We start from the raw sequence: 61,617 nt of genomic DNA, 5'->3' as shown, positions 1-61,617 counted from the left end.
GAGTGAAGTCTCTGCAGAGCCTCCTTTGATATTCTTGTCAGACTTCCAGCTGCTCAGTCAACACCACGCCACCCAATTACTGTCCATCTGGCAGCCGCGGACATAGATGACCCGAATTACACCCGTTGTGTCTAGCGAAATAAAAACAGCGGACCATGTGCGGCCGACTTGTCAGGTTCCTCTTGGGTAGATCCACATGGTGTGGGGTCTGCGTTGGATTACAGGAAGTAGCATTGAGTCACTAAACTCGCCTCTTAGTGACTCAGAAATGTGATCTGGCACAAAGAGGCCTGTTGTAAGGGGATCATGTTTTCCTTCCCAAATACTCTGAATTTCCAGTGACTTAAAGGTTGATATTTAGCGTGCAGAATTGTGTAAAGTTGAGGGGAATATCATTTTACACAGAACGTTTAAATGGTGAATCACATTTTCTCTCTCCCAGTGTGTTCGTGAGGCGCTAACGGAGGCCTGACACGAGACAGCTGCCTCTGGCACAGTTTGGACCGAACGTAATTTCCGAAATTAAAAAGGGTTGTTTTTGCAGATTTTTATAAAACTTCCCTTATGACACAAGATTTAATCTGGAACATCGACTGGACATTCCACTGACGTTACCAACATGCAGTTTCACAAGAAAACACTTTACGTAACCCGGCTGGCGAGTTGGATCTGCGTGGAAAGGAACATGGCGAGGTTACAGAAGTAGTGGGGGCAGCAGCTGGATCGGGCCCTGCTGGACTCTTCTGTATGGTTCTCTTGAAGCTGAAAACTATTTGATCATCAAAACAAAAGTTAAGGCAGGAAATGGTGCATCGAGTACACATAGTCGTTAGGAGTGCTTTGTAATGTCTGAGGAATGAACAGACATGGGACGTTATTAAGGGGGTAAAGCTTTGATGTTCAGACTTTGTTCACCTGGAGGCATTGACATTTTGTAAAATGAAAACAGCTGTCATCTACATTCTTGCATGTGACTCACCATCACGTAGTATTTCAACTTTTTAATGACTTAAAACAGATTATTCAGTAGAGATTTGAGTCTTGTTCTGTTTTTATGTATTCACACACAACATATGAGTCTATTGTGGTAAGATAGAAACCATAGAAACCACCCACCCGACATTCATTTGACTATTTTTGGACAGGAGAAGAGAGACCGCTGCCACCCTGTGTTCAATTAGTGGTATTTATAGAAGGTTTGACAATATCAAGTGGTCAACTTTGCTTTTCTAGAAGAGAAAGTAAATCTAGTGCGTCATGAAAAAGAAAGTGAAACTACTGAATTCAAGGGAAAAAGAAAGTAAATCTACTGAATTCAAGGGAAAAAGAAAGTGAATCTTGTGTACATTCATATTCATATGTCTTTAATGTCTTTTTTATATGTATCTTGTTTATTGTAAATAATGTGTATATGTACAATGAGAGCTACGTGAAACCGTAGGCAAATTCCATGTATGTGTAAAGACACGTGGCCAATAAAACTGATTCTGATTCTGAACACAAGATTAATATAACTAGGGTCAATAGAACATTAGATATTTTTTTCAAAGCTTGCCGCCACGTATAATCTTGTGTTTTTTTTCATTTTGTACAACAAGAAAACAGCTATAGTTCATCCTTAAGTTTAATTGTAAAGATTTGCTATGCTATGAACAACATGCATGTTGTTTAAAAAAATAATGAGTCATCCTTTTATTGAGGCACAATCCAGGGATTTAAAGATTTTGATTAAATTGTGAGGTTTTTCCAAGTCTTTATACTGTGAGACACGTTTTGTTTAGTAACAGTTGTATAGCACTTTATTATTGATTATATATGCAAAAATGTAATTAGAAAAAAACTGCTTTTTTTTAGCACATCTCATGGATGGGAACCTGTTTGGGAACAACATATTGCATCATCAAACCTTGTATCAATAAATATACTATTAGGATTAAGATTCTGTTAAGATATATTTGTTTCACATGCAGGTTTCAGGAACACTTGAGATGCGTATCATCAAAGGGAAGGACAGTAATGATAGTTCATTCAAAGTCTTTATATTGAGCAGGTAATGTAAGTGTTCATGCAGACATAATGATGATGATGATGATGATGATGAGATATGAAACACCGGCAATTGGGGAAAACTTTCCCCAAAATTATATCATTTAATTTTATTCTATGCTATTGAATTACTTTTAAACTCTGAAGTTATATCCCCGTTTTGATCCGTTTTGTTGGTACATAGTAGTGTATAGTATAATAATAAGGTAATGGGTCTTTAGTGCCATCCAGTGGCCACAGTGCGTACCTACATCGCAATATATATATATTTCTTAGAGTTTTACTTTGAAAGTCCTGGCCGGAACTTTAATTTTACATTTTGTCTAACTTTATACTGCAGTTTCCCTCTGTTGCCAGTAGAGGGCACACCATAGGGTATTTCTATCAGTTGGACTGGTTTGCTCCATAGACATTGTACACACTGCCCTCTAGTGGCTATTGTACATACTTACAGCTCTCTCAGATTACTTTATTACTTTATTTATCCCCAAGGGGAAATGAGTTTGTCACAGTAGCAAGCAACTTACATAGAATACACAAAAAAAGACACACACAAAATATATATATTATTAAATATTGTTAACTTATTACAGCATAGGATCTTTCCTTGAGACACTAGCCTTGATGCTGCTGTTGCTAACGTCTGTATGCCCTCTAGTGGTCATGGTAAGTAACTACAACTGCACTCCTCGAGCATCACGCTAAACATGTATATGTAGAGTAGTACTTCCGGTAATACATTCCAAAGTAAAATACAAATACATGCCATGCCCAACAGAATAACGATTTAACACTCAAAACATACGTAGCGAATACTCTTGAATATGGTGTTTTTATGCGAAGCATAAATATGTATTTTACTTTGAAGAAGTTGCAGTCGGTTGCTTTTGGTGTGCCGTTAACAGCAACGCCAACTGACACTTCCGCCGTTAGGTGGCGGTATGCACCAATTCACCTTTGTGAGCGAGCTACATTGATTCAGAGAAGAAGAAGAACAAGAATCAGAAGAACAAGAAGAACAAGAAGAAGAAGAACAAGAAGCCGTCATGGTGATAGCTTCTGAGTTGGCTAACGCGTTTTTTTGTGATAAGTGCATCGCTCAGGCTAATCACAACCCGTTTTATGAAACCGAATAAACATGTGAGCGGCTTTACATTCATATTTACACGTCAATTAACACCAGTTCTCACGTGACACCTATCAGCTCAAGGTGCTAACAGCCGCACCGGAACGCTAGCTTTCACCGTTTGTTGTCGTTAGCCGAACTGTTGGACTTTATGTTCAGTATGTAGCGTTAGTTAGTACAGATGAGCTTGAACACAGACTGTTGGTCTCTCTGCCAAGTTATTAACGTTACTTACTTAGTGTTGACTCCGGCCGTTCAGTTATGACAGCTGCCGTTCTTAAACTAGTTTGCTGACTTTCGTGTCTCCTTGTTTTCTCATGCACAGACTACTCCAAGCCATCTAATGTCACCTGTGTAACCTACTGTTCATTAGTCAAGATGAATCGTCCAAAGCCTACAGCGCTCAGGCGCCCCAATGCTGCCAAACCATCAGGTATATTTCTCAACCGGTGTGATGCCTACCACAGTGTTATCTTAGTGTGCTTTTGATGATTGTTAGCAAAAACGTATTGTGACTTCTGCTCCTCCCAGGTCATCCTCCAACAGGAGATTTCATTGCTCTTGGATCAAAGAGCCAGGGTGGAGAGCCCAAAGCCCCTGCAATCCTGCTGAAGCCAGCATCCACAAATTTACCGGCTGACCGTAAGAGAGAGACCTCCTCCACTCTGCCCTCTTCATCGGGTCTGTCCGGCCTCACCAAGCGGCCCAAACTGTCCACGACCCCTCCGGTCAGCGCTCTGGGACGACTCGCTGATGTTGCAGCCGTGGACAAGAGGGCAATATCGCCCTCAATAAAGGAGCCATCAGTGGTACCTATTGAAGGTAAATCAATGGCTTTGTATCGTTTTGTAAACTTAAAAAAGCAAACATAGAAAGTAGCAAGGAAAGTTAAAACGCTTCTTTTTTGTTGCAGTGTCACCGGCAGTTCTTCTCGATGATATTGAAGCTGCAGAGTCTGAAGGAAATGATGATCGTATTGAGGGACTGCTGTGTGGAGCAGTGAAACAACTCAAGTTGAACCGAGCGAAGCCTGACATAACGTTGTACCTCAGTCTTATGTTCCTAGCCAAAATCAAACCTAACGTTTTTTCTACTGAAGGAATTATTGAGGTAAGATTTCTGATTGACATTGTGTTCGCTACAAAGAAATCTTCCACAACATGAACCCTACAGATGTTGGAATTCGACTGGATTTGTCTTACTCTCCACTTGTCTCGCTTTTGTCACAAGGCTTTGTGCAGCCTCCTGCGGCGGGATGCTTCAATCAACTTTAAAGCCAAGGGGAACAGCCTTGTGTCTGTTCTTGCTTGCAATCTGCTGATGGCAGCCTACGAGGACGATGAGAACTGGCCAGAGATCTTTGTAAAAGTGAGAATCTCCAAACTGTTTTATAAATTCCTTTTAATTTAGCCATGTAAGATGTCTTGCAGGATGTTAATCTAAAATGTATTTTCAGGTGTACATTGAGGACTCTCTGGGGGAAAGAATCTGGGTGGACAGTTCTCACTGTAAGAATTTTGTTGACAACATCCAGACTGCTTTTGGGACAAAGATGCCCCCTAAGAGTATGCTGCTGCAGGCCGATAGCGGCCGCTCCGGTGGCGATCTCAGTGCAGGTACAGTTCTATTGAGAAAACACTCTTGTTTGTTGGGTGTTAGGATTGCTGATGCAGGGAAGAAGTGTTGAGTGTTTATGCTTTTGTTTTTTTTACGCTTTGTGTTTAGGTAGCAGCCCTCATCCTTCAACCCCTGAAGAGGATGACTGCCAGACTGAACTGCTGATAGCTGAGGAGAAACTCAGCCCTGAGGATGAAGGGCAGATGATGCCGAGGTATGAAAACTACTACAGCTTTCTACAATTTCCAACAGATACCATTTCAAAATGCCTGATTTGTGTTGTTTTTGATTTGATCCTCGATGATGAGATTTTAATATTTTGTTATCACAAATCATTTAGAATGATTCTGGCATACTGTAGATATGACGAACTGGCAGAGAGCGTGGAGGACTACGTGCTTGACGTCCTAAGGGATCAGTTAAACCGCAGGCAGCCGATGGACAACGTGTCACGAAACCTGCTGCGTCTGCTCACAGCCACGTGTGGCTACAAAGAGGCTCGGCTCATGACCGTGCAGAGGCTGGAGACGTGGCTCCAAAACCCCAAAGTGAGTATGAAATGTCTCACTTGCAATGCTCAATTTCTACGTATTTCATTTGCCATGTTTTCTGTCGTAAAATACTGCTTTTGGTGAGTTTATTGCAGGGTGAATTTGTCCCAATACCTCTACAATGAAGAGTAAAAACGTAGTTTATAATAGAAAAACATATGAAGTCAATACATTGGTGTCAATATTGTTATCCATTATCTTGCTATACTGGTAGCAGTGTATTGATTCAATGCAAAAGACACAACGATACACTGCTATATTTCAGTCTATCTAATATTTTTCATACTATAATAATAAATATTTTAACATTTTTTGATTTTGTTTATGTGAAATCATCACAATGGAGATTAATGTTGATAACTCTAACTAATGCCTCTTAAATCTTTGTTTGTGTGCACAGCTGACTCGAGCGGCTCAAGACCTCCTCATGTCTTTATGTATGAACTGCAACACCCAGGCAGCAGATGACATGGAGGTGATCTCCAATCTGATCAAGATCCGACTCAAACCTAAAGTCCTCCTAAACCAATACATGCTGTGTATCAGGTCTGTGGAGTCTTTTTTTTTGTCTTACTCCTAACTTGTTGTTACACAAGTCACAAGCAGCGACTTACACTCACTGGTACTTTTGGCGGTGGTTCTCCAGGGAGCTGCTCAACTCTAACAGAGACAACCTGGGCACGATGGTGAAGCTGGTGATCTTCAACGAGCTGTCCAATGCCAGGAATCCTAACAACATGCAAGTCCTCCACACAGTGCTGCAGCACAGCCCAGAGCAGGGTCCAAAGGTGAAACTTGAGCATTTTAAATTGTTTAAAGTTATTAGTGTGTGAGTTTAAATTCTGGTGTTTTCTCTAAATCAACGTTCTCCCGTTCTTCTGTTGTGTCTGTAGTTCTTGGCGATGGTGTTCCAGGACCTGCTAACCAATAAGGATGACTACCTCCGTGCCTCCCGAGCTTTGCTGAGAGAGATCATCAAACAGACCAAGCATGAGATTAACTTCCAGTCCTTCTGCTTTGGTTTAATGCAGGAGAGAAAGGAGACCACCCATGTGGACTTGGAGTTAAAAGTATGTGCTTGTGAGAATCCCTCAGTAGTTTCTGCTTTAATCTTCATGTATTTACTCTGGACTCTTATCTTTGACTCTCCCATAGGAACGTTTTGTTATCCAGGTGACGGATCTACTGACTTGCTCTATGATGTTGGGCATCACCGCTCAGGTCAAAGAGTCTGGTATTGCGTGGGACAAAGGAGAGAAGAAGAGTCAGTGCTGTGTACTTGTTCAAATGGTGTATCTATTAACCATAATGCATATTATGCATGTTAGGCTTAGTCTTAAACATACGTCTGGTTTGTTTCAGATCTGGAGAGCCTGAGGTCGTTTCAGAATCAGATCGCTTCCATCCAGAGAGACGCAGTGTGGTGGCTTCACACCGTGGTTCCTACCATCAGCAAAGTGAACGCAAAAGACTATGTTCACTGGTCAGTAACTGCTTGCATCTGATGTGTTTATTGTTCAAACTGCACAAGCTAACCATGTTTTCAGCTACTTTATATATGAATTGTTTCTTTCATGCCTGCAGCCTTCACAAAGTGCTGTTCACAGAGCAACCCGAGACATATTACAAGTGGGACAACTGGCCTCCGGAGAGTGACAGAAAGTGAGTATTCCTCCATTATTCAAAAGGAGTCGTGTTTTCTTCCGACTGTATTTAGCACAGTCGCCGTACTAAGCTGTTTTGTATAAATTACTCCTCAGTTTCTTCCTCCGCCTCTGCTCCGAGGTGCCTCTGCTAGAGGACACCCTCATGCGCATTCTGGTGATCGGGCTGTCTCGGGATCTGCCCCTGGGCCCCGCCGATGCCATGGAGCTTGCAGATCACCTGGTTAAGAGGGCTGCTGGAGTTCAGTCTGATGGTGTGTGAAGATCCACTTATGCTGTAACTGTTCATGGTCACAGTTAAAGCTGTGTATATTACACTCTGGCAGAATATGTGGACATTTGGTTAACACATGTGCCTCAGTTAGGAAAGTATGAACAAAGGACATGTAGTTGTAACTGCTTGAATACTTCTCGGCATGATGCTCGTCGTATCAGTTTGAGACCACAGAGCTGACAGATTGTTTCTTTCTAAATAGATCTGGACGTTCTGAAAGTGGAGAGGATCCAGCTCATTGATGCAGTGCTGAATCTATGTACATACCACCACCCAGAGAACATTCAGCTGCCTGCAGGGTACTTTAACAGTCTTTAAAAAAAACTTTCATGTCATACAGTTTACAGTCTGAAATAACAAAAGACCCTCAATGTTTAAGGTACCAGGTGCCAAATTTGGCGATATCCGCTCTGTATTGGAAGGCCTGGCTGCTGCTGCTTGTGGTGGCTGCTTTTAATCCTCAGAAAATAGGTACAGCGCTCTGTTTTATATGTTGAATAAATAAGAGTTGCTACTACTAAGCTATTAATAAACCGCGTTAATATGATGTCTGATGATTTCTGCGTTAGGTTTGGCTGCCTGGGACGGCTATCCTACACTGAAAATGCTCATGGAGATGGTTATGACAAAGTAGGTGACGGTTATCTAGAACGGAACAGTTCCAGGATAAAAAATGCTGAACAACTAACACACATCTCTCTCTGCTTCCATAGTAACTACACATACCCTCCGTGCACCGTTGCGGACGAGGACACAAAGACGGAGATGATCAACAGGGAGCTGCAGGTCTCCCAGAGAGAGAAACAAGACATTCTGGCCTTTGAGAGCCACTTGGCAGCAGCCTCCACCAAACAGACAATCACAGAGAGCAACAGCTTGCTGTTGTCTCAGCTTACCAGCCTGGATCCACAGTAAGAGACCAAGAGGAATAACCATAAGTCTCTTATTACTAGTTGATTGGATTCTCAAAAGAAATGCCTCAGATTCTCCAACAACCTCCACTTTCTTTAGATTGGAAGGATAGTAAACTGACGCTGTTTTACTTTTATACAGCAGACAGATAGCTATTACCACTATTAAATCATTGTCGGTCTATAATAGGAATGTTTACACTTTTAAAATGTGTGACTGTAAGATGATTCATATTTTTTGTTTGTGTTCAGGGGTCCTCCTCGTCGGCCTCCTCCTCTGATCCAGGAGCAGGTGAAAACCCTCAACACGTCTCTGCGGCTGGGACATCTCCTTTGCCGCAGTCGCAACCCAGACTTCCTCCTCAACATCATCCAGAGACAGGTAACCTGCTCATAGTAACAGATATGCTGCCTTCAAAATAAGGATAGTGTGTCTCAACAAGCTTATGACTTGATCAAAGCTCAACTTCAAGTGGAGAAAACCTGTTGGGAATTCAAACAGAGTGATTCATTGGCAGCAAAAACATTGATCGAGACCATGAAAGAAAGCAGAGGGGAAAATAACACGTTATTCTAGGGCTTTTGTTGTGTGCATCCTGTAACTGTACATATTTACTCCAACACAGGCTTCCTCCCAGTCCATGCCGTGGTTGGCTGATTTGGTCCAGTCCAGTGAGGGGTCCCTGGATGTGCTTCCAGTGCAGTGCCTGTGTGAATTTCTTCTGCATGATGCTGCGGATGACAGTCTACCAATAGAGGATGACGAAGAGGGAGAGAGCAAAGAGCAAAAAGCCAAGAAGAGACAAGTATGTTGATTATAAGACAAAGGCAAATATTACTGAATTTGTCCTGTTAAGAAAAATGGAATGTCTTAATTCATCTTTGAGCTTCAATTTAGATGCTAAAATTATACCTGCTTTTGTTTCTACTTATGTCCTGCTTATTACTGACTCTTGAATAATCTTGTATTATTATCTGTCTTCCTGCTAGAGACAGCAAAAGCAAAGGCAGCTACTCGGACGGCTCCAGGATCTTCTGTTGGGTCCTAAGGCTGACGAACAGACCACATGTGAAGTGCTGGACTACTTTCTGCGCCGTCTCAGCTCTTCTCAGGTGGCATCGAGAGTCCTGGCCATGAAGGTACCGAATTGGAAGCAGACGAAAGCCATCTCGATTAGCATTGTGTGAACGTTTAAACATTCATTCATTTTACATGTTGTGTTTGTGTGTAGGGTTTGTCATTGGTGCTGACCGAAGGAGGCTTAAAGGATGGAGATGAGCGGGATCAGCCCATGGAAGAAGACTCCACAGATGCTGAGCTCTTGCCAGGGTACCAGTGGCTGCTACAAGACCTCCCAAAGCTCCCCTTGTTTGACAGCGTCAGAGGCATGACGTCCACTGCTCTGCAGCAGGTCAGTGTCGACTCGACAGTGAACTGTCAATAACTGAGCATTTATAACTTTTAGGATGATTAATGACAAGGAGTTTGTCGGCTTCCTTCCAGGCTATTCACATGGAGACAGATCCACAGACGATCAGTGCCTATCTTATCTACCTATCCCAGCATGCACCAGTAGAGGAGCAGGCTTCTCACAATGACCTGGCCCTGGTAATCACGGCGAGTTACTTACATTAATTACATTACATGCTTTTCTTTAATCTGTTTTAGTTTTTTTTTGTTGAGCACACCTGAAGTGAATTTGATCCCCAATTGCTCTCCACAGGACGTTGCCCGGCTCATCGTGGAGCGCTCCACCATCATGAACAGCCTGTTCTCCAAACATTCCGGCAGACCGGAGTCTAACGCTGTGCTCAGCGCTTTCCTCACCATCTTCTCTGCATACATCAAGAGGATGAGGAAGACCAAAGAGGGCGAGGATCTTTACAGCTGGGTGAGCATTACCGACAGTTGTGTTACTAACTGAACTGCATTGTCAGTTTCATTATGGCTCACTATTTACTGATACTGTCACTAGTTCAAAGTAAGATAAATATCTTAAGAATAAGATGCAAGTTCCACATCCCCATAAAACCTATTGCAATCCGAAAATTATGCTTTGAGGCTGCAATAAAATGTAATCTGCAATTGAAGATGAATCCCAGTTTGATTGGAAAAAGAGTGTTACACTTCTGCTTGACAAGCTTTTTTTTTTTTTTTCCAGTCCGAATCTCAGGACCAGGTGTTTCTGCGCTGGACCACAGGAGAAACTGCTACAATGCACATTCTTGTAGTTCATGCCATGGTTATCCTGCTGACTCTGGGGCCACCCAAAGGTAGTCCTGTTAACTCTGCAGTTCAATGTTTGCAATGTTGAAGAAGCTATAAGAACACGTTTACCATTGTGTGCATTTTTACAGGAGAAAGTGATTTCTACGCTCTTTTGGACATTTGGTTTCCCGACAAACAGCCGCTACCAACTGCCTTCCTGGTTGACACCTCAGAGGAGGCCCTTCTGCTGCCTGATTGGTTGAAACTGAGGATGATTCGATCAGAGGTTTCTCGATTGGTTGATGCAGGTACAACTTGGCATAGTACACCGAAATATGTGCTGGTCACCATGGAAATATATTTACATGTTTTTTAATGGAGCAATACATTATTTCCCTCAGCTTTACAAGACCTGGAGTCTCAGCAGTTGCTGCTGTTTGTACAGTCCTTTGGCATTCCTGTATCCAGCATGAGTAAACTGCTGCAGTACTTGGATCAGGCGGTCTCTCATGACACGGAGACGCTGGAAGAGAACATCATGGACAAGCGTAAGAGTGCTGCAGATATCCTACTATAGAACTAGTTTAAGATTTTCAGATAATAGTCTTGATTTATTTATGATCGATCTAATTTTGTATGTATCCTGCATTAGACTACATGGCCCACCTGGTGGAAGTGCAGCATGAGCGAGGTGCCACTGGGGGGCACACTTTCCATTCATTACTGAGCTCCGCTCTTCCTCCAGATAGAGGTTGGTGACTTTAGTCTCTAAATGATTGTGTATGTGCTGTTTTAGCTTGTATTTGACATTTTAAGACATTTTTTAGATTGCTCACATTAAAAGTTATTATTACTCAGAGTATTGCAAATGTTGATGTTTTTTGTACTCACACATTATCTTAGGGCTTTGATGTAAAGTGACAATATGAATTAAAAATAATCTAAATGAGTTGTCCTGACTACATTTGACAGATTCTGCTGAAACCAGTAAGGCCAAAGTTACCGTGGAAACGCCCCACAGCTCTGTGAAGATGAGAGCAGCCAGTCAGCTTCCTGAAGTTGGGCCTGAAGACGATCTCACTGGAATGTTGCTTCAGGTGGGATTTACTCTCTATTGTATTCTCTTTTCTTTGTTACACTGGGTTAAAACACAACTCTGTGTGTGCTAAATATCTCATTACATAAAAATAAATCACCTTTGAACAAAAGTTTATTCCCTTTTTATTTATGCCAAGCTGCTGTTGAATCCCTTCTTTGTCAAACTGACCCGTTTCTGTATCCTTTGCTTTCTCAGATATTCCCGTCTAAAGTGGACCCTCGCTGGCACGGCCCTCCTCCCAGCCAGCTCTCTCTGGCCTTGCAGCAGGCTCTTGCTAAGGAGTTGATGCGGGCCAAGCAGGGCCAAATTCAGCAGGGTGGGCTCGCATTTCGGCTCCTGCAGGCCTTCGCGACGTTGCTCACCTCTGCTCACGCGGGGCCTATTGTCATATCAATGCACCACAGCCATGCCCTCTCCTGTCCTCTCATGCGCCAACTTCACCTCTACCAGGTAAGGCTTGCTGACAAATCGGTGCATAATTCCATGTTGAGTCATACAACATTGTACAGAAGACTTTTTTTTCTTGTTTCTCCCAGCGTCTCGTGTCCCAGGACATGGCTTTTTCCTCACTATTCCTTAAGGTCATTGTTGAGATGCTCATTTGGTTAGACAACCCAACTGTGGAGGGCGGACCGCTGAAGACTCTGCTCAAATCCTTCGCTGGTCAGAACTCTACCAAGCACAGGCACAATGATGGTGAGCGCCTCTACGCTTTATCTTCTCAAATGTTGATTCATTTACTGTATATAGTCAGTGAGTGACCAGTGTCTGTGCCTTGCAGTGCGTTCAGGTTTCCTCCACCTGGCTGAAGCTTTGGCATATCGCAGAGAAATTGAAGTGCCACTGATAGCCATCATTGCAATGCTGAAGTCTGGAGAGCGATGTAATGCGGAGCCAGAGCTCATTGGGAAAGGTACGAACAGAGTCACTGTGTGGATGATGTGTGAATTGGATTTGTTTGAACTGATCATCAGATTCAGTGTTTCAAATATTTAGCTGATTAACAGGGAATTTATCCCAATCTTAAAACATTATTTATTAATTTTAGCTGGTTAAAAGTTTATTTTTTTCATTTATAAAATAAAAACTGTTTTGCATAATTGCAAAGCCTTTTTTTTTTTTTTTTTAAAGTGACTGGCAATGGCCTTTACATATGTCCATTATCTTTGTTACACTGTTGGGAGTTTGGTATATTTTCAGTACAGCAAAAGTCCCATTTTCAAATGTATTTAACAGTATTTCTTTTAAATAAAAGTACTTGAAAGAAGAAGAAAAAACTAAGCATGCTGTCTTAAAAACATTTGTTTGTATTCTATTGCAGTGTTACAAGGGCTGATGGAGGTGAGGTCACCGTATTTGGAGGAGCTGCTGTCTCTGCTGATGACTGTTGGTACACAGAACGGGACCGCTGGCCCTGTTGCTACGGTGATTTCCTTGCTGCTTCAGGATAGCGAGGAGCGATCTGTGAAAAAGGAAGTGGATTCTAACAAGTGAGAACCGCAATTCTATTTCCATCTCAAGTCATGCAAGACACATTTATATTTGACAGGACTAAATGACAAACACGGCTGTTTGTGACAAAAAAAAAATAGCAAAGAGGTGTTTGCCGTCTGTGGCCTTGTACTCGGAAACTACTTATGGATTTGGTTTGGAAAGGTTTAATTGGTTTTGCAGCTTTACAGATTCACTTGCTGTGGAAAACATAGAACACTTTAGAGAATTGCTGCCAGCCGGGCAGGTACATACTGAACATGTGCTTACTGACACATGCAAGGTCTTTTACAAAGAGTGCAAATATATGGAGTGATTTTATTCGTGTAGAATACCTTTTGTGTGTTGTTAGAATAGAGAGCTTTGCTTTAACAGTAGAAACCTTGTTACTACTGTGTGAAACATTTTGTATCACCAAGACTCCAGGGCTTTTACCCTGTATTCATGATGCAATCACAAGGTCACAGCTAAACTTTTTTAGCTGAGTTAGACCAGAGAATATTCAGTTCAAACAGATCAGCAATGCTGTTCTGCTCTCATTGTTCTTCATTGAGTTTGCTCTGTAGATGTGATGTAAAGTAGATCTGGTTGTTATGCGAGTGAGCACTGCACTAAGTAAAGCATAGCCTTTACAATGCTGCTGTTTGTCAGCAACTAGTGTGCTCTGATTTATTTAGTCTGTATTTAACCACACCAGTCATAATTTTGTTTAAATGAACGCTCAGCTCATGGCATTTGCTCTTGGTTTTCTTCACAACTGTTTTTGGAATAAATAAATAATTCAAGTAAAAGGTGAACCAGCTTTTAAAGTGAGGTATCATTATTATGACTGTGAAGAAAGTGTGGATTTTGAAAAGTAACCGATGGGCTTAAATATTTGGAACAAATCTATATGTGTAGAAATTTCAGAATTTTGTGTCGTGGTAGAGAGGGTGTTTCAGCAGTCAACCTCGGGGAAGCAGTGAATTTGTTGGCTGTACTGAACATGAACATTGGGTTTGGGATCTTTAGCATAGTTGTATTCTCCGGTATTGATTAAGACTATAGGAAGTCATCTCTCCATAGTGGTAACCTTTTAGTTTCCTCTTTCCCAGCAGCACCGAGGTGACAAAGTCAGGACTGAGCTCTGGGCTGCTGGTTGATTGGCTGGAGCATCTCGACCCTGAGGTTACTTCAGTGTGTCCGGACCTTCAGCAGAAACTGCTGTTTGCCCTCAACAAGGTAAGATAAGCGTTGCTAATGAGCTTCTCTTGTCTTTTCACACTGGACTAAGTGTTTGCTTGGCGTTCCTAATGCATCCTTTCCTACTATTTCTCTATTTCAGTCGAGAGGAACTCCTGCCTACAGACCATATCTGTTGGCCTTGCTTACACATCAGTCAAACTGGTCCACCCTCCTGCAGTGTATCAGCGCTCTTCTCAGCAAGCGCAGAGACTACAAGTACACCTATTCTTTTTATAACCTGTTGTCAGCAACTGTTTTGTGGAGCCAGCAGTATTTATTTTCTGGATGGATGAGATTTTATTGAGCGTGTGTCTGTATACCATTTTTCAGACTTGACCCATCATCAGCCCTTGATTTCCTGTGGGCCTGTAGCCACATCCCGCGTATCTGGCAGGGACGCGATCAGAAGATCCCTCAAGTAAGATCAAAAGTCCAGGCACAAGCTCCCTAGTTGTCTCTTTGATGAGACCGAAGCCAAGAGAGTTCATTCTGCTAAATTAATTTTTCTTTTTCGGTCTGTGCAGAAGAAAACAGAAAAGTGTGTGCTCAGGCTCAGTTCTGAGGAGCTTATCAGCCTGGTGGACCTGATCTTGTCGGAGTCAGAGCTCAACAGTCGCGACTCGCCACACGATGACAAAAGCAGATTGGACCAGGCCTCCTGCTCTCTCATCCAGTCCAGGCTGCCCCTCCTTCACTCCTACTGCAGCGGAGAGCTAGAAAACATTAAGAAAGTCTCAGAGTACCTCATCAACTGCACCAAGAAATGGGAGGACAGGTAAGGTGTATATTTGTCTCACTTGTCTGCATTCAAAGACACATGCGCTCATCATCTTTTGTCGTATGAGTCACCAAAGTATTCAACCAATCCATATTTGAGGCATTGTATTGTTGTTTCTAATTAGCCCAATCATGGAAAGTCAATTTTTACGTGCTGGTAAACTTGGGGTAAATCGCACTCAATTTTCCTTCTCAGTGCAGATGAACTTTTCAGACTTCCTCTGTCAGCCACAATGCTGTGGACCAGGGGAAACTCGATAATTAGGTCTATTGGTGTGAAATTAAAACCAGCAGAAGTCGTCTGTACTGTGATCTCTTTAAAAGCTCAGTGCATTATAATGAAGCCAAGAGGATTAAGGCTGAAGCTCTACACTTGCCTGTGTTGTGAATTCCTGCTCTGACTTAGCTGTCAGAGATCAGGGTGCAACTCTTTGTGGAGGCAAACCCTCCTTTCATGAATATGTCTCTGGTTATTAAACCACTTTAATGAGGAAACTTTGGCCAAGGTCAAGCAAAATTAGCTTCCGAATTACAGTATTTTAAGTACAGCTAAGCTGTCTGGTAAAATTGTTGCTAGTGAAAATATGGCAGGATAAAAACATGTTGAAAGTAAAGGGTTTTGGCCTTGTGTTAAATAAACACTTCACTGTATGTTGAGCATTCTTCTTGGGAAACCTCGCTGTCAGTTAAGCTGGTGTTTATTCCGATTACACTCCAACTATTAAACAACAAGCAGACTCTTTACTCTTGGTCAAGGTCGCTCTGATTTGCTTAATTCACAGCTGTAATAAATCTCTTCAGTTAGTAGAGAGTACATCATTTGAGCCTGACAAGAGCCTTAAGGGATTTTGTTAAAACCACAGTGACTTCAAGGCAAATGCCTTCGAATTACATTACACTATTCATGTCCTAGTTTGTATTAGTGTACATTAATTATTGTCGGTAGACAAAGAATAGAAAAGTACTTTATCGTTCTTTAATCTGTGGTCTCGTGTCAGCTCTGTTCTTAAGCTGTTAAAAGAGATGGAGAAAGTGAATTTGACGAAACCTGAGGTAATTTTCATGTCAAACTGGGAACATTGTTTGCTTTGTAATTTTAGTCCCGCTATAGAGTGAAACTCACTTGAGTTTAAAAGCTATGACAAACTTTCTGTGGCTACACCAAATTAGTCAACCAGTCACTGTCAATTAAATAGCTTCAAGCTACACAACTCAATAACATCAGGGATTACAGTCTTTATTTTATTTTGTGACTAAGCTTTAACATGAACAGCTGAACTGTCTAAGCCAATAATAAAATGTATTTCCCCTAAAGGGAATGCATACAGTATCGCTCCCATTTTGTTTATTTTGTCTTTCAGTGCGATGAGTAAGCGGTGCCAGAACTTGCTGCTGCAGATCTATTTGCACTTCCCCGAGGTCATCCAGCACGTTACCCTGCCTGAAGGCACGTTCAGCAGTGGGGGGGCTGCAGACGGCAGCAGCTGCAAGGTAAACAGGTCTTTATTACCTTCACCAGAAGAATAAAGATGTCGTACTGTACTTACTGAGTACAATAGCTGGTTAGATTTAAAAGGGACTTTTTAAATACATTTGGATATTTCTGAGTAAAAACAGGACAAGCAAGAGAAACGGATGCATCAAAAGAGTCTGTAGCTTATTACAAAATAGGTCACATGTCATAACCTACAGCCTTCACTGCATTTGTATTCCTAAAAAAAAATATTTAACAGTATGGTATATACTTATTTTCTGTATTTCTCCCAGCTGGATGTCCTGGTGCATCGTCTGGTCACACTGCTTGCTGATATAGGAGACACAAAGTCTGTGGAGGGCCGTGTGTCTGATGCCAACCTCGCATGCAGGAAGCTGGCTGTGTCGCACCCTGTCCTTTTGCTCAGGTGAAAAGCTAGGTGGTACACAGTATTTTACCCGTACCGTACATATTAAACACAAACTGTAACTCTGTTCTTTCTTTCCTTTTCCCCCCAGACACCTGCCTATGGTTGCAGGTCTCTTACACGGCCGCATTCACCTGAACATGCAGGAGTTTCGGCAGCAAAACCACATGACGTTCTTTAGCAATGTGCTCGCCATCCTGGAGCTGCTGCAGCCGCTTGTTTTCCACAGCGACCACCAGAGGGCGCTTCAAGACTGCCTTCTGTCATTTATGAAGGTCCTTCGGGTAGGCGGCTCACACACTGATCCAAATCCTCACCATAGGATTTGATCTTGGGATCAGACGTTTTACAACGTTCACAATGTGTTTGTGCATCTTTCCTCCCGTAGAACTTTCAGAGGACTCGTTCTCCGTTGGTCTTCATCAACAAGTTTTTGCAGTTCACGCAGAAGTACATCACCCACGTTGCAGCGGTCGCCATTCCCTATTTACAGAAGCACTCTGCCATCTTGCAGTAAGTATATCCTGCCAGACAATATACGTTTTAATGACACAATTGTGACGGTTCAATTGCAAACTATGAATGCGTTTAAGGAATGTACAGCTACAATGGCTTTGTTAGAGATTTCGTTTTGCTCTTTTCTCCTGCCAGGGGTTTGTGTGCAGAAAACCCAGACCTGGTTCAACTGAAATCTCTGCTGGCTGGTCTCACGTTGCCGGTGAAAAGGTCTTCTGCAGAGAATGCGCCAGAAGAGAGAGATGGTGAGCACAGGACGATGTCACAGACCCCACATATATATATCACCTTTTCTTTCAGTCTAGATACCTGGTACTTTTGTCAACTAATCGTTACTACAATTTAGCTAAATAATTGCTTTTTTTTTCTCTTTTCCAGATGACATGTCCACTGGTTCTCTGCCCCTAGTCAACATATCTGCCTCGGTTTCACTGAGTGCATCCGACATGACGATGTACCTGAAAAAGATGTCGAGAGGAGAGGCAGTCGAGGGTAACAAACATACTGCTGCCGCAACTTCACATGTGTAAATCTTGTGTGTATCATAATGAGTAATAACGCTGTTTTTGTTTTTTTAACATCTGCTTTAGATGTGTTGGAAGTGTTGACAGAGGTGGATGAGAAGTCTAGGAGGAGCCCAGAAATCATCCAGTACTTCATTGTGAGTCATAAACAACATAAACAGGGAAAAAAGATCACGGATAGTACCTGTCAGTGCGTAACGCCTCAATCACCACTTTGTGTCACTGTTTTTAGAACGATCTGCAGAGACTCATGATGTCCTCTGAGGAGTTGTGCCGGAGCATGGCCTTCAATCTCGCCCTACGCTGCATACAGAATAACCCCTGGTAAGTTTACAGCAGTTTGGGACAAACCACCGACAGAAAGAAAGAGGAAATGTGTGGAGATAAATACAGAGGAAAAGCGTGGCGTTGTGATACCCACCTTCGATCCATTTGTCTGCATACTTTTTATTTGTTACCATTTATTTTTCACTATGTCATTTTGAATGTTTTCTCTGCTGCAGCCTAGCGACAGACTTCCTGCCAACTTTCATGTACTGTATGGGCAGTGGTAACTTTGACGTGGTACAAACGGCTCTCAGGAATCTTCCGGAGTATGTGCTCCTCTGTCAAGGTAAGAAGATACTCTTTAGTCAAATTACTATTTACCGCCTTATTAGTCACATGACCATGCTATATTGTTTTTTAGGAGGACAAAAAGTGGTTTAACAAAGTTCTAGTCAGTCACACATCCATGTGCTTTTTTCCTTCACAGAACACGCAGACATCTTGCTCCACAAGGCGTTTTTAGTAGGCATCTATGGACAAATTGACACCAGTTCAATGATCTCAGAGTCTATGAAGGTCCTTCACATGGAAGCAACAACATAACAAGAAGGCGTACAGCGCCACATCCAATAGTGTCATTCATTTTCTACATTCCAGAGTCAGATTTTTTTTTTTTTATTCCCATTTAGTTCAAACATTGCTCTTATTTGATCATCACAGATTAATACACTCGGTGGCTCTTCAGTGGTACATATTAAAGGATCCACCAGTGAGCTGCTAGCTACCAGTAATCTAATTACTTCTGGATCATTTAGTGACTTCAAAGAGTGCATTACAATTCCCTCTAAATGAGTTGAAAATATAATAATTAAAACTGTAAAAATGCTGTTATCGTAATAATGGCACAATTAGTACATTTATTACTTCAAAAGGGATTTTAAGTCATTTTTAACTGATAATATAATGATACATTAATAAATAATTAAAGAGATAAGAAGAATGGGGATATAATTAGGTGGTATTATTATATTAGCAGTTAAAGGCATCACATAATATACACAAAACTATTATGAATATGTAATATAATACATATTATAATTTAAAAAATTCTAATTAAATTGAAATTAAAACATCCATTTTTATTGTATTTTCAGACATTTGTGTGGGAGTTTTTGCCCTTCTGCAGTTATTAAATTACTAATATACATTATTACGAAGTGCAGAGCTTGATGTGTATTTGGAAAATTGCACACTAGTATTGCTTGTAGCTTGATGGCTAGAATATGAAATATCAACAGTATTGTACAATTAAAACGCTGACTATGCCACCATATGTAGTTAATGAACAACAACAAAAGCGCAATATTTCTTTTCACAGTCCCTGGATCCAGTGTATGGCAGCAATTCTAATATGATTTTATTAATTCCTTTCAAATTATTCAGAAAAAGAAGCCAAGGTAACAAACTGTTATTGTGAATTATTTGAATCGTTCAAAAGAACAGGTCTTTTCTCTTTGTCACAATGCTTTACTGTTACCTGAACATCATCTATGAGTAATGTGATGTAAACTGAATTAATAAAACTTTTGGAATATGCCTTTTTTTTTTTCATCACCTAATAGAAAGTGAATATTGTAACCCATTTCTGCAGTTAAGTACCGAGTTCAGGGATACAATGGAGACACTTTTATCACTATTTAATTGGAAAGCAGTTTATTGTTGAAATTGTAAAAACTCAAATTTCACAAAAAACAATTATTACCTTTCAGAATAATATTTTAGCACCTGAAATAAGATGGAAGGGGAAAAATAAATGGCGCAAGGTTTGTGGCCTATCATTTAATTCCTATAATTTCTTGTATCCTGATAAAACTGGAAACAGCTGTCATAGCGTGCTCTTCCTTGCCGTGTAGCGGACACATTAACGGCGTGATGCTGCGATGGAAACCATTTTGCCATGAAAGTGTGAGTGTTTTCCCAGTGTCACCGACTTCATCGTCAAAGGGAAAAGTTAAACAACAGATAGGAATGCCGGTAAACTAGGAAAGTGCACGTCCCTACTGCTAGTAAATTAACCATGGCGGTAATTGTCCAATCACTCAAACCAAAGGGTGCTTTGAAGGCGGGATTTGTGTGTCGACCCTTGTATAGCACAGACTCCTGCAGGTGTTTTGTCACACAGGAGGACATGAGCGTGAAGCCACAGCATGGTTAAGGATCCTCGGTGAGGGTGTGACGTGCCCACACTGGTGGGTCAGGCAAATCTGTCATTCTGAATAACCATAATAAGGCATTCAATGAGAAACCCAGGCTTGCAGGAAAATAAAAGGTGGTCTCAGACTGCATACATCCAGTGTGTTTCTTTTCAAATGCAACACAAGGCTATAGGTCAAAGTGTTTCTTTACAAACGGCATACTTTTATTGTAACAAGGACATACCGAAAACCATGTTTATTTTATCTATTTGGTCAACAAAAGAAATTAATTGTCTGGGTTGTGAAAACAGTCATGTACAGAATTCAATCCAAGACGTTGTGAATACATTATAAAAGGCCTTTTGTCTCTTCGTGATGCCTCTAAATCCCCATTAATGAATATGTATTCACACATCCATTCCCATAATTAACTTCATATGTAAACCCAGACATGTCCTACCCATCATGCCTCATACCTGCTGATCTCTGTCTGATGTGTTAATTGCACCTGTATGGTGTCCTATAACTAGCCAAAAGCTCTGTTTACGCTTATCTATCAACTTACAACACAAGTCTTAGCAGCCTGGGCTCTTGGTCAGGCGCCAGCATCTCATTGGCTGGGCAGCAGTGAGGCGGAACAGAGATGAATGACAGCTAACGAGGAAGTATTAGGAGGGCGGGCGGGGGTGATGCTGAGTGTGACGGTCCACTGACAAGTTAACAACCCTTTATTCATCATACCAGGCTGGATGCCCTGAAATGCAGCTGCAAAGAGCAAACTGCCAGTTTTTGCAAGTATTTATTAGTATTAGAAGTATGTATTTCTTATTTATAATTAATACTTTTTATACTATTCCACAAAATTTCAGATGGAAATATTTTACTACTTTTTACTCCCGTACATTTATTTGAAATCTTTAGTTTGTAGTTACTTTTCAGAATGAACATTATGCACAAAAAAAGCAAGTGCTGAATGAACTAGACGATTAGACAAGAGGTTCCTCGTGGCTTTGGCTTGTTTAAAACAAAAATGTGTCTAGTAGGAGCTCATTGTCATGTTTCAGATATCTAGCAGTTCCAACAAAGATTTGACCTCGTATTTCACTTCTCATATCGGGATACAGACAAACATTTCAAAACTAATCTAAAATTTAAAAAGTGTAAAATATGAATAACTTTCCGTATCAATTAATCCTCCAAATTCCCCTGAGTTCCGCCTGTGGTTATCTGTTGAGTCTCATCGGTTGGGAACTTGGCAAAACTGCCAAACCGTATACAAAGTAGTTACAACTAGTTCCTCCTTTACCTGCAAAAAAAAATCCAGCTACATATTTTTGCATCAGAAGGGACATTGACTTTGGACTTCTTAAATATATATATTGCTGATAATGATTTGGTATTTTTCTCCACTTTCTCCATGTTTAAATAGTTGTCTCAGGAGTACATACACTTGAGTAAAGCATCTTTATACTTCTTCCAACACTGACCACAGGAATGTTAGGCAGTGAAGTATGGTTCTCCGTGGGTCGTCCTGCCCATGTGAAAGTGGACAGTGAATGAGCAGCGGGGAGGAATGCGACCAGCGGAGGCTTCTCGGTGTCTCTCTCAGCTCCAGGAGGGGCCCCGATGTGCCGCTACCTGCCCATGCACATCTGTCTGCTCTCCGTCTTCCTCTCAATGGCACCCTCGCCTTAGATCATCTCCTCTTCCTCCACGCTTCAGTTGCACTTGGCTTGCGTGGAAAAAATGTGGACCGTCTCTCGCCTCTCTTCTCTCTGGCACTTTGATGTCTCAAGTGTGATTGCTCTTGGATTGTGGCCGCTTTCCCTTGAAGGTTTTGACATGAAAAGCAGGCTGGGCTCTCAGGTTTATCCCATGGCCAGTGATCCAGGACTAAAACAATCAGCAAGGCTCACTGTGGGATACTATTACCAGGGAGAGTGAGGCACCAAGCATAGGGGCTTCCTCAGCCATGAAATACACTTCTCTTCCAAGTTAAAAACACGTTTTAGGTGTGTTGATTGAATTATACCAATCCACGCTCCCATTAATAGATTTCAGTTTGAAGTTTGTGCGGGCAGTTGACACTAAAGAACATATGCAAGCAGTCGGAGAATACATTCGCGGTGTGTTTGCACAGAGGTGGACGACTGGAAAGATTCAACATTTGTAATGAATTAAAAAGGAATGAGCCCAGTAATTGCAGTTAAGATTGACCCAATCTGATAAGTATGATAATGTGACATGTCATTAACAGCAGAGGCATAAGTGACAACCCTTAAGCTTCACTTACACTTTCATTAAATATTGATCTTATCTGTGCTCATTGCTGTTCCAGCCTGCAAATTACACCAGATAGATATATTCCCATGGCAGTGGAGCTGCAATAATCATCCATCTTCGCGTGACATTTGGCAGAACTCTTGCTTCATGAGGAGCTGAAGTGTCATTGTAGTGGATGAGAAAGAATAATAATGTGCAGTGTTCACGATCTCCATTATGTTAGATTGTATCTTCTCTCACTCAGGGCAGCGGGATATAGTTAATCCACTTTAGCCGTGTCTTTTAAGGGAAAAAGGGAGTCAATAGCCCTCATCATTTAATTCACATTTCAACTCCTTGAAAGTGCTTTTCTGCAACAAATTCCAGAAGATATTTTTTTCAACGCGAGGCTTCGAGTTTCTGGCTCCCGAACTAGTTGTGATGTCCCGCGTCCTCAATTCAGATTCAAGCACAAAGAAACTTAAAACCGCCTTCTATTGTCAAACTGCACACACATCCTTCTGCACAGCGGAAGCCAAACATCGAAGTGATGCAACAATAAGCAAAGCACACTCTTGATTGGACAGGGACTTTTCAAAGTATTTAAAAATGTCCGAATCATTACGTTATCTAAGATCCCAAAACACACATTTGAGGGGGATTTCAGATGTCCCTTTCCCTCTACTTTGTAATGAGTGAATGCAAGCTCAAACAAGTCCATTTCAAACTAGCCATCTGAAGGGCATCCCATTGGTGGCTTGCTAAACCCACAGATAACGCACATTCTGTCCCCACAGTTAAAGCTCTGCTAATGATACGATGATTGCCATTTTAGCTGTGGATCTCCAGTCTTGCCTTGTCATCCAGGGAGCTAAAGATACCTGAGGGACCAATAAGGCCGGGCATTAGCCATTACTATTGTTGTCTTAATGCCTCCTTCAATTATCCACAAGCAGCTCTTTTGAGTTACAACTGTCAGAACCTCCCCCACTGGTTTTCCCCCCAATTTTGTCCCTGATTATCTTGATCAATGGGCATTAAAGGACCCAGGCACAGACACACACAGTGGTTTGGGGGTTGAGAGAAGGGGGTCTACTTTGAGACAGCAGAAATCCCTTTAACTACCTGTGTGCCAAGGACAAACGGAGACGGCTATTCAGGCGTCAGTCCCACCACACGCACTGTTTATTTAACCACAGCTCAAACAAGACACTTTTAATCTGTTTTGCTTTCCCCCGCGAAACTTGCAAACCTCAGAAATGATTTCTTTTAATCTCTCTGTCTGTCTGTTCCTCGCATCACACACACACACACACACACACACACACACACACGCACACACACTGACTAAAGTGCTAAAAGTTGTTACTTTGCCCACCAATGTCGATGGTCCTCCCTACACACCTACATTAAAGACATGCAGAGCCTGGATTATTTACATTATTAATTCAATATACCTTCTCTGTAATATGCATTTTGATGTCTTTATAAAGACGGGATATGGCTAATTTATAAGTTGCTAAAAATGTTTTGTTAAGTCAAGTTTCACTGGAGGTGTTGCACCGTGGTGTAGTCGCCTCACTCCCACAGTCCAAAGACATGCAGCTCAGGTTAATTGGACTCTAAATCACCCGTAGGTGTGAATGTGAGCGTGAATGGTTGTCTGTCTCTATGTGATAAACTGGCGACCTGTCCAGGTGAACCCTGCCGTCGCCCAAAGCCAGCTGGGAGCGGCTCCAGCGCCCCGCAAACATGAATAGGAGAAGCGGTTTGGAGAATGGAATGGACGTTTCACTGGAGCCTTCAAGTGTCCCATGATCAGGGTTCATACACATTTTGATCAATGGATTTCCATGACTTTAAACCAAATTTCCATGACCAAACATTTTGTAAAAAAGTGAGAAAATGTAGTATTTAAACTAACAATGAGAATTCCAAAGCATACAGTAAACCTTAAATGACACAAATGAATGAGAGAATAGTTTGATTAAAATAATAAACATGTATATAGTTGCCTGTATGTCTGCTTATATTTTAAAAGTATATTCATTATTTCAAACTCAGCGTAAATGAACGTCATGAACATATGAATATAACACATTTCCATGACTTTACCAAAAAACTTTGGGATTTTATTTTTTTCAAGGACTTTTCCAGGCCTGGAAAAAAACATTTTACAATTCCATGACTTTTCCAGGTTTTTCCATGACCGTAACAACCCTGCATGATGTTATCAATGCTGTGATTATATATCTTTAAATATCGGGAAATCAAATTATGGGTGAAATTGTGAATATTTCAAATTCTTTTGACATAAAAACATGTAAATTCAACCACATGTCCAAATCCAAGTTGGCCAAACCCTAACACTGCCCTCTTTACTGCCTCAACTAGGGCTTGAATGTGGTGTTTGAACAGGTGCAGATGAAAGGGCCACAGGTGAGGGCGTTGCAGTCCGCACCGCTTGCAGAGGAATGACCATCCCGTGACTCACCTCAGCTCTGACCAGCTGCCTGCTGCTGAGGTCCCGGGCTGATCAAAGCCGCCTCAGCTGCCAGTTTAGCGGTGACAACACTGACAGCTGAATGTTTTCACCGACGGCTGAGCGGAGGAGCAGTTAGCTAAGATGTGTTGTTAGATGATATGCATCGGATTAATTGACACACCTGTGTTTAATACACGTAGACCGTTGATGGATCTCATCAGAGATCCATCAACGCTAAGCTACAGCTGCCTTGCTCATAGAAAAAAAAGTGTTAATAAGCTTCCTGTCTTGGCTGATAATGTGTTGATGTGATCGCTTTGATCTGAGATGGAAAAATCCTGTAAGTGTACGGTAACACTTAGACTACAGTAGTGTCTACCACACTACGATGGTAAGAATATCATCACCGATTACTGCAGTACATATTAGCTCAAAAGTCAAAGTCAGCTTTAATGTCAAATCTTCCATTTGTGCAAACGCAGAAGATTTGAAAGTACGTTTCTCTTCTGTCAAACATAAAGAGAATTGTAATAATAAAGTGCAAAACAGCTCAAATAGAACATTTAGACAACATATAAATTCAGAAACTATATTAAAAAAAACTGAGTCTTTATTGTAGCAGCATTCAGACATATGAGTCTAAAAGAGGACGGAGTGGAAGAGTTATTAACACACACACAGGATATAACATCCATACTAAGTATAAACATCCGTCAGTGAATGTTTTTATACTTTTATACACTGAGTATGTTAGACATTTTAAGAACGCGCTCTTCCAGTTTGGTACCAAAATATGCCACAAAAACACATGTTCAATGAGTTTGAGTTGACAGTTTACATCTAACGTTGGGTCTGTGCTGACGTCTATGTATTAGTGTCTCATGTATGAGCCTGAAAGTTGAGTCACAGTTTAAATAATCTGTTTCTCTGGAAATGAAAAGTCTGAAAAACCCAGGATGTCGTTTCACAAAATTCCTGACTACAGGAAGTGGATACATTTTCCAGAAATCCATTCGTTAGGTGCTATGTGTTGTCAAAGTTCCAACTTTAAAGACAACATAAAAGTATAATAATAACAAGTTTTATACGGATTAAAAGTATGCCACGTAAATTGCACATTTGTATTACTGTAGCAGTGAAACACAATCATTTAGTTGTTTGTTATTCTTACAGGTCATCACTGGGTTTCTCCTCCTGTATGAAGGCGTTTGCGTGTGTGCGCTCCTACTACTCGGTAAGTTGGCAGACGTGATTATTTTCACACAGCCTGTCATAGTTTTGTGGAAAATAAACATCACAGCTATAGAAAAAAAAAAAATTAAATCAACAATAGAGTTAACAAAAAGTTGCTCGGTGGGATTAAACACATCCAGTAAATGAGCTTTTAGGTTTGTCTCATTGTTGTCAGAAGGAGTTTGTTTACCCTGGAACCTGCTGTTCGGGATCTGCTGCTTTTGTGCTTGTTTTCCTCCCACAGGACTGAACTACTTGTGTTTTCATGATGTATCTATCTTCTTGCAGTAATTTGTTCTCATTGTGATTTACAACTGTGAAACGATTAACAGTTCAGAGTTGTGCAAATCTTTAGGGCCAATGTGTCACTGAGCATTACTCATCTTCAAAACTGAGTTTCCACACACTGAGCTCCTGTCCATCTCACTGATTGAAACTTCAGAAGCCAAAGATGTTGCAACTTGTCCCAGGTAAGCAGAGAGAGAGAAACATGCAGGGGACTACTAAAATGTCAGAAACAGATTGTGGTTGAAAAAAGTCATGACGAACACGGCAACCACAGATGGAATAACACTGATAATCCACAGAGATGAATCACAGGTTGCATTCTCACCTCCGTCCTATAAACCAAGCCCTGCTGTCTCTTTGGAAGTCATGTGACTGGGAGAGGCGGGGGAGAGGATTTGGAGAAGCACAGAAAGCTAAGGTGAGACCACCTCCACTACTCAAGCGTTACCTTCACTCCCAAGGCAACACCTAATCCCTGCACTTAGCCACATGCTGCACGCTTTAACCACCACCTGGACACATATATCTAGTGGACAATCGTAACTGTTTTCTCTTCTTTTTTTTGTGGACATTGGGATGCATTTCACCATTCCATCTGCATCCCTGTAGGAGTCAACCTGGCCCTTTTCCAGTGGACTGACGCTTAATATTGGGCTCTTCGCAGCATGGACATGTTTGGCCCAGGGCAAGTGGTTTCTACTCTGCTGCCTGCAGTTTTCCATTCACCTGCAGCTCACTTTTTCCCTGCATTCCCAACCAGACTGGGCTCTCAACCTCAGATTCTGATCCCGGGGCCCTTTATCAGCTATGAATCCTTGAGGAATTATCTGCAGCCAGAGCCATGCAAGGAAGCTTTTCTCCTGGCCACGCAGGCGGTCGGGATGGGGCCGTTCACAGAAGGCATAGGTGAGTTCAAACTACAGCTGCTGTGGCAGAAAAGGGACCAATGATACAGGACTTGCGCAGAGCCAAACTGGCACAGTTTGACCACAGTCTGTTTTTAAGACAGTCAGTGAGTACCATCTGATCGTAGTGTGAATGTTTACAAAAGATTGGCTAACAGCTCGTAACTAACAATCAATTATCAAGCGGCGTTAAAGTGGGCCTAATGATTGCTGTGCTAATTATCCAATCTAGAGCCATTAGTTCCTTGTCACCCGTTGGCGATTGTGTAATTGGTGCTTGCGCTGTGCTTTCCAGATGAACAGAGGCCAGTGAAGCAGCGTCGGGCACGGGCCAACTACAGCAGCTGGCAGCTGGAGGAGCTGGAGAAGGCCTTCGAGACCACCCACTACCCAGACATCTTCATGAGGGAAGCCCTGGCCCTCAGACTGGACCTCATCGAGGCCAGAGTACAGGTAATTGGCACCCTGAACTCCTTCTGGAAACGTTCGCTTCCCACTCATTCAAATGAAAAGATTGTTTTGAATACAGTATGTAAATGAAGCTCTTCAGAACCTATTGATGTTTTTGCAAGTCCATCAGTGCCAAGTTGTGTCAAGTGACAAATATTCTTTCAATCCACACACATTTCTAATTATATTCAAGATGTCAACGTATTAAACAATACCAAGGTTTTAACACAGAATTCCAAGGAGAAAAAGTGTCTGGAATATAATTTTTCCAGTTGAAACTTCAGGCGTGTGTTGAATGAAGTATAGATATATTTCAAAGTTTTTCTTTTCAAGGCATTTGGAACTGCGTCAGATAGGTATTTTTGTTACTGCCGTGATGGATGAAATAAATGAGTACAGCATAACTCATTCAATCGTCATGTCAGTTGACTTAAATGTGAACATATCCTAAAATAAGTACCCATAACGCCAGTGTGGAAAAGGTTATTGAACTTTGACCGTAAATTAGAACCAAATATATTTTTGGTGAAGTGTATTCATCTATTTATACTTTCCTTTATCATTTCAATTTAGTGTTCCCTCATTTCTTTCCAGGTTTGGTTTCAAAATCGCCGTGCCAAGATGAGGCGGCAGCTGAAGCTCCAGGGCCAGATCAGAGGGCCTTATGTAAAAAGAGACGAGGATGAAACGTCCGAGAAAGTGAGCAGGAGTTCGAAACAGCAGACAGAATGTTCTACCGGCGAGCGATGGGAGAAACGACAGGAAGGAGAAAACTATCCATGGACAAAAACTGCGAGTGCTGCGCTGAGCGTGCGTATGCAGCCTGTGACCCAGAGGTCGGGGAAGTGGGAGAGGCCGGAGGGGCCGAGCTCAGACGAGCTCCGCTCCTGCAGCATCGCGAAGCTGAGGGCCAAAGCCAGAGAGCACGAGGCCGAGATCCACAGCACTGTGAACATGTCTGGAGGCGAGACGCGGTCACAAACACAGGAAGACGATGCAATGCACAACGATTTATAGTTTTTCCTTCTTCCTGTTTGTACAGATAATAATAGAGACACAGTGTATACACTATTAATATGCAGTAACATACTTTTTAAACCAATTTGGGATGAGGAGCTTCATTATTTAGCTTAGTATAAAACCTCAAAGTAATATTTTACATGCTTTCCTATCAAATAATAAACACGTATTTATCTTGCCGCACTATTTTCAATCTCATTTTACTACTTACTAACCTCTTTGATGACATTTCTGGAAATTTCTGTTTATGTAAGTTAGGGTGGTAAACAAATCAATGCTTGATCTTTTGCATACAAATATAAAACTGTATATACTTTTATTTTTCCTTCCTTTCAGAAGTGATTGTTTATCTCACATGAAAGTGCTGTTTATGTTTTCAACGCAGTTTTCAACTGAATGCTACTGAGGTTGTGAACTCTGAATGAATGGTAACACTGTGTGAAGATCAGTCTTGAACAGATAACAGTGACAAATGACAAATATAGTTATTGGGGCACAGCTGAAATCGGATGCAGTGAAATCATTTCTAAATGATTTCACTAAAGGCGGACTCATCCCTGACCTCTCGGGTTTCCGCAGGATGTCTGCATGCAGCCACACGTCCTCACAGGAAGCAATGGGAATAGCAACAAATGAAATCATGTGAGAGTGAGTGGGTATAGATGACGCGTGACTATCTGCATCAAAAATATACTGCAATAACAAAACAATTGTGACACAGATTTCACGAAGATATGTCTTTTAAAAAGATTTGAGGGCCAATTTTAAGAGCTGAGATAAACAATCAATGTCCAACATTTTAATATAGGGATGAAAAAATAATCAATAACAGCTGTGGTAAATAAATGAAGTAAAAATAAATGTGATATCAATCCCTGATCTGGTTTTGGGGTCCAATCCAGCTTGGAAGCATTTCATAATCCCATGAGTTTTGAGGTCTTCAACTACTTCACACAGTATTTTACAGATCATAATTCACAGTCAAAACAAAACACAACATGATTTGTGTGTTGGATTAAATCAAGTTGAAGTCCAACAAAACGTTTGCTACATGAAAACATGGGTGTATTTGACCAAGGGTTTGGAGTGAGACAGTTCTGTAACAGTGCAGTGTAACGCTGCCCCCTTCTGGGTGTGAAGATGTCCGGAGACAAGAGAGACGAGATATAGTTCAGACAGTGAGTGCTTTTAAAATCCAACTAATGCATACATTTATGCTCACGGTGGTCACAACTCTCCTATGTGTTGTGTGGACCATAGTGAAACTTGGTCGTTCACATTTCACAGACTCAAGTTAAAGGTATCTGGGTCAAATTTGATACTACTTTTCAATCTGGGTCAGAGAAGCACATTGAATTAATAAACTTACTGTTGTTTCCTGTTCAAGTGGGAGGACTCCTCAAACCCTTCTTTCTCTAACAAACTTTCTGAGTCTAATTCTTATAAAGTTGCCGAAAAATCAAGTTACAAGTTTCGCCTAAACATTTTTGGGACACAGTAATATGGGCTAATTAGGGCAGAATCCTTACGTGACAATAGTTGGCCTCAATTAGGCCCCAATTAGGCCCCACACAAAGATGACTGGGGGAAAATGTATGTCATAGTTCTGTTGTTCTCATTCTGCACACTCACCATGATGTGCTGGCTGAGATAGCGAGCCTGCGGTTTTTAATTACTTCAGAAATCCTACAGCATCGTCCTCCTTTATAGGGAGGACACAAAGAGGAATGTTATTGTGCATTCAATTAAAAATATATATTTATACCAAGATGAGAGTCCAAATACCTTTTGCAATGTACATTGAAAAAAAAAATGCTGAATAGTTTGCGAATGAAGTCATTAAAACGTCATACTATAGTCTATCGAAAAAGTAATTGTACCCAATGTTGAAAAAGTCATAAAGGCATTGTATAGTATGTTGGAATAAGTAACAATAGGTCATCAAAAAAAGTCCTGAGTCATAGTCTGTCGGAAAAAGTCAAACAAGTCAGAATGGTGTGTCAAAGAAAAGTCGTAAAAAAAAAAGATAGTATAGTGTGTCCAAAAAAGAAAAAAAAAGAGCCGTAGTATGTTGAAAAAAGTAACAGCTTAGACTGTAGAATGAAGTCATAAAAAAAAGTCATAGTATAGTATTTCATAAAAAGGTCTGTTGGTATAAAGAAAACACATTTATTAAGACAATTGTCACAGCATAGTATACCGAAAAGAAGATCTTTATTCTATGTCGAAAACAGTCACAGATCCATTGTATAGTATGCTTAAAAAAATCAAAGTACAGTGTCAAAAAATGATTAAATAGGCTCTAGCATGTTGAAAAGGTCATGAAAGTCACAGTATAGTATGAAAGATGTAGTCATACTGCCATTGTGTGTCAAAATGGCTCCTATAAAAGAATATTAGTATACAGTATGTCATTAAAAGTTTAATCAAAATGTCATGGTTTATGTTATTAAAATCAAATGTCATAGTAACAATGTTGTTAGTATAGATAGAACAGCGAAAGCAAGACATAAAAAAACAAAAATTGTGGAATAGTACCATAACACATGTCATAGTAGTGTGTGCCATAACATGTCATGAAAAAAGTAACGCCTAAAGTAACGCCTAAAGGTTACACTGAGGGGTGCGTTTGTTTTCAACACAGGGGGCTCCTCTCTGGACAAAAGCAAGTTAGCTAGTCAAGTGTATGAATATATCTGAATGTATGTATATGTAAGTTTAGTGAATTATGCACAGCAGATAAACGATGTTCCTTTCAGTCGAGTTTGATCAAACTGCTGCTAATGACGCTTCCGCAGTCGGTGCCAATTAGCGTAACGAGCGCAGAGCCGCCAGCAGCTCGTCCCGCCTGTCATTCAGGTGAAAAGACGGAAACAGGACGCAGCTGCAGCCCGCAGATCACGACCAAAGCCCGAGCAGACGCACTTTGTTTTTTTTTTTACCTCTCTTTCCTCCGACTCCTCCACACGGAAACGTCCGCCTGTTGCGCACTTCTTGCCTGTTCTGCGGCACCGCTGTGTGAGCCCGTCGCGTTGGGGGGAGAGCATGGCTGCCATCAAGGCTTTGGAGCAGTGGTGCCGGCTGCAGTGTGATGGCTACCGAGATGTGGCCATCACCAACATGACGACCTCGTTCAAGAACGGACTGGCTTTCTGTGCGCTCATCCACAAGTACAGACCGGACCTGATGTGAGTTTAACCTTTGAGACAAGGAGCTGGTATTCTGTGGGCCAACCTGGATACACTGTACTCAGTTAATGTAGTTTCTACAAGGGATTAAACGTGTTTTTGGCACACATTATTAATGAAAAATACAATGTGGTTCATTTTGTAATATGGAGACTTATTTAGTTAGGGCTGTTTGTTCTGATGTTCTGAATATCATTTATAAGTAAACCTATCATGTTTAAGATTAGTATGGTGACACCTTGATAGTGTAACCTTTTGCTTAGTTTGTAATATTTATTTTTGAAATCCTCCAAGTCTTTGTTGGATGATGTTCTCCCCATTATGACTAACTTCTCCCCCTCTCTGTTCATTGTATTTGTGTTTCAGAGACTATGACTCCCTCAAAGGGGAGGATGTGTTTGAGAACAACAGCCTGGTAAGATGTCAAGTTGTTGAACCTTTCGCTGCGTTGTTCGTAGTGGATCATAAAACATCCACTTCATTAATAATAACCCCTGAGGTACACAGTGTTTATTCTCCACTTGGCATTTACTGTATGCAGCATATTGTTCCAATATTGAGCTGTTTCAACATTTTACCAGCGGAGCAGTTTCAGCAGAAGCTTCTTGGTAGAACGTACATCTAGCACCAAGACTCCGATCAAACTTAAAGTTTCTGAATCTTTACTCCGCCTCGGCCCACTTGACCTCCATATATTTTGTTAAACCCCAACTTAAGCAACACAACCTCTCCTCCATTATTTAGTCTTCTGCCATTTGACCGGCGTCCAGGCCCTGCACTCTGTAGGACTTCCTTGTTGTCTTGGATGATCCTGTCAGTGTCAGCAACCAACCTGAGCTCCGGGGAGAGAGAGGCTCTCCAGGCTATTCATTTTGAATGAGGCTTACTATCCTCTGCCACTCGATCCTCAGGATGACAGTTCACTCGAAGTCTCAGTTGTTTTCATTCTTGAGTGTTACAAAGAAGAACTTTACAGGTTTGTCCACAGAATAATGTTTTATCAGGTTTTAGTCTTAGCCCTTGACGAAGCTCCCTGGACCGAAACACGAGGGTGTGAATGTTACAGTAATTCACACCCTTCTATATTTCATGAAAAGTGTCACGTTTCTCACAGGTGGTTATTTTACGAGTTGTTAAATAAGAAATCGTCTGCGTGTTTGAGGAAAACCATGCAGCAAAACAGATCCCACGTTCTTTATCCTTTGTGCTCTCTCTTTTATATTACTGGACTTTGTGTTCAGTAGGGCTTTGCTTTAAATTTAATGAGCATGTCCCGGCTGATCCTAAACAATGCCCTGATATCCTGCTCCCTCCATCCCCTTTCTTATCCTCCAAGCTCACAGGAAGTGTGCTATTCATTATACAGACCTCTCTGGGCCGAGCCACAGAATACTGCTAGTCTATTTAAAGTAGCTTGTATTGTCTGACATTTTTACACGTTGTAATTGTAGGCGCTGACATTGCAGAGCCCAGTGAAAACCATGTATTTTACACCAGTGGAAAATGTGTTTACGTGGTGCATCGTACACTACCAATAAATACGCCAAGGGCTCTTTGTTAAACTGTGTAATTTTGTTTTTAAGGCTTTTCAGGTGGCAGAGGAGAAGTTGGGGATTCCAGCTTTGTTAGACGCAGAAGATATGGTGGCTTTAAGGATCCCAGACAGGCTGAGCATTCTTACTTACGTCTCCCAGTACCACAACTACTTCAAAGGACGGCCTCCCAGTGAGAATTCGGCTTGTTTTAAATATCCTGAGCATCTGTGTAGATATGTTTTGAGTTGCCAGTTCTCTCTTGCGCTACAGTGTGATGATTGACACTGATACTGTTTCACTTTTCCTCAGTGGGAGGTGTAAAAAGGCCAGCAGAGGGCTCCAAGGAGGAGCCATTAGAGAAGAAAAATCTCCCAGTGGTTGCCAAAAGCTTTGTGTCTAAAAACGCCATTGAGAATCGTTTACCTTCCACTCTCACTGCCCAGACCTCACCCAAGCCGGCCAGAGCTGCTGTCCAGGTCAGTGCTCATGTCAGAACGCATCGTTAAACATGGTGGTGTTTACTGTCCATCTTTTGCTTTATTAACCATTTTATTCTCTATATAAGAACAAAGAGTATTTAGTTTATTTTCAGTGCGTTGGTTAATGTTAATAAGTTATTTTTTTCTTTTTACAGAAGGCAGTTCGTGCAGAAAACACCAACAAAAATGGGACACTCAATAGCAAATGTGTTGCATGCAAGAGCCATGTTCATCTGGTTCAAAGGCACTTTGTGGAAGGCAAGCTCTATCACAGAAGCTGTTTCAAGTAAGAAGTGAATCAATATTCATTGATACTTTCCTGTCGTGTGCTGTTTATTCCGGTCATTATTTCACGCTAATAACCTCCCACCAGATGCAGCGAATGCTCCAGCGTCCTTCATGTGGGAGGCTACAAACCTGGGAAGAATCCAGACACTTTTATCTGTAACGCCCACCAGAACAGTTGCAAACCATCCTCCTCCGAGTCTGGGATCAAAAACGGACCCGCCAGCTCAGCTGGGCGCTTTAATGGTGCCAGCCAGACCCAGCCTGCACCACGCCCCTCTTCTGTGCTGTCAGCCCCTCTGAATATTGTCCTGAAGCCAGTCACTCCTACTAAACCTTCCCAGTCCTGGACGGCCTCAGCCCAGAAGACGCAGACGGCCCGTCAGAGGTTTTTCCAGGCTGCGCAGCCGGTCACAGAGGCCTCGGTGGGTAACCGGAAGCCCGCAGAGCCCTCGAGTGTTCTAGTAAGTTCAAAGGTCCCACTGAGTCCTGATGATAAATGCAAAGCCAGGACAACCATGGGAAATAAACTGGCTGCGGAGAACTGCAACAATAACAACAAACGCCCGTTCACCATTCGATCAGCAGAGAGACGGTGAGTGTTGTACTGTATACTTTGTGTCCAGGAGTCCTCTGCAATATTTGGACATTTCTATCCTGTCCCACTGTCAATATAGATCTGTAAAGACTTCTGTTATTAAGGCTGATGGTGAGGGTTTCCCCTCCCTGCAGGTTTGGAGATGGTCCAAGTTCAGCTGACAGCGCTGGTTTGAGAAAAGATAAATGCAGCCAAGTCCCAGCAGGAAACTGGGCAGGACAGCTCTCCACCCGCCAGACAAACAATCAGGAACCGCCATGTCTGAAGACCATCAACAAAGACGACACAAGGCCAACAACTGTACACACAACTGCCAAAGGCAAGCGCCGCTAAATACATTTCGGTTGTTCTTGATCCATTATTTGACATCTAGCCAACATCCACCCCCCACCCTCATTCTTCCTGTCGGTCTCGCAACGCATTCATTGAAAACAAAGCCCTTTTGTCATCTTTGCCCTATTTATACAGCCACGATGTGGCCACAATGCTGGATGCTGACATTTTAATTTCTGTCTCTCACTTTTAATGAACTTTTTATAGTTGAACTGTCACAGTGGAACTGTCACTCCTCGGATCGATGTGCATGCATGGGTTCAGCATCCTGACAGCCGGCTGCTTTTCAGACAGAAACACAATTAGTGTTTTTTTTTTTTTTTCATCAATTTTCCATTTTTTTTATAAAAGTTTAACTCTTGTGTAAAGTAATTATGTTGCCTGTTAATATGAATCACATACTGACCATGACTCCAACTGGTTTGGAAATCAAGAACACCTGAAATTTAACAGACTTTGTGAATTTATCCATTTGTCTCATGCACAGATTAGAGCCTAATTTGGGTCTTTTAATACAGATCTGCAGGTGGGAATCATTTACTTGAGGGTATTGTTGTGAGAGACTAGATAATGAAACCAGTAGCTGCACTTATTATGAGCTGTTCATGCGAGTGTGACAAGGAGAAGAGTCGAGGGAGTCTTTTGTTTACTGTGTACAGGAAGTTTAACTACTTTGAGTGCACACTTAATTGCTAAAGCAGATGTCAAATAAAAGTCAATCTGACAATGTCCCACTGGTTTTAAAATGTAAGAATGATCTCAATTTCAAGTGACGGATGAAGTACTGTCATTCCCTCAACTTCTTCTGTCTAAATAATGTGTCTGCAGATCCAGTCTGGGGGCAATTGAAGCTCAAACCTGTGAAGCTGGAGCTAAATTTAAAGTAAGTATCCTCAACCATCTTAATTTTCACTATTGCCCAATGACTCACAAGGTGGACGTGGGAATGTCACACAGGTGGGGACACGATTTTGTCTTCAAATAACGCTGACCATTCAGCTTATTCACTCTCCAGAATGCAGCGTCGCCGAGCTTCTTCCGTCTGTGTTAATGTTGACTGGCTGGGAGTGCAGCAGCTAGCTCTGTCCCCCATCCTAACAAGCCCAAGGGAGTGCCGGGCCTGACCTTTCCCCACTCTAACACTAGCTTCTCTCATTTCTAATCCCTGCTGATGATTCCTCCTTTTTATCATTACAAAATAAAAGGTGAGGCCTGTTCTTATATTTCCATTCTTTATGCTCAGCCTAAATGCAGTAGGTGCTTTAAATCTGTGTCAGGTGAATGCTACTTTTACGCTGTTTTTTTTAAATGGTAACCCACTTAAAGGGTAATTGTGTTGTCTTTCTCACAGAGATGCTGAAGCCTTTACTGAGCAACATAAATCTGGATTCAAGTCCACGACTTCCTCCTCTGTCCCCAATAGAACAACGAGGCCTCCCTCGGCTCCAACGCCTGCAGTACCTCCAGTTAGTTTTGCTCTGTTCAATCCTGAGCACTTTAGGGAAATCTCTCCGCAGAAACCTCAGCTTGGGTCTGGAAACATTGGTGAGTCTCTTCTGTACTGTAATCATTTTCTACTAGTGCAGTCAGTTTGTAGTTTGAGTTTTCAGGATTCACACTTATTGTCGTCACTGTTATTTGCCAATAAGGTGCATTGTGGCATAGCATATAGTACTTGTAACTATTGTTTTAAAGTGTTTACTTGTTCAGTGTAAAAAGAGTTAGTGTGGTATTTATTTATCTTTGAAGACCTTTGTGAAAAAAAAGAAAATAATTATTTAAAAATGCTCTATCAAGCATCTATGAAGTAAAACGTGTGCTGTGTGTACTATATATTCTGTTACTACACAAATCCCAAATATGACTGGCAGCCCAACGTTGCGATCCCAACTCTCTTCTAGCATGGCGAGGACAAACATTAGCAGATTGAACTCTCTGCAGAGCGACAGTGTAAACCTTCTTGTCCTTAATTTAGGTTTTAAACATGGGAGTTCCTCGCCTGTGAAATCCCCAAACAGACGGCCAGCTGTGGAATCTATTAGTTCTTCATCGACTGCTTCAGCCAATCACAGAAATCCGTCAGGTTGGTTTCCAGTTTTAAAAAAAAATAAGTCATCATCAAAACCAAATACATGGCCGAAGCCATCTTGTTGATTTTTATATACACAGTGACATTTTTACTGAAAATAAATCAGGTGAAGTCATATGTGACAATACTTTTCTGAAAAACTGCTATGAAGGAACTATCTAATCCTATTTTATCTACCTCTTAGGTGCTAAAAAGGGAAAGTATTTGTCACCCACCAACGCCTCCAGGACTGAAATGAGGTCACCCTCTGTAAGTTCCCTCCATTAAGTCTCTTAAGAGATTAATTAACAGCTCTACAAATATGCTTTCATTATATTCCCAGTAAAAAACGGACGACCTTCTTTACGTTTAAGTGTCCAAAGTCTGTATTTTCAAATTGAAGTTATATCTATACTTCTACTGTGACTCTTGCGTTCTTTTGTTTCCTATCAGGTGAAGTCTTATCACATTCCAGTGGAGCAGATTGAGAGGGACCTGAATGATATTGAGACAAACTTGGCTCATTTGGAGCAGGAGGGCGTGGAGCTGGAAAAGAAGCTCCGCAGCTGTGAGGAAGGTACGTCATTCCTGTCACTCTTCCTCTGCAACACTTCTGTTTTTCGGGTTGTCTGTCCGTACGTACGTCCGGTTCAATCTCATGAACACAATATCTCAGGAATCCTTTGAGTGAAATTAGTTTTCAAATTTGGCAAAAACGTCAACAGTGGAGTTAAAGGTGAACTGATTAGAATTGTGTGTTTTTTAAGGTCAAGGTCCTTCTGATCTCACAAGACGCATTGTTGTCCATAACTCGATGATTATGCTAATTTTGACAATTTCACACAAATGTCTATAAAAAGATTGACTTATATTTAGTGACGACGTTTCTGACAGACGTGGACGTAAACTGCAACGTGACTGGGTGAGAGGTAAAACCACAAGGCGGTAATTCTAGTTTCCATTTTCTTCCTTTCCCTCGTTTAGACATACCCACACAATTTTATGTCAGAAACAAGATGTGCACTTTGAAAATAAACACTTCCTCATTCTCACTTATTTTGAGGCAGAAGTTGTGGATTCAATGGTCAATTTCTGCTCTCTCGCGGTCAATAAACTTGACACAAACTTTGATATTTTATTGTATTTGTGCAAACTGCTGAATCCCACTGCTGCTTCAGTCAGAGCGTCTCTGGTGCAGAGTTGTGTGTCCTGGTTGCCTCGCACGGGACACACACAGACGTGCATTAACTCGCCATCAGCTGGAGGTGTGTGTGAGTGTGTGTGTGTGTGTGTGTGTGTGTGTGTGTTTGGGGGATTTACCTGCCATTTCTATTACTGTTTCTGCAGCCAAATGAGGTGAGAGGCACAGACAGCCCACAGGGATGTTGCTTCTCTTTTGAGGTGGTGGGAGTAGGGGGGCCTGATTGCTTTGCTCAAGGTCAACATGACTTGGGTATAGTAATATATATTCTGGTCGATTGCAGACTTATTTTTTTTTCCCCCTCCTATTTGCCAACCAGGAAACCTGAGCATGCAATCACTTGGCCAGGATTTTACATCAATCGCACACTACCTAGGAGATCATCCACCTCTCAACTTGTCATCGTTAAAAACTCAACTCTGGCACTCTTGTTCAATTCCAAATAAAATCACGTTTGTTCTGGTGATGGCAGAATGTAGACTGTCTTGTCCTCGGTCCCTGTCCCGCTCTGTCTTTATTGTAAATGTGACTTTGGGGTGTGTTTTAATGGATTAGTCACTAATTGGGTTTGGCAAATATTCCCTCTAAAAAAAAAAAAAAGAAATCTATTGATCCACCTACTCAGGTATTCAAGTGTGACTTTGTAAAGCCTGAAATGCATGCTGTGTTGCAGCGCATGTCATAATGAAGTGGTGGACTGAAGGGCTGCCTAGCCATGAATACTGCTTTAGAAAAATATTTATACCGCCTATAACATTTTATATTTATCAGGATCGTTGTCAAAGCTTCACGTTTTGGTTTTAAATAAATAAATTAAAGCTAATCCCTACTGGAGTTTTTCTAAAACATTATTAAATAAGTGATGAAGACAAATCTGTGCTTCATCATGTATTCCCTCTGTGTTGCTCTACATTCCCTACATATCAAATTGCATATTTAGACCATGTTTGGAGGTTTAGATGAGGAATTATATTATAGAACGAAATGCAGGGGCCTGTGTATGTACTGTAGGGCTGCAACTAATGATTATTTTAATTATAGATTAATCGATTGTTTTTTTTCCATAAAATGTCAGAAAATCATGAGAAATTTTAATTTCCTAAAGTGACATTTAAAATGCTTGTTTTGCGCGACCAGCAGTCTAAAACCCAGAGATATTCAGATTATCTTCATATTTGACAAACAAATTCTTACATTCGAGAAACTGGAACCAGGGAATGTTCTCTGTTTATGCAAGCGATTAATCTTTTATTGAAATCAATTGACTTTTATTTGACCCTGGGTTAAATGTATTTTCTAAAATACCAAAATTATTATTCGCCCAAGCTTTTAGTGAGAAAAAGGAAGGTTATGTTCTTTGCTAAAGTCTATGCAACAGGGGGAATGACTGATAACTTTAACTATACAGTATGTATGTGTGTGTGTGTGTGTTTTTCTTCACCGGTGTGCATATCTTCTACAGCACATGGCGGTAATGTTTACTTTAAGTTAAAAGTATCAGATTTAGGGTTAGCTACACCTCAGGTGCAGGGCTGTGTAGGATTGCCGCTACAGTCCTGTAAGTGACGTGTTGACATGATCCCAGGAGGGGAGTTGCCCTCCACCTCAACAATCCTGCAGCCAGATAATCCCAAAACCTCATTTATTTTTGCAGTCAATTGTATTATTGTGCATCGAGTACAGTCATATGAAAACTAGGACTTGCTCTAGTGAAAATGCAATGTGCTAAGATTCTGGATGAGGGAAGGCTTCTTGATTGTTATAGTTAATACAAAATAAAACAACCAAAATATCAAATTTGGAATGAAAACAATTATTCTTCAGCTTGCTCCATAACCTCAGTCACTGCAATTATATATCAGCGGAGTCAAAATTATATTAAAATATTGCCATCTCAATCTTTTAGTTTAATTTGTCTCACAAGTAAGAACCATTAAGTAAATGCACATTTTCCAAAAAGGTCTGGGAGGTCGACAAGTGTTATCATTGTTATTCATATGGATGGATGTACACATTAGTGCCTACATTTTAGAACTAGATAAAAGCTTGTCGAGGGTCACGAATTGTATCTTACAACCTTAAAAAGTGTTGCATTGTGTTTCTCAGAGGGGGAGGGAGACGTATTAATGGACCCACTGATGGTCGACTGGTTCAACTTGATTCGACGGAAGCAGATGTACATTCGGAAGGAGTCAGAGCTTGTGTACATGTGAGTTGTTCTATAGTTTATCTCAGTTTGGGTTTAATTTATTCTATTGGAGAGCTTTTTACTGCAGTCTGTTTAACTTTGTGCCAAAGCTCTTTTCTTTTTCTTTATATAAAATAACTTATCGCCCTGAAATATTTTCCAATGAAATGGCATTCATCCAAATGAAGGTGGTTTTTAATTTGTTTTATTGTTCTTGTACACTTTTTCCATAACGCTAGAAATAATTTGAATTTATTCACTGTCAAACCAAATTCATTTTTTTCAATATTGTTTTCGGATGCATGTGTTGTGCCTAATTAGGGAGGTTTATTGTTGTGTTCTGCATGTGATAACTGAATGCATCTCTCAGAGCCAGGACTCAGGAGCTGGAGCAGCAGCAGCCAGGTGTGGAGGGGGAACTTCGCAGGCTGCTGGAGAAGCCAGGTACAGATCACTCTCTCTTCTGAACATCACCTCTGCTTGATTAATTTTTTTCAGCACTAAAGTCTGTAAACGTGGTGTTACAGATCATTTAAAGTCCAGAGAGGAGCAACAGCGGGAGAGGAAGTTGATGCAGAGACTGATGGAGATAGTGGACGGCAGAAATGCAATAGTGGAGGTTCTGGATGAAGACAGGCTGAGGTAACGACACAATCCATCTTAAAATACGTTTTTACATTATTTGAGTGATTAGTAATGCAGAGCGATACTCGTAATACAACACATTGATATGCAAATAGGGCACAATGCTAAACTAGAGTTATTTGTTGTATCAAATTCAGGGAAGTGGAGGAGGATCAGCAGTTGAATGAAATGATGCAAAATCTTGGTAAGTATCGCATGAAAAGCTTTTTCTTTTAGTTAAGATTTTCCAATTTGAATGCGTCGTTCTAATATACACTGTTTTTGGTGAATAGGAGTAAAGAGAGCCAAACATAAGAGGAAATCCTCCATCTCAAAGCTGTTCAGGCGAAGAAGTAAAAGGCGAGTTGAATGAAGGCGCTTTTTACTAAATTAACATTATCACTCCTTTTTAAAATGTTATAAGGTTTTTACATTAAAGTACTGCAGTACGCAGTGTGCTGATGAGAAGGCAAATGAAGAGAGTGTAATGGATCAAATCATGAGTTGTGTTTTCTAGTTGTCAGAATATTTTCAAGCTGAAAGTTAAGTTAAAATGTTGTTTTCAGTTCTTTTCTGTTATTTAATTGAACTGATAATTTCCAAATGCATGATTCAATCTTTGCTTTCACAGTGGGTGTCATGTTTTTTCAGAATTGTCTGTCACAGGTTTTTTTCTTCTAAATTATGTTGAATTATGTGAACTGCAGCACTTACTATTTTTCCTTTTTATATCAATTTGACTTCAGTGGAGGAGTTTCACAAAAAAAAAAATCTTCAGTCATGGATATGTTTTGTTATGTAAAGCTTCTGTATATTTATTGTATTGATTGGAATATAATCGTTAATGTTTAGCGAATCAACTTGCACTGGGTCAAACAAATTGGATGTCGGGAGTTAAAAACATAAGCTATCATGGTTTTCAAATTCCAGAGAGAACACTGGCTGTTCCACATGCACACATGAGTCACAATGAATGTGTAATCCTTCAGCAGTCCTGATCCGAAATGAAATGATTTCAGTATTTATTTATTAATGCATTTTAACAAATTTCCTGTGAGGATATTAGCAGGAGGAAAAAAAGCCTTGACAATTTAGTTTGGCTGGCTGTGGAGTGTAAAATGAAGCGCCACACATGTTGCAGACTGGTCCCTCTCTCACGCCGTACTGTAGGTGGCAGCCTGGGTATGCTCTATCGCAAGGCAAGAACTCAGAAATCCAATTTGCCACAGTACGGACAGTTAATTTCTTTGCTAATTTTATAAATGCTGCAAAAATGTTCAGCTGTGCTGATGCAATAATGTTATGTGAAAGAGGATTAGGTAGAGCAGTAGCTTATGGCCGGGGAAGGCTTATAAACTATAGGTTGTATTGAGCTCTTTATCTTGAAACCGGGTTTAATTAAACATTACTCTTTACTAATATCTGCATCAGAAATGCTCCGTACCTGAGCTATTAAAATGTTCAAAGGTTGTGTGGAGTCATTCATGTGTGAAAATGGCATCTGCAGTGTTTGAGGAATGTACTGTAATATTGCATTTGAAGTGTTACTGAATATACTTGTACTCCATTTATAGTATTTTTAAACTTGAAATCTGTAGTCTAATAAATCCTTTGAAGATTAGTATGTATGAGAGGTTGATTTATTTACTTAACAGCTTCCTTTGGCACACATCTTTCTATTTAAACACATCCTTGAACTTTTTATCACACCACTTCCCATATTTCAAGCTTCACCAATGATTCGACGACTGCCAAGATCAGACGTTGCTTTCAGTAAGAAACCAACAATGCTGCGACTCCTTTTGCGTCAAAGCTGCGCGGCAATCGCAGAGCTGCATCAATGTATGCTTTTAATGCAGTTTATTTTTTATTTTTTTAAGGGGCGACATCAAGATAATTCACTGCCGTCAATATATTACAGCTACTTATAAACTACATATCCCTCATTTTGAGATGCATGAAATTGTGATCATGAACTTGGAACACCATCTTTCTAGCTGAGCAGAGTTGGGGATGATATTGGTACAAAATGCCATGCGTGATGTGGGTGACAGTCGAGACTGAATGTGTGATATTAGAGTTAATTAAAGCTTTGCGCCCCATCTACTGCAAATGCTTGCACTACTGCAATTAAGAATCAAAGGCGAGGGCTTAGTGTCAGGGGGGTGTCTAATACATGGTTTTAACAGGAATGGGACCTGATTTGCCAAGCTCCTAGCGACAAGCATTAACAACAGCCTCAAATTAGAGGGACATTAATATTCATAAGTAAAACAATTCATCCTGTGAATGTGTGATGAAATGGAATTCTCTGAGGTGAGCTCTTGTGTCCAGGCTGCTATCGTTCATTAAAATATGCCATTACCCATGAAGTGCTCAGTCTTTATAAAACGGTGGTAAAATCAGTTTGAACTGGCATAAAGGTGGATATTGTAATATTGTTCAGCACCTTGCATTATGTTAATCCAGTACATTTAAAAAGAAAAACAAAAGTGGTATTGTCAAATAACACTGTTTTCTATATGTCTCATTAGCTAACTTGTTTAGGCTCCCTGAATGAGAATGTACCATGTATAATCTTTGCTTGTGCACATTGATATTAGCCTGTTATTCTATTAATACGACGTGAGTGCTTTGTGATGCTTTAGGTTAGCTGTTGTACGCTGCCACTTGCAACACAATCTACATTCTGTGTGTGTGTGTGTGTGTGTGTGTGTGTGTGTGTGTGTGTGTGTGTGTGTGTGTGTGTGTGTGTGTGTGTGTGTGTGTGTGTGTGTGTGTGTGTGTGTGTGTGTGTGTGTGTGCGTGTGTGTGTGTGTCGTCTTATTCCCGGCCCTGCCAGAGTCTCTGCCACTAGCCTGTAATTATGATCCTCGAGGTAATTTTATCAGGCTCATTAGCTCTGATGAGTAAACGAGAAGCGTGCCTCTAATTTATTGGCCATCCAGGCTGGAGACTTAATTCTCATCAGAGAGATCATAATATTTGTATAGAGAGACAGATATACATATATATACACGTGTGTGTGTGTGTGTGTGTGTATATATATATTTCTGTTGCAAGGACCAACACTAAGGCCGTGACTTTTAGGACTTAAACCCAGTAATTACACTCATAACATGCCTTTTTTTTTGATAATTGGCAATTTGCTAAAATAATTTCCATGTATGATGAGCAGGGCAACCAAACATTGTCTCTTTTTGATTCAGGCATGATTTCAAATGAAAGCCATTGTTTGTATTCTACAGAGTCTTGCGACTTTATCTTCCTGCACAAAATTAGATTCTCACACCTCTGCAAACAAAATGGCATTGTTTTGGTCCCTGTTCAATAGAGATGATCCATTTTCTGTGTCAGAGAACGTGTTAAGGCAGCGGGGTAAATATGCTCACAATTTTCAGTGTGTAGAAATTTGCATTGAGGGGAAATTATGCATGCTGGCTAGTGGAAATGAAATGTATAAAGTGCATGACTGGTAGACTTGACAAGTGCAGCTTTCATCCATCTCAAATGAATAATTTTCACTTCCCTTAAACATCCTTAATCCAACCATGTTATCAGCGGGCATGCAGGATTCTGCCAGACTTTCTCCTTAACGGCACAGCAACTTTCAACTTGCTTGAGATTCTGCACTGCAGTTGCTTACCACATGGTCTTAGGGACTCACTCTTATCCTTTCCTGCTGGTTTTGTGGATCAGTAAAATTCCTTCAAAACACAATATATACATAACGCAAGTCTTAATAGATAGCAGAATGTCTCACTCTACCCTCCTCTGTGCTGCCTCAGAGGTCGACTTAATGCACTGTATTTTACCTCTGATTCACATTGGCAGAGAACTCGAAGGATGGTGTCTAAAAAAAAAAACCTATTTGCTCAGTGGCCCTTTGTCCTCTATTTCAAATTTTCAGTGACAGACCCTTCCATGCTAGTAGCCTATAACGTGGTTTGGAAATTCATATGGCCGTAAAGGGATAAGAGAAGGATATTCGTGGTAAATTACTCATTTACAGCCTAGCATTCAGCAGTTTGACTTGTTATTTTGGGAACACTTCCTTGTCTCCTCCACTGAAATGCATACTTATATGATGATACCATATTGTGGCAAATTCCCCCCTCTCTATATCCCAATCCTTTTAATTTATGCACTGTGGCAGGCTTTCTAAATACAACTGACAAACAATTAAATGTGTAATTGGTGTTTATGCTGCTAATCCTCGTGATAGCCTCTAATATGAAGGGGTTACCTGGCTATTTTCAATATCCACTCTGTCAGAAGCCTCGGTTTGCGATAAGAATATTAACCTCATCAATTTCAGGTAACTTTCAACGCTTTAACATCTTGTCTTAAAGACCTACGTGTTAGCAGGAGTCTCAGCCTTGGCATTTAGTGACATTTTAAGCCTTTTAACAGAATCCAGACAGGGATTTAGAGTTTCCACCAAAGGAAAATAATTTATATCCTCCTTTCTGGGAAACTGTGGGTAGAGGGATTAAATGCACCAGAGAGATTTGTATGTGGTGCAAGTAAAACAATATTGTGACTCAGTTAATACATTTCCTACCATCTACTTTCATGCTTTGAGGAAGTCGGGAGTGTTACTCATCGGGCTGACGTTGGCTTTGATGCTGTTCTTGTTTAATTTTCTCCTTTTGGAGGTTTTAGGTAGTGATGACAGCCCTGTGCACCTGACCTCCTCTGCTATGAGACACCATAGAAAGTTGTCTGCAGGGTCTGAGGCAATGAAGAGTCTGACCCAGAGCAATTATTTTGTATTCCATTCCCAATCAAACCCCACCCTTAAACCCTTTGGAACAAGCACATGTTTTCACCCTACTTAGAGTAATATTTAAAACATAATGATGTCTTGCACACACACACACACACACACACACGCACACAAAAACTGTTCTGAATGACAGTTTGGGACACAAAAGGCCCTTTCTGCATGTTGGATGGTGTGTGGACTGTGTGTCTGCCAGTGCGTGTGATGGCTGCTGTGTAGTGGAGCCATGCAGGGCTCTGTTCTCTCTGTGGGCAGGCCGCTTTGATGCACTGCCTCTCTTATCTCATGCCTGGCAAGGTTAATGAAGTGGTGGCACTTTTGGAGGAAGTAGAAATGGGATGAGTACCAAAGACCAGAGGAAGCTTGGAGATGAAACGTCCTGCTCTTAGCGGCTGTAAGTGGCAATTTTGGTGAATTACATAGACAATAAGAAAGGGGGTTGTCATCCTCTTCAACACAACAGTGGTCTGAATCAGGAATGGGTTGATTACATCTCTTTCAGCCTGGTTCATATGAAATTGCATTAGCATTTAGGCATCACTTGTAACTTGATCCGTGAAACGCCTCCTTATAGGGCCACGCTAATGTTTTCTAGGCAACATTTAAGTCAGGTATTGTGCTATGTAATGTCATGAATGGCATTCTGATGCACAAAAGAACATTATAGCTCCTTGAAACCTGGAAATGGACTTGTGAAATGGGAAACAGTCTAAGTTGTTTCCCCTCTCCGAGGGTCAGATCATTCCTCATTTGAATCAGGAGAGCTCCTATGGTTTTCAGTGTAGTGGAGTCTGCTCTACTTCTTTGAAGGACTTCTGAAAACCCACTCTGCCTTTGTCAGGGGCAACAAGTCTCAGTTAAGTGAAAGAGTTGGCTTATTTTATTTGTAATAAGTGTCGTGGAAGTTGTTGTTTCAGCTTAAATAAAGGGCAGAAATGCCACCCTAATATGAGTACAGATGATGTACTGCTAATGCTCTCTATTCCTTAGCTTTTTTGGTTTTAATATGCCAATTCCCTTTGCATCTATAAGAGCTAATAGGTAAACAGTCCTGAATGGAAGGAATGAAGCAGGTCTACATGCCAATGAATTAGCATATAGATGAGTTCATCTCATACAAATAGTGCTCTTTTGCCCAGAACTCCCTGTGCTGAGCAAAGATCATGTATGTAAAGTATGCATGCAGAAAATGTAAATTAATCCATTTCAATCATCATTCAATCTAATAAGATTTTTTTTTTTCCCCTCCCTTCTCTCATTTGTCGCTCGTTGCTCAAATGTCCAGAAATATTGAGAGGGCGGTCAAACGACTCCCCGAAGCAGCTTAATTGTTTAACAGACAAAAAAAACAAAACCTCACAAAAACACGAGAGCATAGCGGACGCAAACTGATGTCAATGACGAATAAGCAGCAGGATGTTTTGCACGTGCGTAAGACAAAGGCTGAATTGAGTTGTACATAAACAAAAAAGCGTCTCAGTGTTGCTGAAATCAAATAATAAATAGATTTTCTAAAGCAGAGATTCCATGAAAGGAGCGCCATTGACCGTATGTTTTGTATTTGATCCTCATTATTGTAATTCCATAAACAAACACCACCTCTGTGAAACACAACTGTTTGTTACATAGCTCTTGTTAATATGCTAAAAGAAGCTTAAAGAATTGGGTCAACTAATTAAGCAATTAGCTTATTTCAGCTCTGTGGTCAGGCTGTTGCTAATCTATGGCATTGTGAGCCCAGATCTGCCAAAAAGCGAGAGGCTTGTGTGTCTGTGTCTCCCATCCCGTCTGACAAAGGATCATGTTTGAAGCTTCCCCTCAGCAGAAAGGCAGAAGACTTGTCTCTGTTCACTAATGCTCACGTTTCTCATGCAAATCCTTGGAATAGAATAGGTTGTTTATTGTCTAGTTAAGATATTGAGACATTTGTGTAGTGCTGTTGGAGTGTTTGATCTCTGCATTTGTAGCTGTGTTAACACACATGAAATCCCAGACAGATTAGAGTTTGATAGCGTTAAAGCCATGATGAATGTTGGTGGCTTTTAGCAGAGCCCACCACGTGGCTTCTTGCAGGCGTCTGACGAGGGAAGAGTCAGGCTGCGCAACTGTGGAACGCTGAATACATCAGTCGGTGATAGAACTTGATGAAACTTAGTTTTTACATAGCCGGCAAGTTGGGTATCCTGCAAATACAAATACATATTGATGCCTTTTTATATCTCTGTGTGCAGTTTGAAGGTATGTGGTGATGTCAAAGGGAGGAAAATACTCATTGCAAATTGATTTCTGAGGGTTTTATAGTTTGTACCACATATTTCTTTTAAATGTTTTCCAACATTTGTAGCTTCATGTTTGAAAACATAGCATTGGGAATGTGGATTGGCTGTTTCTTTTACAGTGGCATAATTGGACACAACTTCAGAATTGAATGTTTGTCTTTCCCAAGACGCAAGTAAAGACATGAGTTGGTTCTAAATACTGATATGTCCTATAATAATGATTGTGGTAAAACAACAGCAGCAAACCATGCTCATTTAGAGATGCTCTAATTAAACACTATTAAGAAATTGTGACATTCTCATCCCTGCAGTATGTAATAAATGCTCAATTTGCATTCATGGTACTTGGTAAATTCATGAGTTCCCTGCAGATAAACACCTTAATGTTACATGAGATGCTCCACCATCTTTGCTGTAAAATTAGTTAAAGATTACAGTTTTAATGTACAATTTACATCCACTATTAAAAGGGAGTCATTGTCAATTTATTTCCAAGCGTGTACTTAAACGAGCAACAACAGATTGTGTTGGCCTCTTGGGGGCGGAGACAACAAGGCGTGGCTTTTAAGTTGATATGGTGAGCGTGTTAGCCAACACTTGTCTATTTACACATCCAGCAGGAATTTTCTGCTGCTTCGTGAAACAGATTAATTTTTGTAGCTCTTTTTTGAGACTCCACCAACACCTGAAATATTAGAAATATGCTGCTAAATGCTACTATATCAGAGTTTTGTTTTGCTGTGCCGGAAAACAACACTGTTGGTAGTTGTGAGAGTGAACCAATGAACACAGGAACACTTGAGAAAAACACACAACAAATGCTCATTTAGTCATTTACACAAGTTAAAAGGTTGTGCTGCTATAGGAGGCTAGTATATCTTTATACTATAGTATGCTAATGCTATTTTGATGAGCAAAATCAGAGTGAGAAGTGTACCTAATTGAAGGAAAAGGCTTGAAATGCATTGTTAACGGGTCAGAGAGACGCCACTTACGAGCATGATGATGATATGCAAGGTGTGGAAATGCATTTCCAATCTCCCTGGCTTGAGCCCATCAGTTTCCATTCAGAAGTGTGTGCACTTGTTCATTAAGCTTATGCATATCATCAACTGGTGCACTCATTCTATCAGGCAGATATGGCAGGGATAAAATGATGTGAAGGATGGAAATTCAAACAACCATTCTCATTTGCAAAGGTCATTAAAGCCTGGCATACATTAGAAAATCTGTTAATTATGAAATGGCTTAACTCCACATTCAGTGGGATTATGTCTACTCATTTAGAATATGTTGATCCCTTCCTTACTCGTCACAAGACAGTTGATGTATGGGACTTGTGGCACAGAACTAATGTTCCCATTGCTTGTCGGTCATCTTAACTGACTGTAAGAAGTCCATAAAAGTGGTCGTCTTGTTCCGAGTGAATATCATCAACACCACGGGACAGACACAAGTTTTAGAGCTGCTGGGAAAATCTGTTGTACGGACTCAGCCGCTTCATCTTCCTTATTTTACATTAAACTCATGAAATAAATACACTGTGTATCAACACATAATAATCACAGTTAGACTGAGGATTCAAATCTCTATGTGAGATTAGGTTTTCTGCCTGCAACAGAACCTGCGCATGTAGAATATCATTATTGTCTACTCTGACATTACATTTTTTATATGCAGTTATAACATGCTTTTTATATACAACATAATACCGCATCAATATTAAACATATCAGTACTATTGTCAAGCTGAAGGTTGTAAGAGTTCTAGAATTCTGAATTATTCTGAAAACCAAGTTGGTAATACGTGAATCAAATTGAGAAAATGACAGCTTTTAAAAAACATTTTTTTTATCAACAATATTAATTAAGCAAACTATTAGTTTTCAGTTTCATATATAGGACATATGTTTGTTTAAAAGCCGTAGTATACTTTATGGTGGGAGCATCACTTTTATGATTACATTCCTTTTGCAATTCACTTTTTAATTTAATTTCTTTAATTAGTTGAGTTGGTACAAAATGTGTATAAACAATTCGGAATCTATTGATAAAAGGAAGGCAGTGTAATTAGAGCAACGTTTTCATCCATTATATTATCAAGCTGATTCGATTAAGTCACTAATTGGTCTTAAATCTTGAAAAAGATTGAACAATAAACAAGAGGGATGAATTAATTATCGTTGCACTGCACTGCACATCCAGTTATAAGTGGTCAACACAATTTCCATCATGGCATAGATTTTTGCTCCGACTTATATTTCCTCGGAACTGATTCAAGCTCTTTACTATTGACAGTGTAATTCACAGTTAACCTAATGACTTAACTCAAATAACGCTTGTTGCGATCCTATAATTGACTGAGAATTCACACAGAGAATGTGCTTTAGAAGATTGCACCTCTCCCATGTATCGGATGCACACATTGTCGCAGAACGGACCTTTCAAAATAGCCTCCACATTGTAGACCTTGTTGGATCAAATCACTCTGAATTTGGTCAATTTAATAATCCAATTGCCAATTAATACAACCGGCAGTTCTTAGATCTATAAAAGGTTAATAAGCCTCAGCTGCAGTGTGTTTCTCTTGGGTAAATGTCACTTAGACGTGGGCCACCATGGGTCAAGATCTCCCTCCAGATCTAAATTTAATCACATAGCATTGCCTGGCCCCATCTTCACCCTCATTAGTCCTTGGCTTGTGCAGAAGTATGATCTGCCGTGTTTTAGCCCAGGCACTCTCCTTCCACCCCCTGACTCTGACCCAGACATGCCAGCAGCCTCCACAAACGCAAAGCTAAAATCAAGTCCAAGAAGAACTCTATAAGCTACAGTAGATTTGCATGACATGTGTGTCTGCAGGAGTGTCTTGCACCAGGGGACGCTATGAAATGTGCCCATATTCATATAGTGCGATCTGTTGGCTGAGCTGTCACCTGATGCTGGCCGTGCCACCTGTCGGCCTGCCCCAGATAATGGCAGAATGACCGGAGTGATTCAAGCAGCCGTCTCATCTTAATTATCTCCTCAGAGTTTAATTAACTAGCTCATTTATTGGCCCCAAAAAAAAAAGAAGCAGCCTCGACTCACATCAAATCACAGCCACCGAGACAGAATGGATCATCGTAACATTATTGTTTTGTTTAAAGCTGTTCAAACGCATGAGGTGCATCATGATGAACAAATCCTGGGAGGCTGTGTATGATTAGAATGGATACATTTCCATATTGTTTGTGGGAGTACCAGAGGGAAAGCACTGTCATGCGCTATGTCTTATAAATGTGTCACTTTTTTTTACTACTGTATGCTGAAAAGATGTGTAAAGAGTCCATATGGAGCAGAATGCAGAATCATTTAGTTCTGAATGTTAATACGAATTAGGTACAAAATGGGTAATAATTCTTCTGCCCTACAGAAATGATTAACATAATTCTGATAAATAGGCAGATGGCAGAATGTGTGAATTGAGTTAGATTTATCTTAATTAATATCTTGAACCTACTTGGAGAAAGGTAAATGGCTCCACCGGGGCCAGAGATGTTCCTCTGTCTTGTGTGTGTATCTTTCTCATGGCCTGACATGTAGTAGCGGCCTGAGGATATTAAGTTGCTCTCCAGGTATGCATCAAACCCAGGCAGCCAGCTGATAATGAACATATACCCAGGCAAGCGAGCAAGCAAGCAAAGACACGCACGCACCCACGCACGCGCACGCACACCACTTCCCCCACAATTACTCTCAAAAAAATAAATAATTTTAGCAGTTTTCCCTTCTCTCGGCCTGCAATGAGTGAGTTGTACATGGCTAACATTCATCATCATTTCCCTGCGAACAAATTCCTGCGAGCTCAAATTTCGTGCTTTATTGCTGGTGTCGAATTAAGAGTGAATTTCTTTTACTCATCACAAATTAAGGCAATTAAAATGTTAATTATTACAAGTAGAAAAGGGACAAAGGAATTCAAATAAATTGATGTATTGACGTTTTTTTAATTAATTCATTCGGGTTCCTACTGTGTTGGATAATTATGCTTAAGTGTTTAATTACATATTTTGATGGGATCCTCAATTACTCTGGCTTAATAAAATATCATTAGCCTGTCTCCCAGGTTCTAAGCTGCGGAGACATACAGCATTAGTCAATGTATTTAAATAAAATATTAGATCACAGGCTGGTTGGGATATGTGGCAGGTCTCCAGCCCTCAATCTCCACTAAATCTCTGTTAACCTGGAAGCCACTCCTCACATCAAAGTTTGACACAGCAGCAAACAAACAGTGTTAAATTTACATATTAATTAGTGGCAGGCTATCAGCACGGGTGATGAATTCCAATGTGTGGCCCTTTGCTGTGGCTTAGCAGCGATCCACAGCCACAGTGCCGCCTTGCGGGAGGCTCAGCACTCAACCCAGCAGAACAATGAGAAATTACCTAGACCCAAAGGCCAACCAGTCCCTCCCCATCACAGACGCGATAGGTTTTATTACACGGCGAGAGTAAATATTCAATATCCTTCCACCGACTGGGTGTCTTACAAATCAATTTGCCGTGTCACGACATCAACTGCAAAATATGCAAAGCACAGATAAGTACCTAGTTGTCACCCATCCAGTGTTGCTCAGTCAACCTCCTCTGTCAAAATGCACATAAGGAACGATGGCTGCCATCTGGTTGCTGTGTGAAATGATCTTGTTTAAATCCTCTAAAGGTTATTGCAGTTATTCAAGTGAGCTGTCAGTTGTTCAGCTCTGTGTTAGAGAACATGTTTCTACTCTGAATTCTGTAGACTTTACCATCTCAACATGCATTTTTCTTTTTTTTTAATGTGTTTTACATCTTCTTGCAAGGAACAATGATCCTTGGCAATGGCTCAGGGCCAGGATCCTATAATTAGAACACAGTTCAGTTGGTTAGCAGGTAATTTACCTTTAGGGGGAGAAGTCTAATTATTGTCTTTGAAAAGCTAATTTAGCGTCAAACACTTCAGGTGTCTTTTCCCCTCTCTTCAGCAAAGGGAAAGGTATCCTGGAGCACTGTGGGATCGGAGCCATCTCTTGTGCCTGGTGCTTTTACGGTTCAATGTTTACATGGCTGATTCTTAAAAAAGAAATTGGAAGCTATAAAAGAAGTGCAAAGCATCTTCTCTCCTCTTTTGTTTTCTTCCGCAGGTGTGTGGGGCTTTATTCTCTTTAAGGGAAGGCACCACTCATTGACCCGCTGATAAATGCTCTAAACAGGCGGATCTGTTTTCAGGCAGATGGTGTTTGTGAGTGACACCGGTTCCCAGCAGAAGCAGGCCCAGGGAAACGATCACAGTGGAGTCTCTGTAGAGCAAACCAGCCTGGTTACCTGGCGGCATATGCTCAGCTGTGGCCTACACCTGCTGAAGGATGGCGTTTACACCGCGGTCCCTGGACTCCGCCTCTGATGCGGCTGTTAATCACAGATCACCACTCATTCAGGCACTTTTTAAAAACCAGAAAACAACTGAGTAGCAGGGTTGTTCCTTACTTGAACTTAACATAGTGCTTTTTTTGTTTGTCAGAAATGCAATTCTGTTTTCTGTTATTGCAATGTTTAGGAGGTTGTGAAAGCTGTTACTCTCCAGTGGAATGAAAAGATCCAAGAATTTAAACGCCACCTATGTTCTTCTGACAACATCATGGAAAACTACTGTTCCAGTGCTGATGAAACACAAACAGATTTTAAGCAGGTTTTGTATTCACATCTACAAAGTGTCAATATAAAGATGACACAAAAAAGTCGGCATTATGAAAAATGGTATATTCTGGTTTTGATGGACGCTATTGTCCCACAATGCATTGCACAAAGGAAATGGAGGCCGCAGGTCTGAAAAGTGAAATCAAACTTGCATTCTCTCTACTGGCCATCAGGGGGTGACTCCTCTGGTTGCAAAAATTAGTCTAATTGTATATAAGTACAATTACTAATTACTATATGTACACTACTTCTCACTTGATTTATTATCTCTAAACACGTTGTAAACATGAGTTCATGATCTCAATTGCAAGTTTCAGGTCTTCTTCAATCCAGCATGATGTTCATTTAGTACATTTTTAAGGGCGGGCCTACCTTGTGATTGACAGGCAACTACCTCGGCGTTGTCCGGGAGTTGTGTTTTTGTTTTACAACTTTAAATCTTTGTGTTTTCAGTTCATTAATGTGAATTGTAACATTTTGGTCGCCTGAAAATGTCTTACTCAGTGTAAGACAAAAAAACGTACATTCTTTTTATTTGTGAATTTACAGATATCTAAAACTAAATGTGAATATGAAACACAGACTCTTTCCCCTTTGGCTCTGGGACTGTTTATCCCGGAGTGCTGAACGGACAACAGTGTCCACAGCCACAGGGATCAGTAACAGGTCCACTGCTGAAATATGTGCAGAGTGTCAATAGTCTGGAGCTCCTCTGTCCAACTGGAAGCCATTGAGCTGCTAAAACAGAGCTGGTGATTGGGACACGGTCACCCCAGTCAGTGCCAATTCAGATGTCTTAGCAACCCTGGGCACGGCGGCTTGATCTGCCTTGCTGTCATTGATTCACAAGGCTTCCAGCTGGAGCAAAGATCCTCATTGAAGCGTAAGATGGAAACCTCTCCATCTTGGCACGTCTTGGCTGGCTCAATCCCCTGCAGGCCATTAGGGATAGAATATGTTGTTTTCTATTTTTTTTCCCTCCAGAAGAAAAATACAGTCTGTCTTCATGCTATAACAGCCATTGCTTAATTGTGCCGGATTTTCCGAGCAGAGTGTTGCTTTAATTAAGCAGCTAATTGCAATGTAGCTCTTGATTAGCTTTGGGGGATGGGAATGTTCAGACAGGCTGATATGTTGTGCACACTTCAGAATCATTTACAGAAATTGAAGCTAATTTCGCTCTCTGTCTAGTGCTGTATTAATTTAATTTGGGTTGCTTTTAGCTCATTAACACTTCTAATTAATACGTTGACATCACTATTAAGATGTCTCTTTGAAATTGGTGTCTCCTGATAATCAGGATGGAAGAGGCTGACGGATGGAGTGAGAAGCTGACTGGGGAAAATGCAGAAACTCCTTCAGACTGAAGGGGAGGACGGCCCCGTCCTCATTTATAAACCTCTAATATTGTATCACAGTGGACACTAATAAGAGCCTGTGGCAGGTGACTAAATTGGAAATGAAAGCAACGCTGATTGTTTTAAAATTTGATTGGGGTTATTCTCTGTGTGTGTGTGCGCGTCTGCGTGTTTGTGCATGCATATGTGTGTGTGTGTTTGTGTGTGATGCTCTAGGGAGTTGGGGGCGGAGGTGCATCAGGGCCAGATGCCATACACAGCTGAAGAGCACGCCTGAGTAACTTTGTGTTTGGGTTTGTCATTTTAATGAGCAGAATTTAGTGACTATGGACTGGTAACGCTGCGTGAGAAGCCCCATTACATTACCATCACTTTAACCAACCTCCACTGACTAGTACACATTATGTGCTGTGATTTTTTTCTTTTCTTGTGTAATTTCAGAAATTAAACAAAGTGAAATTGTATAAATATATAAAATTAATTTAGCCATTTTTCAAATCCAAAATGATATGCAGCCTCTTTACCAGTTGAACTGTCGCTGAATTATTGGAACCATTAAGATCTAGTTCAAAACTACGCTGTTTTTCTTTTCTCCACATGACAACCACACACTCATTCATGTGCCCCAACGCCTCTCTGATTGACTTTCTCTCACGTTGTCTTCTATTAGGGGTCCATAAGTTGAGAAATAAGCATTGATTTGGAAAGGATTCAGTTATTTGGCATGACGATCAATAGGGGACCTTGTTTTCCTGTGAAGTGCTTTCTTTGCTGAGTATTCCTAAGGACAGGCCACGCTGTAGGAAAGCCTTCTGTTTAGCACTTCATTAAAACTGCCTCTAATAGGAGCCACCGGGGAGATGCTCCCTGCATCGTGTGTAAAAGCGATCAACATCTGCATCAATTAACCCCTTCGTCCCCACGGGGCCCATTAGAAAAAGGAACACCCTTTCAAGCTGCATATGGTTTTAGCTCACAATGGAGAGTGAACAAATATAATTGCCTGTTTGCTTTAACACTTTTTTTTTTGTTGTGCTTGTTTTTGTGTATTTGAAGAATATGTCCATCTAATGTTTCTCCAAATTAGACAAAGGCGATATAGATTTGGAGGAGAATGAAGAGTCACAGGAGATACGGCTCACGGTCTCAAGTGAGGAACTAAATAAAGAACAATGGAAACAAGTTAAGTAAATGGAGAGACACAACTTAAACTAAAGCTCATTATTGTTGGAGACAGATTTATTTAACTTTTAGTTAAAATAATAATAATTAATTATAATAAGTCAGTCAGACACATTAACTATCGGCCAGACTTCCAGCTGTACTGTAAGAGGAGTGCAGTGTTCAGATCCTTTTTTCTTTCCTCGATCAACAGACAGGTCCAATTAGAGCGACGACAACAGTGTGGACACCTGAAATCACTATCGGCAAGATGTAAGAGCAGCATTTATTGGTAAGAGTTTTACAGACAAAACAAGTGTGGAATTGCTGTAATCTTAAAAGAAAGTAAAAAAAAAAACCAGTTCTATATCGCTTGATAAATTCTCTTTTATTTTTTGTAGATCAATACTAACAATGTGTCTATATCTGAATAATAAACTTACATTTTTTAACTACATTTATTGAATTGCTGAAACTCGTTCACATTTTGAACCATTATCGTCTAAAGCATTTTTTTTCCACACAGGATAGGAAGTTATAACAGTGCACCATTTCAATGAGGACTTTGTGTGGCTCTGGATCATTTGGGAGAGAACATTTGCTTAATTAGACAGAACTTGTTTAATTTTGAGCGCAATGCAATATTATGTTTAAATTGGGAGTGATTCTTTGCAGTACGATAAGTGTCACTATACTGGAGTCAGCCTTGCAGTGTTACCGTGTGATTAAACTGAATGAAAATATATTTTTTAATATAGTTAACTGCAGCACAAATGAGTGCTACAAAGAGCAAAAAGTTAATATTCTAAATCGTAATTTTTTACGATTATAATGTAGATAATAATATATATACAATTTGATATTATTTTAAATAATTAATCTGAGAAAATAAGAATCAGGAAGCTTCTCTCGTCACCTGTCCACAAGAGTTTATCTCTCAGTAAACAACGACAGCTGAGCCCTGACACATTTAACAAACCCCAAACCAAATCAAGAGTAATAAAATCACTCATTTTGGTTAATGAGCATATTAACAGCAGAGGTAGTGTTTAAGCACAAACAAGAACAACAACATTAATAATTGCAACTCTCTAGTGCCTGGCTGATGTAAGCTTTAATAATTAACAAGTCTTTGTCTTATCCCCTCGAGGCGGCACTCCTATTATCCAACTAAGTTACAAACGAGTAATTACGCTGTCACTGAATGGTCACAACTGTTTACCTCAGAATATCCCCTGGACCACATTTAATACCTACTTTCAATCTACACACATCCAGCTTACCTGACAGATGCCTCAGTTAAAGGCAAGGCATGGCATTTCAACTTATTTATTCACTTTTTCTCCTCTCATTAGAGGATTACTCCTCTTACCTCCTGTGTTTACATATTAGTGCTAATCCAATTGAGTCAACAAGGGCACTTAGTGCAGGCTATGAACTGAGTCTGAGGGACTTAAAACGGGAGGGGAGGGGATATTAATTTACTTCTTCAAATTTTAGGCTTCCAGGGAAAATAGTTTTGAACATCTGCTATGACAAATGAAGCATTGCGAGAGCGCCTGTTGTCAGTAAGAGACCGAGCTGCCTGCTGTTGGATTAAACAGTCGGCCTGTAGAGGGAGCCCCTGGTTATGCGTCTATGTAGTTCATAAACAGACTCATAACCAGGAATAACCTGGCGCTACTGTATAATGCAAACTGCAAAGTGTATATTTTTGTGGATTTTATGGCTTTGTAACAGGCTTTGGGGAAACATGCAGTAAATGTATTATATCTGAGATCTCTTTCTATTTTCTACTAAAACACACAACATTGGACGAGATGTTAGCACAGTGTTCAGATTTTTACACAAGTGATTAGAATAGGAAATGTGTTCGGTTTAAGTTTAGTCCGGGATTTGATGTAAGAGCAGCACTTTCTGGTTAATGAGGATTCAGATCCCTGGGCTCTCCCCGGCTTCTCCCTCTCTCCACCATCATCTCCATAACATCAGTCATGATCTTTGACCTGAGGGCCATACCCGTGTCAGCTCAAACTAATTAGCCTTTGATCGCTGGTGACTACACACAACACGAGGCACACCAGAGAGGTGTTTTTTTTGTATCCATTTTTTTGTTACCATGGGATCTGGTTGCTACACTGGTGTAAAGCACACAAAATGATGTTGTGGAGATAAGGCATCTTTTTAACTGGACGCTAAATACACATATAAATGATTTAATGTTCCAGCTTCAGGTATCTATCAGTCACATGAGTGCGTGTTGAACACCATGCGAGGTCTAATATAGAAAAATACCCTGTTATTATGCAGAAGTCAATTAATATGTTTTGCACTGTATCGGCTCATTATGAAGCCTGCATTTGTTTGGTTGAACCATTTATCTTCCCTTAATTAGTTATAGATCAATACAGCAATTGATTTTTCAGTATGCTGAGAGATTCAGTTGAGGAGTCAAAGCATGAAAAATGCAATACCCGACCATTACATGCAGACAGAAACATGACTCTTCAGATTTCCCTGTAGACTTTGCACAGCATTATGTCATTATGTCTGTCAAAAATACCTTATTGTTTACTGATTGCAGGGGAACAGGGGCAATTAAAAATGCAAACAGTGTCCTAAAATTCCATCTGTGTTTGGAAAAGCAGAAACAAATCTGAGTTTAATCAGGTTTGTGAGCATTAATGATCTCTGTTGGCTTCAAGGAGCACAGCAGTAGTTCACGTCCGTAGAGGACACAGGATGACATGTTGTGTTTTGTCAAAGGTTTTTTTCCCCGGCATTTTTATCATTAATCATTAGGCTGTTCCTCTTTCTCCGGGGCTCAGAGATGATGGCAGCTAATTAAGTAGTGGCTGGTGTCAAGTATGCTAAGAGACCATGTTAGGCGGACCGCTGCTCTCTCAAACCACTGACTTAAAAAGGCATTTGTTCTCTCACCCATCCAATAAACTTCTTCTTTTTTTTGTGCACCTATTTCTTTGAAATGTGGCAATCTACATTTCCTCTTTCCAAATTCTCCTGCTGCAAAATAAAGAGAGTTAAATTATACAGCATGAAGGGGTTCAAACACGCAGGCATGCAAAATGGTTTGGCTTTGTTCACAGTAAGCTGGTGGAAGACACAATTTGGCAGTATGAGTTGAGGCATTTCAAGTGTGGAGGGAAAAGAGTCAGAACATTAGTGTCATAGCAAAAATGAATAGGCTTTTTTTATTTTTTTTTATGGAAGTTGAGCTGCTAATGTTTGTATTTTTTATTTTGGCACTATACTGAAATGGCTGCAAAGTGTAATTGCTTTTTTATTTTTTTTTATTTTTCAAAAATGTGCAAGAACATTGCGCGAGAGGGCTTTATGTGTGGTAGAACCAAGCTAGTAAAGTAACACCCATTAAAACCTAATTTGCACCTTTAGGCAGTTCATTAATATAGTGAATGGTAGAATCACACCAATATAGTCTGTCCTCACCTTAGGGCACCATCTCTATTCATCAAAACACACACACACACTTCTCATTTTCACTAACATTAGTCACCATTGTGAGCTAAGGAGCAGCGCTGGTGAGACAATGGACGCATGTGTGTAATGCCCTCCAGTCGCCGTCAGCCACCCTGAAGGCCTGTCCAATGTCATTATTTATAATTTAGATGCTAAACAAGGTTTGATGTGATCTGTGTCTTAAGCAGTGACACATTCAACACTTTTGACAACATGAATTCCTGCCAGTGTTCACTCCACCTGCCAAGAGATGACATGAAGAGAATAGACACATTTAGGATGCAGCCTCGCCATTATTGTCACTTTATCAACATGCTTCAGGGATATCATCATTTTTTTGGAATGGTTGACATTATCATTTGACTTTAATATCTGTTTCAGGGTGGTTATCACTTGAGTAATTGCCAGAGGCATGCAGTGATCCAATCAATCAGCGTGACTGAACTTCATACACTTCAGTGTTCTTAACTCTCAAACGCAGGCTTTCTCCACAATGAAGGCCTCACATAAACAAAGACAACTTGTACACACACTCACACACACACGCGGACCCTGAGGCCAGACTACAATGGCTGCAGTTCTGCTCCCGACCAGCAGATCACCGATTCTCTGTCTTTTCCCCCCAATGGACCTCTCTGTCTGGGTTCTCCATGAATTTCCCTTTCTTTTCATCACTCTCTGATGTCCAGCTGCTCCTGTCAACACCTTCTTACACCAAGCAATTCATTGCAACATACTGGCAGCTGAGACCCCCGTGATGAACTTCAATCTGCCGTTTGCAGAGGGGGCTTCACCCTGAGTCGGGCTAATCAAGGGAAACACCCCCTTCCAAGAGGGAGGGTGTCTACAGACAGATTGAGCCCAAGTTACCCCGTAATTACCCTGCCACTGCCCCTCTGCTGCAAGCTGCTGCATCTGAACCCAGTCGGCAGAGGAACAGACACTTTGGTGATTACTTTCCAATCTGTTAAACAGTGAACAACAACCAGTGTGCTTCCATTACGCTCATAAACCACAACTTTTTTTTTCGCCCTGAAAACATTTTTTAAGGGTTCAGAGCACCAGGCATTTTGTTATGCTTCCTACGGTAACACAGCGCAAATGTCTCTTGCCGCGGGTTTCGATTATTTCCAACTTGGTGGAGTCCCTGGGGGGAAGTTCTCGGGGCTTTCTGAATTTTATTAAAGCCTCTACAGCTGATTACTTGGAGTGAGGGGCACAGGTTGGTGCATTTTAGGAGTGGAGTGGAGGCCTGACAGGGTCATGTTTAACATGTCCACAG

At 40.8% G+C, this 61,617-nt stretch overlaps 3 protein-coding genes across 3 annotated transcripts; all 3 read left to right on the top strand.

The window, feature by feature from the left end:
• Window positions 1–3,502: 3,502 nt before the first annotated feature.
• ints1 (integrator complex subunit 1) lies at window positions 3,503–19,793 on the top strand. The gene is made up of 47 exons (XM_079232513.1): window positions 3,503–3,605; window positions 3,704–3,994; window positions 4,086–4,282; window positions 4,403–4,540; window positions 4,629–4,788; window positions 4,898–5,003; window positions 5,151–5,337; window positions 5,741–5,886; window positions 5,987–6,128; window positions 6,234–6,410; window positions 6,496–6,604; window positions 6,703–6,823; window positions 6,925–7,002; window positions 7,101–7,258; window positions 7,481–7,577; window positions 7,658–7,749; window positions 7,848–7,908; window positions 7,992–8,189; window positions 8,442–8,571; window positions 8,816–8,995; window positions 9,180–9,329; window positions 9,422–9,601; window positions 9,694–9,798; window positions 9,914–10,081; window positions 10,352–10,463; window positions 10,548–10,706; window positions 10,800–10,946; window positions 11,051–11,149; window positions 11,371–11,495; window positions 11,693–11,947; window positions 12,034–12,193; window positions 12,279–12,410; window positions 12,819–12,987; window positions 14,083–14,209; window positions 14,313–14,428; window positions 14,543–14,630; window positions 14,737–14,987; window positions 16,351–16,480; window positions 16,757–16,890; window positions 16,982–17,174; window positions 17,279–17,403; window positions 17,542–17,651; window positions 17,785–17,898; window positions 17,997–18,067; window positions 18,163–18,254; window positions 18,434–18,543; window positions 18,685–19,793. The coding sequence occupies exons 1-47, from the start codon at window positions 3,551–3,553 to the stop codon at window positions 18,798–18,800; spliced, it is 6,561 nt and encodes a 2,186-aa protein (XP_079088639.1). The 5' UTR covers window positions 3,503–3,550; the 3' UTR covers window positions 18,801–19,793.
• A 7,538-nt stretch (window positions 19,794–27,331) lies between these two features.
• On the top strand, window positions 27,332–29,032 carry LOC306749573 (uncharacterized protein; the record flags this gene model as incomplete). Its single annotated transcript, XM_079232885.1, has 4 exons — window positions 27,332–27,566; window positions 27,861–28,018; window positions 28,610–28,714; window positions 28,838–29,032. 4 exons carry the CDS (start codon window positions 27,332–27,334, stop codon window positions 29,030–29,032), a joined length of 693 nt encoding a protein of 230 aa, XP_079089011.1.
• A 3,048-nt stretch (window positions 29,033–32,080) lies between these two features.
• micall2a (mical-like 2a) lies at window positions 32,081–41,907 on the top strand (the record flags this gene model as incomplete). The annotated part of the gene is made up of 17 exons (XM_079233733.1): window positions 32,081–32,223; window positions 32,590–32,638; window positions 33,807–33,948; window positions 34,068–34,234; window positions 34,393–34,523; window positions 34,611–35,117; window positions 35,255–35,439; window positions 36,282–36,336; window positions 36,805–36,998; window positions 37,429–37,536; window positions 37,727–37,791; window positions 37,975–38,098; window positions 40,829–40,931; window positions 41,281–41,354; window positions 41,438–41,552; window positions 41,693–41,739; window positions 41,828–41,907. 17 exons carry the CDS (start codon window positions 32,081–32,083, stop codon window positions 41,905–41,907), a joined length of 2,289 nt encoding a protein of 762 aa, XP_079089859.1.
• Between the last annotated feature and the right edge of the window lie 19,710 nt (window positions 41,908–61,617).

This window comes from Taurulus bubalis, assembly GCF_910589615.1.
Source record: "Taurulus bubalis genome assembly, chromosome: 17".
In the NCBI taxonomy this organism is placed as follows: domain Eukaryota; kingdom Metazoa; phylum Chordata; class Actinopteri; order Perciformes; family Cottidae; genus Taurulus; species Taurulus bubalis.
This window is presented reverse-complemented; position numbering and strand designations above follow the sequence as displayed.

Bases quoted from the DNA above. Each gene is read 5' to 3' on its own strand.
- ints1 (XM_079232513.1), top strand. From the start codon at position 3,551: ATGAATCGTCCAAAGCCTACAGCGCTCAGGCGCCCCAATGCTGCCAAA. The intron at 6,824-6,924 runs GTCAGTAACTGC...TCATGCCTGCAG, and splicing joins GCAAAAGACTATGTTCACTG to CCTTCACAAAGTGCTGTTCA. The intron at 16,891-16,981 runs GTGAAAAGCTAG...TTTTCCCCCCAG, and splicing joins CACCCTGTCCTTTTGCTCAG to ACACCTGCCTATGGTTGCAG.